This window comes from Nothobranchius furzeri, chromosome 4 (assembly GCF_043380555.1).
Source record: "Nothobranchius furzeri strain GRZ-AD chromosome 4, NfurGRZ-RIMD1, whole genome shotgun sequence".
In the NCBI taxonomy this organism is placed as follows: Eukaryota; Metazoa; Chordata; class Actinopteri; order Cyprinodontiformes; family Nothobranchiidae; genus Nothobranchius; species Nothobranchius furzeri.
In genome coordinates, this window is record NC_091744.1 from 63,555,700 (window position 1) to 63,627,788 (window position 72,089).

General features: G+C 41.5%; 1 protein-coding gene across 1 annotated transcript; it reads right to left on the bottom strand.

The window, feature by feature from the left end:
- Window positions 1-14,937: 14,937 nt before the first annotated feature.
- Window positions 14,938-49,236, bottom strand: LOC107388616 (homeobox protein aristaless-like 4). Its single transcript, XM_015964203.3, has 4 exons — window positions 48,289-49,236; window positions 39,856-40,169; window positions 17,990-18,118; window positions 14,938-17,203 (listed from the first exon to the last, which is right to left on the bottom strand). Exons 1-4 carry the CDS (start codon window positions 48,626-48,628, stop codon window positions 16,883-16,885), a joined length of 1,104 nt encoding a protein of 367 aa, XP_015819689.1. The 5' UTR covers window positions 48,629-49,236; the 3' UTR covers window positions 14,938-16,882.
- Between the last annotated feature and the right edge of the window lie 22,853 nt (window positions 49,237-72,089).

Here is a 72,089-nt window from a genome sequence, read left to right on the forward strand (position 1 = left end):
CGTCTCGCGGGAAGGGCCAAGCAGCAGCTAGACGTGCTGCTGCAGTAACGTGCTGCTGACGGCTCCCGTGGAAACCCGGGGTGAAGACCAACGGTGACAGATCATTTACTGCTGTGCCCCCCAGACTCTGGAATTCTCTCCCCCTGAGCCTGAGATCAGTGGACTCAGTGGTCTCCTTTGAAAAGCAGCTGAAACTCACCTGTTCAAGCTTTGGTGTGACCTTCATCACTAACTTCTCCTTATTCAGCTCTTTCTACCAATTCCACCTTTACCGGGATCCACTGCTTACCTGTTTCGTTTTCATTTTTTTCCCTTTCAACACATTTTTTAGCACAATTTTTACTTTTCCCATTTTTATATATTTTTATCATTAGTCATTTATTTATTTAATTGTTAATTTTTGTTCTTATGAAACAACTCGTGATTTTAACTTGAGAGGTGCCATATAAAAGACCTTTTCTGTTTGGTGACCTGAGTCAGCTGATGAGAAAAGGTACAGCAACATAACAGTGGATTAAAAGAACAGCTACTTTAAGGCTGCTTGTTCACATTATGTCATACACATGCTACAGACTTGATGTTGCTTGGATAAAAAGTGAGTTGTGTTCCTCTGTTGCTGCTAAATGTCATAATTTATGACATTTTATTTAATCTTTGGGATACCATCTATCCATTTTGTAGACATGCCGATCCTGTTCAGTGTCACATGGAGCTCTAGAGACCAAAACCAGTCATGTATTCACTCACGTTCATTAGGCCAGTTTAGAGTCACTAACCTATCGTGTGTTTTTGGAGTACCAGGGGAAAACCCATGCTTTTAGAGAATGTGCCAATTCCTTAGCTTGGCAAGCCAGACAAAATAAATGTATTATTTACTTTGCAAAGCAAGAATTTGGTCTAGTTCACTAGGCTACAAATTCCTCACAGAAGCACCCTAACAGGACCTTCTTGCTCAAAGACAATGGATCTAAGCTAACTATGCCTGACACCATGAGCTTTCTTCACAACATTCCTCCTTACCCCGGTTTCACATTGAAAGCATCAGCGGCGCGGAACGGCAGCAGAACGTCAATTCTTCAAATTGAATCCATTATAGTGTTTCAAATCAGCAGCGACACAACAATATCCATGCACGTCCCAGAGGCGGCACGCTGCGCCGCTGCAGATAGGATCAGGTTCTATTTTTGCCGCGTGCCACTTCTGGGATACGTCAATTTCCGTAATTAACATAGGGTTACAGGAAATCACACACGGTTTCAGTGTAAAATAACCAGTAAATTTCTAAATAAAAGTACTGTAGCAATGCCATTTCATATAAATGAAGCTTACATGTGACCCAACGGCTTATTTACTCCTAGCATCGTTCCCAGAACTGCAGTGGTGTGTTTTTCATGGCTTTATTCCTGGCACTGGAAAAGATCAACATCCTCTATGACATCTCTTTTTGGTTTAATGGCGGATTGCATAAACAAACCGTGACTTGAAGTCTCGAGGGATCGTGTGATCTCGCAAGTCCAGTGAAGAGCACAGCGAGGAAGCTGTGCCGCTGCCAAGTGTTACGTCATGAAGTGGCCTGATTTTGAGATCCCACAGGTCAAATGCACAGCCAGGTCAACTTACCCTGGCTATGACATCCTACAGTATCTTCTCCCCTCACAGGAGTCTCAAAGTAAATAAGTAAGTAAGTAAAGTTTATTTATATAGCGCCTTTCACAGATATAAATCACAAAGCGCTGTACAACATGAGTAAAAAAAGGGAAAATACCTCAAACCAATAAAAACATCATAAAAACAATAGCAGTGACAACAATAGTAACCAAAATCAGGAGTAAAAACAAAGTCAAGGTGTGAACAAGAACAAAGCCATCTTTTAGAATATTTAGCGGGGGAAAGCCTGGAAGAAAAGGTGAGTTTTAAGATGTTTTTTGAAGACCTCTACAGATTTCAAGAGATGGAAATTTGAAGGCAGACTGTTCCAAAGTATGGGGGCAATAGACTGAAAGGCCCTGTCCCCTTTGGTTTTTAGTCTGGTTTGAGGAACAGCCAGGAGGTTTTCAGATGTGGATCGGAGGTTCCGTGAAGTGGTGTGTGGGGATAAAAGCTCAGATAAATAGCTTGGAGCCTGGTTGTTAAGAGCTCTATAGGTCAGCACTAAAACTTTAAATTGTATTCTAAATTCTACCGGGAGCCAGTGGAGGGACTGTAAAACTGGGTTGATGTGAGCTCGTCTGCTGGATTTGGTTAGGAGTCTGGCTGCTGCATTTTGGATGGCTTGAAGGCGTGAGAGGGAGGTTTTGCTGAGACCAGTGAAAAGAGCGGTACAGTAGTCTAAGCGTGATGACACAAAGGCATGGATGATATTTTCCAGATCTGCAGTAGAAACCAGTTTATGGACTTTTGAAATGTTTCTCAGTTGGAAGAAACAAGAGCGGGAGATGGTTTTGACGTGTGAGTCTAAACTTAAAACCGGATCAAAAATAACTCCCAGGTTTCTAATGTTGGCCTTGGCTGATGGGCAAAAGAAGGCAATTTCCTGCTCGATTTTCAGTTGAAGTTCCGGGGGTGCAGAGATCAGGGTCTCTGTCTTGTTGGCGTTGAGAACAATAAAGTTGCTGGACAGCCAGTTACTGATCTGGGTCAGGCAGAGTACAAGGGTGGCCAGCCTGTCCAACTGGTGTGGCATGAAGGACATATAGAGCTGTATATTGTCAGCGTAGATGTGGTAGGAGATGTCTGGGAAAGATTGAATGATGCCAGCTAGAGGAAGAATATAGAATGTGAATAGTAGAGGCCCTAGAACTGAACCTTGTGGAACCCCGCATGTTAGAGAGGCAGTGTCTGAAGAGAAGGTTTCTGACTTCACTGTGAATGTTCTGTTTGTGAGATAGGAAGAGAGCCAGTCTAGAGCAGAACCTGAAATCCCAGCCAGGGCCTTTAACATGTTCAGTAGTACGTTGTGGTCTACAGTGTCAAAAGCTGCACTGAGGTCAAGCAGGACCATGACAAAGCATTTCCCAGCATCAGCAGCCATCAGAAGGTCATTATGCGCCCTTACTAGAGCAGTCTCGGTTGAGTGCTGCTTCAGAAAGCCAGAATGGAAGGGGTCAGAGATCTTTGACTTGGAAAACCAGGATCTGAGTTGGGTTTCCACAACCTTCTCAAGTACTTTACTGATGAAAGGTGGTTTAGAAATGGGCATAAAGTTACTGGTGGAGCTGGCGTCAAGGTTGGGTTTCTTTAAGAGAGGAGTCAATACTGCATTTTTAAAGTAAGATGGAACACAGCCTTGGCTCAGTGAGCTGTTGATCATAGTCAACAGAGATGGACTGATGGAGGCAAGGGGCCCGACTAAGACAGAGGGAGGTAAGATATCTGATGAGCATGATGAGAGCTTCATCTGACTGATTATTGAGGCTAAGTCATTTAGTGTAATTGGGGAGAAGGAGGTGAAAGACTCGGAGCACTGGGGGGCCTCCCCTCCTGACGGGTGGGGTGGGGTGGGGGGTGGGGTGGGGGGAATGCTGGATCTCAGATTCAGCACCTTGTTGGCAAAAAAGTGGAGAAAGGTGTTACAATCATCAGCTGAAGATAGCTGAGCCTGCTGCGGAGGAGAAGAAACGATGCTGGAGATGGTATCAAACAAAACCTTAGGATTATTCTTATTTTGACATATGAGGTTGCTGAAGAAAGAAGACCTGGCATTTTCTACAGCTTTGTTGTATATGACTCTAGAAGTTCTTTCAAATATTCGCAATGAACAACCAAACCTGTCCTATTCCACCGTCGTTCCGCTTTTCTATAGGAGCGTCTAAGATCAAGAATCTGGTTGTTCAGCCAGGGAGAACTGGAGGCACTGGAACTGCGGCTGGTTTTGTAAGGGGCGACCTGATCTAGAATTTTGAGGCAGTGATCATTAAATGAGTTGGTAAGGCGCTCTACGTCATCAGAGGAAGGAGGTACAAAGTCAAAGATGGAGGAGAAATTTAAAATGGTAGAACTGTTGATAATACGTCGTTGCTTGGCAGAGTCTGGTAAAAGAGATTCAGAATTTAGGTTAATATGAAAAGAAACTGACTTATGGTCACTGAACACAACATCATTTATCTGCAGCTTATCAACAAGAAGTCCGTAGGAAAAGACCAGATCCAGGGTGTGGCCTGCTCTGTGAGTGGGACCAGACACGAGTTGAGAGAAGTTAAAAGAGTTCATCATGTTTAGGAACTCCCTAGTGGAGCTGTTAGATAGATCTTCAGCGTGGATGTTGAAATCTCCAACAATGATTATCCTGTCTAGTTTAATAGTTGAAGATAGGAGATCCTGAAAGTCAGACAGGAAGGATGAAGTAGATCCAGGTGGGCGATAGACCAGAATTCCATAAACTGGTTGAGCTCGACCAATTTTAATCATGATTATCTCGAATGAGCTGTAGGAGTTTGAGGATATAATTTGGCACGAAAAGTGTTTTTTTAAAGATAACAGCTGTTCCTCCACCGCGGCCTGTGGTCCGTGGAGCAGAGAAGAAAGAGCAGTCTTGAGGACAGAGCTCACGGAGATGAGTGACGTCATTTTCGCGCTGCCACGGCTCAGAAATCCACAAAGAGTTACATTTTTCGGTGCAGAACAGATCGTTGAGGATGTGAGACTTACTGGCGATGGAGCGCACGTTAATTAACGTGATTTTCGCAGAGAAATCTGGCGATGTGTGTACCGCGGGCTCCATAATGGCGGTCGGCTGGCGGGTTAAGCTACGTAGCGACTCCGGGCTACGCCCGTGGGGGTTCTTTACCTTTAGGTAGCGTCCTGCATCAGGGGCACCATTTAGCAGCGAGATCAGCCCAACTTCGTTGAGTTTCTGTTGGATCCGCCACAACACAGCCGCGAAGCAGCGATTGGGAAGAGCTTCGCCTCACAGGATCTTTCGGAGCTGAACGAAGAAGCCAGCTCTCTTCCCCCGTTTCCTCTTCCAAGGTGTCCGGGGCAGCGGCAGGCCCACAGGTAACAAAGGGCCGACACCTGGGTTAACGCCAGGTTCCAGAGGCGTTGGGAAAGCGGGTCCGGTATCGGCGTTCTGGAGGTTGATCATCGCGGACCTGATCGACAATAGTAAGTCTCGATCATATGTTAGCAGGGAATCCGCACCAGATGGAGAAAAAACAATAAAAAACAACAAATAACCAAAACAGATCAGGAGCCTAGCAGACGCACAGCCACTAAAGTCTGCATGTAGGCTCTTTAATCAGAGCCTACTTCCTCACACCAGCTGGACTGCAGAGATAATAAATCATAAACAATAACATCTTGTCCTCCAAGGTCCATCACAGAGGAACTCTTTTAAAGTAAACTCCTTTATTCACAGAAAGAAGAAGAAAGAAGATTTTATAAATAGGAATAATCATTGAATGAACTTTTGTTATTGATAATGATAAATAATGAAATGTTTCGTTAATCTGTGCTCAATGATTGTTTTAGTATATTTACTTGACGAGGTCATAACATTTGCACTCACAAGTAAAGTAAATTTAATGCATGACACATAAGTTAACCTTTTGCCCACATTCGGAGTCTCCATCGAGGAGAGTGTTTTCTGAGATGCTTGGTAACATCCTCAACGTGCCAACTTCTGGTTGGCTATTCAAGATAACATCAATCCGTTAAAACTAGTTTTACTCTGGTTTTTCCGAGTTCAGCTTCAGACAAAACAGTTTGAACAGCCCAACAGTTTGAGTGTTTTGGAGGAAAAGCTTTAGACCGGCCATCTTTTGCATAACCTCTCTAACCACAAGGATTTTGACACGTTTTCAAAACCATAAACCTTTTTTGCACCTGCGAAGCTGAAACAACAAGATGAATTCCTGGAGAACAAAACTGACTCAAAACTCCTTCAGAGTTAATTTTAAGACGCTCGGTTTCATCTATCGTTGTGACCCGGACAGGGGCGGATTTAGCAATTTGGGGGCCCAAGGCGAACACAGACATGGGGCCCCTTACACGAAAATTTTCGACAATCTTACCTTTAACTGGATTCGAGAAACTCCCCCATGTTCTAACATGAGTTATTTTCCCTTTTTATTAGTCCTCCTCTTTTTTCCTGTTTTTCCCTCCCTTTGAGTGCCTTCAATATTTGCTCTGCTTTCTTCTTCCTGTCAGTGCTCCTGTGCTTTTGCCTTAGTTTTTTTTTCCATTTTCCATTTTGGTCTATGTTTTCCTCCCTTTAAACATTTTCCATTGTCTTTCCTTTCTGCCTCCTTTTGATGTTTACATCAAAAAACGACATCACTTTCAGAAGTGAAAATAAAAGCTTTTATGAAGCAAGCTGCTTCTTTCTCTTGTTGGAGCCACTAGGATAACTCAGTTTCATACTTAATGTTTTGACTATCGCTTTGCATTTGTTACGAACGCTCCCACCTCTCTTCTTCTTATTATTTGTGGTCTTATGGCACTTGGCAAACAACAATTTGGTGCATTACCGCCACCAATTGGATTGGAGTGGAATGACTACCAATCACTTCTAGTTTGTGCATCACCGTCTTAATAACCCTCTTATGACCATAATTATAACAGGGCCGCCTAGTATGTATTTAATTTTATGGTTGTAAAATTCTAATAAAAAGCGCAAAGTGTGTGTAACTCTTTCCTTTTTTCAGAACAATCTCAGCTTTTAGTGTATGGTTTGTATTTAGAATTTATTTCTATTAAAGCCTTTAAAAATCAGCTTAAAAGTGAAAAAAGCAAAAAACGGATTAGAATTTTTTACATTTATTACTGAACAGGGACTTCAAAGTGAAAGGGGAAACAATTTAAACTTTCAACTGAAACGCATCTAATCTTAAAAAAGTGTGAACCTTGGTATCATTTTTGGCAGTTTTTAAGACCATTTATTTTTGTAAACTTTCAGATGTTTTATTTGATGTGGTAGACCTTGAAGCAGTTTCTCTCCAGCTGCAGGCAGAGTCACACCTCACACTGGGGTGCTTCTCTTGCACATCGTGCACTGCTATACCAAAAACATTTGTTTTAGCAAAAATAATTATTTATGTAAAAAGATAAATGATGCTGGAATGAAGCTGAATCTTACAATTAGCAAATAGTTGAGGGTTGTTCAAATAAAAAAATAAAATATAAAGATTGAACAAACGTTCATATCCTGGTTCACTGGAGATCTGTCCTTCTTTGTGGTCACTGTCTTCAGATAAAGCCTTCTGGGACACCTAATAGATCGTGTTGATTTTCTTTGAGGCATTTCCATAATTTCATGCTGGTTTTTATGCTAATTAGCTTCCCCGTTCCGTTATCCGCTTTAACCGTGGCGCTGCGCTCCGTTTCAATCAGGCTGTACAGTAGGATTTCCCCTCGTAGCGATATTTTCTCTAGCTGTGATTGCTTCATGCTATAGACCGTTGGAAAGCTGCTTTTATGTACTTTTAGGAACCGTTGGAATTATTTCAATCTGATCAGCCATTCAAAGGTTATAACACAAAGCATTTTGGATGACAAACTCAGCACGTCTCTGAATCTGTGTTGTGATTCGTTGCACTCAAGACAGGGAATCCCGGTGGCTACCGTAATGTATTGTATATGCACAAAAAGCCCCATTTTTAATATTTTCAGCACTTTTGGAATTTTAATGATATCTTGAACGCTTCAGGAATTATAACAATGAGAAGTGCGCATGTCCAATCCCGTCTGCGGCCACAGGTTGGTAATAAGAATATTGTGGCATTAACAGAGGGATGCCGGCGGTCAGGGCTAGGGGCCCCCCAACACAAGGGGGCCCCAGGCGGCCGCCTACCAATGCCTAATGGTAAAACCGCCTCTGGACCCGGAGAGACATCCCAGGACTGATTTGAGCGCATCAAGGTTTCTCTACGAACCAGGTGCAGTGGGATCGTCGGCTCCTGGACATCTCGGATCCAAACGAGGTCTCCAAACGGGTGAGGTAGAGCACAGCGAGATAGCGTCTGCATGTGGTCTTGATAATACCTTGTAGCTTAACGCAAACCAAATTCTTTTATATCCAGAACTCAGCTCTGAGAACGGAGATTCTGAACACATTATATTCACTCATAGGTTCCAGACTATCCATTAGTTCGCATCCACTCACAGTGAATAATAGTTTAAACAATTTGTCAAGTCTTAAGTGTTTGTAAATAAATTCTTACTTTGTTTATTAACCTGACTGTTTCCTGAATCAAAGCGAAGTGTGCACGATCCCTTAATGAATAAAAGAATCTTAGAATCTTCTGACTAAAACAATAAGACCAAGCAGGTGACATTCTAGTTAGATAGAGTATCACCACTTATTGGTCACAAGTAGTGGTAAAAATATAAATAGCTTTACAAGCTATTTACTTAAAGCAATTTACCCTCTATTATCATTACACAAGACTCTGTGAAAAGGACCGCTTTGAAGTAAATCATTCCCTTAACCCTAACCCTAACCCATGCTTCCAGTGTGAAACCGGCGTTAGGTTTGACTCGGCAAAATTTAAGTCTAAATCAGGGATTCCCTAAGTGTGGTGCGCAAGCTGCCGCTAGGTGGTGCGCCAGGTGAAAAGTGTAATGGCTGCGGAGCTCAGAGAAGTCTGTCATATGTCACCATTAGCATAGCTAGAAACTCATTTGTGGGTGGGCCTAAGAAAAAGTGAGTGGGCCCAATAAATGCAATTGAAAACAAGTATATTTTGCTTGTGTATGTGTGTGTGTGTGTGTGTGTGTGTGTGTGTGTGTGTGTGTGTGTGTGTGTGTGTGTCCTAGCTTCATAATAATAATGCTCCGAGCTTCAGCACTCTGGCCTGCGCACGCTGTCACTAGCAAGATATGTTCCGTATTTGATCCTTTTTAACGATGTTGGATAAATCTGAAGGTGGTGAGTCATTCTGGCAGATTGTAATTAACACCCTGTCCCATGCAGGTGTTCTGACATTGTAAACCTCACACACACAACATTGTGGATGTAACTAAATAAATCAAGAAATGATTCCCATCTGAGCATTTTAGCATTATTATGTTGTTATATTAGCACACTGACTGTGGGACAGCATTCTAAACGTGTCAGGCTATTAACAGTGCACTGAAGATCTGAAGTTCAGAGCGCGTCTGTCAGAAGTCAGATGCGTTCCAGCGGTACCACGGCTCACGGGTGCACATGTGAGCACATCTGGGCTGGGCATAAGTCACTTTACAACATTGGTTTAAATCGCGCCAGTAACGAGACGCAGTGACTTGAGCGGCTCATGGAGCTGTACCGCACACACACACACACACACGCATACTAATTCAACAAGCGCACGCTGCGCAAACTCCGGCGCTGCGCTGTGCCATCAGACTGAAGGCAGAAATGAGCGCTGCCTCCTCCGAGATAAAAACCTTTTAAGAGGTTTTATAACAACATTTTCCATTCAAGGTCAAATTAAGATATTAGCTTCTATTTTGGGATGATGTATTAAAGTCGAGTCTGCTCCAGCCAGTGACTCCTCATGAACCTGACCACAATTCCTGTTACTGCAGCATTTGTTATTCCAGTCCGCGTGGCAGCGGATCGCAGATTCAGCCACACCATAAAACAGCGATAAGTCTGTCTGAGGCAAAAGTGAACCTCATGGCCATAGCTTTTCCATCTTTTCCCCTATAGACATTTGATTACGCACAAGTAGGTGATCAGCTCAGGTTTATGCAGAGCAGAAGGAAGGAGAGCGCTCTGGCCACAGGTTAAATGTTCCTACTTTGAAAACCTTTAAATTGCATTGTTTATGTGCTACCTGGGCACTCTAAATATTGATTTAAAAATAAATCAAAGGAAATTGTAATGGTATTGAATGTTTATTAATTACTATTTCAAAATACATAATACATAAACATTAAAGTGATGGGGAAAAATCATATATTTTTAACCCTGTCTATTGAGTGACTGTTTAGCGTGACGTCTGATATATATGTATATATATATGTTCCCATGCCCTGATATGGGGCTGGGGGGTGCGTCAACATGGCCGGGACATAGAAGGGGGTGCGCGGCTAAATAAGTTTGGGAACCGCTGGTCTAAATGATGATAACAGCTTTGCTATAGAAGAGACTTGCTCACTTCTATGCTTTATCTTTGAATGCAAACACAAATACACAAAGGGATCTTTCATAGAAGCATGCTAGACTTTTGCTCACATGTATCTCTTTTTGTTTATCTTCGCACGCGTATAGTGCTAAATGGCGCACAAACGTTGTTGTTAGATTTAAACAGTAAGTTTAAGTCTGTGAGTTGTTCATGCTTAGTTTCTTGTACTTTTGCAGATCTTTTTCCAGAAAAACACATCCCTGCTCCAAGGTCATTCATTATTCATGCGCTGTGTGATTGGTTTCTTATGTACGTCAGAAGCTAAAGCTACATTTGAATTGTTTACTGGCACTCTGGGCTTGTAATGAGGGACATTCTGCTGGGCAAAGTGAAATATGATGTGTTCCTTCCTCTTCAGCCACCCACTCCTCTCCACATGGCCATGCAGAAGGCGTGTGGTGCTGCAGACCGCAACAGGAGGCTGCTTCTCTTTGGAGCTCTCATTGGACAAAAACAACACATTAAGCTTCCAGGATAAGAATGATTGTAATTGTCCTTTTGGCTCCAGTCCTGTAGAGTTTTAGGAAACTTTTTATTGGTCTAAAAGTGTGTGTAAATGTTTAATTTATGGTGCGAGCAACAGGCTTCTTTACCGGGATTGTTTAACACTGTGAGCTCTAAAATATGACCAACAAGAACAGTTTGCTGAAATCTGATATGAAGTCGGATTTACTGCCTTGAGTTTACTAACGAAGGGCCTTAATGAGCACCTTAGACCTCTACATAAGGAGCTGCCTGACTGACGGGTCAAATGATGAGAAACTAAAGCAGCGAATGAGGAATTGGATCATTGCCCTGTTTGCCATATCAACTGGGCTCATATGAAGAGAGGTGAACTTTGAAGTGCCCTAATGGTCTTCATGGTCCTGTAAAAATACAGGCCTCTAATAAGGGTGTCAGTGGAGCCTGGCTGGAGCAGGGTGACCCATTAGGTGTAACGAGAGCTGCCCAGGGAGCAGAGGGTGGCTCGTCCTCCTCTCCAGAGCTGTTTGTTTATAATCTCTGACAGAAATAAAATGCCAGATAGGTGGACGCATGTTTTATTTTATGTAGCTCTCCAGTTTGACCTTTGTCTTTCTCTCCTTATCAGATCGAACCAGCAAACATTGGTAGCATCAGATGGTGTAAAAATGAGGAATTACGAAAGCAGGAATCTGTTTCAGTGTTTCATTTTTCCATTTTGTGACGTGTCCTACTTTCATGGTGACCAAAAGCAACACTGACGTGTCTTCTCAAGCCGTGAATCTGGTAAACCATAATGAGCACTATACAAGAACCACACTAACAAACACTTTCACTCATATTTAGTTTTTGTACAAGATTTAATATTAACTTTATGTTTGATAAATATTAAAGCACGGGAAAGCTACATAGTACTGTCTTAATTTTTTTTGTAAGTATTAAATGAACACCCAGCCAAAGAGAAGTTGCTACATGGATTTAACTAAAAATCATGCCTAGTGCCTACTGTACAAGCCTGTGGGGGCAGTGTTATGATCTGGGGTTGCTGCAGTTGGTCAGGACTAGGTTCAGCAACAGGATATGCTCCAAGAATGAGGTCAGCTGACTACCTGAATATTCTGAATGGCCAGAATATTCCATCTTCCCTGATGGCGCGGGCATATTCTAAGATGACAATCCCAGGATTCATCGAGCTCAGATAGTGAAAGAGTGGTTCAGGGAGCATGAGACATCATTTTCACACCTGGATTGGTCACCACAGAGTCCAGATTGAGAGTCTCATTGAGAGTCTTTGGGATGTGCTGGAGAAGGCTTTGTGCAGCAGTCAGACTCTATCATCATCAGTGCACGATCTTGGTGAAACATTAATGCAACACTGGATGGAAACAAATCTTGTGACATTGCAGCTTATTGAAACAATGCCACAGCAAATGTGTGCTGTAATTAAAGCTAAAGGCAGGCCAGTGACATATTAGAGCGTGCAACCTGTTTTTGGTGGATGCTTTTTGTTTGTTTTGTTTTTTTTGGGGGGGGGGGCAGTGTATTATGGAAAAATTGCAATGATATTGAATATTTATCTAAATCCATCCATCTATTTTTGGCTGCTGATCTGGGGTTGGGTGGCGGGGGCAGTTGCCAGGGAAGCCCAGACTTCCCTCTCCCCAGCAACTTGGGTCAGCTCCTCCAGAGGAATCCCAAGGCGTTCCCTGGCCAGCCAGGAGACACAGTCCTTCCACCGTGTCCTGGGTCTTCCCTTGGATATTCTACCGATCAGACATGCCTGGGAGATACCTGATCCTTAGGCCACCAAAACACATCCACTCAACACCTTGGCTGCACCCAGAAATCATGTCCATTTAAGTTATGAACAGAGTCAGTGACAAAGGGCAGCCTTGGTGGAGTCCAACTCTCACCGGAAATGAGCCCGACTTACTGCTGGCAATGCGGACCAAGCTCTGACACCAGTCATTTAAGGACCTAACAGCCTGTATCAAAGGGCCTGGTACCCCATTGTCCTGAAGTATCCCCCACAGGGCCTCTCTCACGCACCTTCCAGGATCTACCTCAGGGGGAGCCGGACCCTCCTCTCCAGAACCCCTGAATAGACCTTTCCAGGTAGGTTCAAGAGTGTGATCCCCCTGTAGTTGGAATCCATCCTGCAGTCCACCTGTTTAAATAGGGCGGCCATCAGCCTGGTCTGCCAATCCAGTGGAACAGCTCCAGATGTCCACACAATATTGCTGATCAGCATCAGCCAATGCAGCCCCACAACATACGTCAATACTTATTTTAATTTAAAACTAATTTAATCATTCGTAACTATTTGTCTATTTCAAAAGTCTGTATTTCAAACCTGTTTTAGAATCAAACAGCTTCTTTTAGCAGAGCAGGTCCATATCGTTTGTATTGGCCTATCATTCCATCTGTATGTTGACGATTGCCAGATTTACTCTCCATTGTGTCAGGAGAAAGGTCACTCTATTCAGTCCTTTGTCTCCTGTGTTAATGAGGTGAAGTCTTGGCTAACGTCCAACTATCTACATCTGAATGAGGGAAAGACAGAGCTCATTGTTTTTCACCCCAACAGCACGAATGTGGATCGTTATGCTGATCTTGGCCCTCTTTCTCCATACTCAAAACCAGTTGTTACCAGTTTGGGGGTGAAACTTGATGTAGGACTTAAATTTGACGCTCACATCAATTCTGTGATCCGGACCAGTTTCTTTCACCTGAGACGCCTTGCTAAAATCAAGCCTATGCTGTCGAGAGCCCACCTGGAGCGGGTACTCCATGCCTTTGTTATTTCTCGGCTTGACTACTACAACTCTCTATATGCAGGGTTGTGTCAGTCAACACTGCGTCGCCTACAGGTTGTGCAGAACAGCGCTGCCAGGTTCCTGACTGGGACCAGGAAACGGGACCACATCAGTCCAGTTCTGGCCTCTCTGCACTGGCTTCCGATTTGCTATCGCTCACAATTCAAAATCCTCGTCTTTGTTTATCATTTCTTCCAGGGTGGTGGTCCCCCCTATCTGGCCACTCTCCTGAACAAACATTCCCCATCACGTGCTCTGCGCTCCTCTGACCAAGGCCTGCTCTCTGTCCCTCGGTCTAGGTGTCGTACCCGTGGGGACCGGGCTTTCTCAGTCCTAGCACCGTCACTCTGGAACCAGTTGCCACCCTCAGTTAGGCTGTTCCCTTCTCTGCCAGTCTTTAAGAATCACCTAAAAACACACCTCCTCCGCTTGGCGTTTCCAGAACATGTTTGATTATGGCCCTCTTTTATGTTGAATCCATTCCACAGTTTTCATTGGTACACTCAATCCATCCACTCAATCCAAATGTGTTTCACACATTTGTCCTTTACCAGAATGTTTCATCTATCTTGTAATTTCCATTTTGTATTTTGTAATTTGTATTTTGTAATTTGAATTTCTTTTATTGTTGATTTATTCAATATATTTACATACAACTGTACAATGTTCAGCGCTTTGGGCTTCCTGACAGGGTTGCGGAAGGCGCTTTATAAATAAAGCTTGGATTGATTGATTGATTGATTGATTGATGATTGATTGATTGATTGATTGATTGATTGAAATAAAATTACTCAGAGTTTCTGTAATAAAAACTGTTTAAACTTTATAGTTTTCTTTAAAAGTGTGAGATACCTTTGATTTTTTATATAAATGCCTTTTTTAATAAATGCTTTAGTTATGTATATGACTTTGATTTTTGACATCCATGTGTTTATGTAAGTAAATGAGTCTAAAACGTGTCAGCTTAAGTCAGATTTTTTGTTTGGGAGAATTACCAGACTGGATGAGTAGCAAAGAGGACAAAATAGGACTGATGAGAGCGATGAAGAAGAAACAAAAGATGACTAAATATTACTTTCAGCCTGTTTCATAACCAATTCCTTTTTAGGATGATGGTTTTGTGACTTTATTTCATTTCAGCTGAACTAATTCAACATTAATAAAAGTTATTCCACAACCAGTGTTTCTTTTTACAGTAGGTTTTTTTATATCTTGAGAAAAGATTCAAGACATAAATGGACTTCCCAGTCATTTTTGAAGGGATTGTGTCTTTCATTTCAGAGTTTAAGACTAAACTCACAGATTTAATCAACTACTTTGCTTAAATCTTCAAAATAGTTCGCATGATATGGTGCCACTCAGGGTTAAAAACAACTCTCAGTCTTTACTACCCTTCAAATGTAGCTTGATGTCTGTAAAGCTGACTGACTTGTAGCCATTTCTGTGCGTGCTGTTGTTTATTTACTTTAGCAGCCATCATTTACTTCCAAAGGTCCTCATCAGGTCAGTTTCTAGATGTTTGTAATCCGTGAAGGCAAAATTGGGAGTCATTCATTTATAAGAAATCAATTTATTTCAAATTCAGCTGAAAACCTCCATCAATCGAGACAAAAGGATAAAACTGTACAACTTCAGCACACAAGGACATCTGTGATGCCACTCTGGATACTAAATGTAGATGGGTTTAGGAAACAGATGTTCACAGCTGGAACTAGAAGGAGACATGTGTCAATATCAAAAAGCCCTGCCAGTGCATTAAAATCTTGCATATTTGGCACCAAGAGGAAAAAACAATCGATTAATATACAAAAAAAATAAAAAAGCTGCTTAAAGCTGTAAAAAGAAGCAATTTCCTTTGTAGGTTTTATAAGATAATAAACAATAGATACATTTTTTGCCATTATTACTGTAATACTTTGTTTATCTCTGGAAGTCCATTATTTGACAGAGAAGCAAAACACAAACAAGCAAAGGAGCAACACCATTTATACTGTTCACTTTCGCACAAAATGACATAAAAACTCCACTTTTAATTGCTTCATTTCAGTAGTATCAACATGGATGGAGCTGCAGAGGAGAGGAGCTCTGAGGGAGAACCAAAATGAGAGTCAGACATCTCTTTACTTTGGACATTTTTCATCTTCATCTCTATATTTTATGGGTTTCAAGTCCTCTGGATTCTTTTTAATCAGTTAGCAGTAGTTTGAGTGCAGCCAATCAGCTCTGTGTGTAGATTAGGAATACAGCAAGTCTAAGGAAATGTTTGAAAGCTGAAGTTAGAGCATCAAAACTAGCTGACAATTCTTTGTTATATTTTAAAAGCTCAACATCATTACGTCCTGTCAGAAGAGACGTTTGATTATGCCAATCTGGGTTTTTCTGCTATGTGTAAAGAAAACAGGTGTCTGATGAAGACTTTAGACCCAAACTGCAGCCCAGCCCGGCCAACCCTAATCCTCCTCCAATCATTATGTTTCTGCTCTAATGTCACCAAGATGACCCCTGCCCTGACTGGGCTTCTGATTCAGCCTGCAGTCTGAGTCTACATCCCAAAGAATGAATGATGAAAGAGTTTCAGCACATGTGCAGCTTGTTCTCACCACACAGCCTGTGATTTACCGTGGTGAAGGACAACTCACACTGATGCTAATTAAGTTTGTCTCTTCCTACTGGTTGCTGATTGGAGCTGGCATGGCGAGTTGGTGTTGAAGGTTGCTGCATCATGTCTGCCAGTGGAGACACCGTTTCCTGTAACCTGAGCCCCAAAGCCTAGAAAAAGCAGTGGGCCCAGCTAACTTTGGGAGGGGAAATGACAGGTTGGTTTAAAATGACTGCCCAGCACACCGTATCTGTCGGTGCCTGATTAGCTCCACGTCGTTCTGCAGAGGCATGAACTAGCCTCCATAGCCTGGGACAAAATGGTTGGTTTGTGTCAAAGATGTAGTGCGAAATCAGAAGTGGCAGAAAATAAACTCTTAGCTCGTTGTGAGCATCTGGGATTGCTCTAAGTGAGTGGACTTGTTGTTAGACAGATGAAATGCTAACTTTGTTTAGAAATGCATTTAAACTGATTTATACAAAGAGAGCGAAGAGTTTAAAGTGACAGGCACAAATGTTGCTTACATGTGACTCGATGGGTGAAATGGGAGGAAATGGATTATCAGTTTATTTAGTTTTTCTGAATTTACCAGAATTCACGTGCTGATTTTAAATTAGTGTTTATTTTTCTGAAACATTTTGGTAAACATGATTTTCCTCATTAGGGTGTACATGGAGGATGTATAGGAAGCACCTCTGTGTATTATTATTATTTTAGCACATGCTGGTTGTCATGGTAACATTTGTTTTGCTTTCACTGTGCTGTTACAAGCTCTCTTCCCTCCATGGTCTCTCCTTGTTCATTATCATTAGTGCTCTCAGAAAACCTCCCCCCTCAGTGCTTGCTGATGGCTGCTCCGGAGATGGGGGGGGGCAGGGTGAAACCATATTGGGTCATCATGTGGCCCAGGAGATGGCAGCGCTGTGTTCCTTAGCCTTCATTCTCAGTGCAGCTATGCTAGAGGACTTGCGGTCTGGATCAACATTGAGGTCATAGCCGTTGATCCCCCCACTGATCCCGGCGCCCCCAAACAGGCTGCCCATGTGCGTCTGTCCCATGTGGCTGCTTCCTGGACTGGGAACGCCCAGGAAGTCGGAGACGCCTCCGGGACCGTGAGGGTGAGGGGGCATGCAGGAGGGAACTGAATCACAAGGCACAACGCAGCCAGGCACCGGAGAGGCTCCACTGGTGCTTCCAATCCACGAAGGGTTCTGGATCTGGAGAAGATAATCCGGAATAACATTTTAAGTGACTATAAAATACTAGAAGTGGATTGTTTACAATGTTTTGTAAAATAAATAAATAAATAAAAAAAACATACAAAAAATTTTAAAAATAAGACGGCATTCATGCTTGACTTTTCTATAATAATATCCTAAAATAATTTCAACACATCACAGAAATAGCCAGAAACTAAATGAAGAAGAAGATACTGCCCTGTTTGTTAGCAGAAATGAAAAACTGTACTTGATTATTAAAATTTAAACAAGAAAATCTTATGTTGATAAATGATACAGTCACAGCTCGTTTTGCCAAAATGTGAAAATATGCAATATTGCAAGCTATATTCAGATATGTAAATATTCTAACTGTGTTGTACAAGACTCTCAGCTACTAGTCAGAAAGTATCCATCAAACAGATGGCTAATGCCAATCAGCTGTGATGGTCGTCTCGACTCCACAAACAAATCAGCTTTTGATGGACAACTCGGCGATGATGATGTTTTACTAACACTACAGACCAACACGCAGGAAGAACCCGTTATTACCGGAGTAATGCCTTTCACTGATAAACAAAAAAAAAAGCTTGACCTGTTTAGCATCCTTTAACAATAATGTTATCAAAAGTAATAATATGCTGCTTCTGTTGCCTGATGTGGCCCATAAGTGGAGCTCTTGCGGATTAAATCAGATTTTGTCCATTTAAATACCCTCACAATCAGGTGCTTCAAATCACAAGCACGCTCTTGTGCTTGAATGAAAGGCTGCTTCTTTTCCATTACCTGTGCATAATTTTCCGGTCGAGCGAGCAGAGGCAGTTCGTAAGCAGTGGAGAAGTGCGTGCGGACCTGTTGCATCTGGCCAAAACGCTCTCTCTTCCTCCACTTGGCTCTGCGGTTCTGGAACCACACCTGTAAGGAAAACATTCCATCAGGAGAATAATTCTATCAAACTAAACATTACATGCATCTGTCAGAGCTGTTTGTTTGGTAGAAAACTGGGTCACCTGTTTTGTACAACAGGTCCAAGTAAGAAACTGAAGCTCATAAATTTTGGACAGTGAAGCAAATAAATTCTGTTGCACATGAAAGTCCAGGCCCAGTAATTCTAAGACTTGACGTGTCTTTAAAGTGCTGTCCATGCTGAGCTATTGATGTGAAAATGGTGAGTCTCCCCTGGTGCAGCATGTTTCAGCTCCTCCCTTTGATACTCGGCGTCTGCCTCCTTTCAGGCTGCCAGCGTCGACAGATCCACATCTGGGCTTACAGCTGTTCATAAATCACTCTCAGAAAGGTGTGCTGTCTCCCACATGTCAGCACAGCGGGTTGCAGGAGGGAATCCCTCTGTTTGATCCACAAAACAAGTACTGAACCTTTAACCAAGATGACTATTAACTACGATTTTTATCCCTGCGTGCGTTTATTAGAGATTATTTGTGGAGCTACAGGCAGAATCATCAGCAGTGAGACAGGAAGCTTGTCTAGAGACAGTGCTCTCAGTAATCTGCTGACAGATCAAGAGTCGACAACTCAGATCACCTGCTTTAATCTCAGAAATCATGGCCGAAAGGAAGATGGGAGATGTGAATAAAATTGTGTAATTCAGGCTAAATGATTTCCTGAAGTGTCACTATTCATGTCAGAAATGTGACATAAATAAAACATCCGTTTTATATCTAAGTATCAGTCCAACTATTTAGCTTTTTCACTGAATAAAGGTGTTTGATAGAGTTGGTGAAACGGCTAAAACTGTTCATTAACCCCCTTGTGACCTTTTAGATCATCTGAATCCTTTAAACCAAGTTGATGTTCTTGTTCCAGGTTTAAAATAAGACTTACATTACCTATATTTGTTTAGAATTTGGAAATTTGGGCACCGAAGTGGTCTTTAAATCTAAAAGGGCAAACAAGTCGGCATAGCGGTAAACATAATTTGCTGTTTCGTGGAAAGCCACTTGAGGTCAGTTCCTAAAAGAAACTCGGTATCCACACACTCTCATGTTTAAAAAGAGACCAAATATGCCACAAAACTACAGAATTTTAATGCCTCTGACACAATATAATCTTTGTCTTATATACCATATTTTGTCCAGTGAGTCAATTTTCATATCAGTGACTCGGGTAAAATGTGTTGAGTATGAAAGTTTGGATGACAGGTGATTTTTTGTTACTTATGAGGTACATTTTTCAGATTTTCTGTTAGATCAGTCCCCAGCGTATCGCTTCAGGCTTCCAAACCCAAAGATATCAGTGTGTAAAGCTTCCAGACCACAAACCGATGGTAGACGGACAGTCAGGAAGAGAAACAGCAGTAATGAGAGACCATTGAAATAGAGATCTTAGTTTGAGTCCCAAATAGAGATGAGATTTTCTTGCCCTAAAGTATTGTTTGGGTTCTTGTTATTCCTGTTTTAAGTCACTATTTGGTCATTTTAGTTAGGAAACTGCTTGGTAAGGTTTACTAAAAAAGGAAAGATGGTACTTTTAAAAAGCTGGACATCCAGTGATGATAGGACTGTAGTTTGGTTTAAATTATCTCTATATTTGAACAGGAGTGGTCCCACTTATGGATAAAATCTATTTTTGCAGGAAGTTCAAGTAGAAATGACATCGTGAAACAAAATAATAAGGTTTCTTATACACGACATGATCTTTATTTATCGTTGTGACCATCTGAAATGAGACTTTATGCATCATCCAAGTTCACAAATGTTTTCTTCTGCCAGTCACCAGAACTTATTAATAACTTACAACATGTCCCCACCATGAGTTAAAGGGGACATGTTAAGGCTTTTTTATTCCTGACTGGCACCAGGAGACATGAATACATCACAACAATTTTGGCTTATCTGCACTGGCTTCCGGTCTCTTTTAGAGTCAAGTTCAAGGTACTGTTGTTTGTCTTCAAGTCACTACAGGGCCGTGCACCATCATACATCTCTGATTTAATCACCCCGTACACTCCATCGCGAGCTTTGAGGTCCTCACAGCTGGAGTTGTTGGTCGTTCCATGTGTGCGGTGCTCCACCAGAGGTGGCAGGACTTTCTTGGTCTGGGCCCCAAAATTAAGGAATGACCTTCCATTAGAGATCAGACAAGCACCCTCTCTGCCAGTTTTTAAGAGCAGGTTGAAGACCCATTTTTACACCATGGCGTTCCACTGGCCTTCTTTTAGTTTGTCTTATATTGTCTTTTAAATAATATCTTTATTGCTTTAATCCATTTTGTTTTATTTTACTCACTGCATGGTTGCTGTTGTTTTACTCTTTTATATCTTTGTTGTGTGTACAGCACTTTGGTTCAATCTCTCATTGATGGAAAGCGCTTTATAAATTAAGATGATGAAGTTGATGATGATGATGATGATGATGATTAAATTATAATGATTCTATGGTCAATGCAAAACATGTTTATGAAGTTGTTTGCACTAAATCCTTCTCATATTAAACAATTTCAGCAGTTTTATTTGTGACAGTTTCAGTCCCTTTCAAAAATGAGCATTTTCAGGGTTCTGTCACTTTAAGACAGTGGTTCGCAAATGGCGGCCCTCGGGCCACGTCCGGCCCACGAGCCCTCTCTTTGTGGCCCCCAAACCCCCCGCGCACCCCCCACCCCCACCCCCGACGGCCGACCGGGAGATGTAGGATAGATAGAGCTGAGGAAAATAATCTAATAATCAATGCATGAGATGCGGGCATAAATGATTCTGCATCACAGAAGAGTACCATAATCAGTTATAGTGGAATGTAGTTTTGTTATTTTAACAGCGGCACCAGCACAGCATCCACATCTGTCAAAGCGGTGTTCTCCACATTTACCGGGTAGGAAACTTTGGTCTGCCTTTATGTGGTACTGCAGGGCTGAGCGCTGGAGTTGTAACCTGAGACCGAACCCGAACCGAATCAGCCCGATCAGTTCTGTTGGATTTGGGCCGTGAATTATGTTAATTGAGCAGGTTGCCACGCGGCGCTCTCCACTCGCTCGATCAGCGACAGAGAGAGAGAGAGGGAGATTGTGTGCTCACACAAGAGAGAGGATCGGAGGACGCTCCTCCAAACACGCATTATTATTTTCATAAGTTCATTATTGTTTCTCCTGGAAGTGCTCAGTCAGACCGAGTGCTGAGATGTCGGGAGATCTGGTCTAGGGGAGGGAGCGGAGTGAGTGACGGCGGCTGCAGCGTGTCTCTTATTTAGGGACACGGAGAAGTTAAAAGGAGAGAGAAATAGAAGATAGAATTCTTGTTCCACTTTATTCTTCTGTTTCATGATGACAAACTGATGTTAAATTCAGCAAAAGAGAAACTGGGAGGAAGCCTTGGTTCAGTTTAAGTTACAGGAGATCTTGTTTCCTATCTGTTCCTCCAGAGACAGCATGGACATGAGGGTTACATGGTGAGGGTCCCGCAGGACAGGTCAGTGCAGTCACACAGCCGAGCTGGAGGGGGACAGGCGCTGTTCTTCTTTATATTGCAAGCTTGTGTGTTATGTGCATTACAGCCAGCAATCCAAACAGCAGCAGCAGCAATGACCCCCCCCCCCCCCAACCCCCCCACCCCCCAGCAGCAGAGAGGCATTGCCACTTTGTCGCTGTTCCTAACGCCTAGTAACAAAGCTAGCTACATTTCTGAGGACCCTTAGCTACTTTCTGTAGAACTTTCTTCTAGATATTTCCTGCAAATTAGCAACACAATAGCCATTTTCGCTCCGTTTCTGCTGTCATCAAGGATATAAAAGTTACAGATACAAAAGACACCACTGGTGCTATAGCTCACCTAGTAAGGCATTGGACTCTCGTGTAGAAGACCTGGGTTTGATTCTGAATGTGAACATAGTTTATTTAGAGTTTCTTTTACATTAATGGTTTTTTTTTTAACAGTAAGATGCCCAAATTTTTATTTGAGACTGGCCGAACGGCATTGAATTCACAGATAAAAAAGATGTGGGTTCAACTTTCATTTTGGAACAATTTTTCAAGCAAGGGAAGGGAATGATCTGAGCATGCAGGAGGACTAACCCATCATAAACCTTTGTCAGCTGTGCTGAAGAGAAAGGAACCAAATTATTTAATCAATTAGCTGTGCGTTCTCCTGTCCTCTGTCCTCCAGGCCACACACACACACACACACACACACACACACACACACACACACACACACACACACACACACACACACACACACACACACACACACACACACACACACACAGGACTGTCTCAGCTGTTATTTTTGTTAAGGAGTGTGCACATACAGCATGCGCGCCTCGTGCACGAGCCTACTATTGAAGCTGCCATTACGCTTTTGGCCTGAGGGGGCAATCGCGAGCATAAAAATTCAAAACTCCGTAAAGTCGCTTTAAGAAAATAAACTGGAGTATGCCACGCCCACCCATTTCCCATTCAGGCTGCTATAAGCGGAGAAGCTCTGACAATGGGTGGTTCAGAGTAGAACTGCAGCTCCATCAGCAGCAGCGTTGTTTTCCACATTAGAGATAGTTCAATGCCGTTTCCCTGTTTGTGACATCACAAACAAGGACTTTTTTGAAATGTCTTGTTTTACGCACATAATTCCTAAAAAAGCAAGTATTGACAAAAATAGATGGAGTGTTTATAGAAGCAGTAGATACCCACATGGCAGCACAAAATAATGCACAAGGCAAGACTTAACACCATTGAGGTGTTGTTCTTGTCATGATTGGGTTTATGCTAGAATTTTGGCTTGTTTGTTGTTTTACCGTGAGATTATTATGTTGTTTATCTTGAGAGTCTTGGTTGTTTTGTTTTTGTTTGAGTTACCTCTCCATGATTTTAAATCTGCTTTCAATTATCTGGGAACACTTGGTTCTAGTTTAATTAAAGATAAATTAAGTGCATTTGTTATTAGGTCTCTCTAATTTTCAGTGCTTCATGTCAAATCCTTGTAGTTGTTTCATCTTGAGTTTAGTTTAGCAGAAGCAGCAGGAGCTGTTTTATGATGAACTGTACCTGAACTGTTTTGTTTTTTAAAAGTGTGTTGATCGTCGTTGCCTCTATACGAGTGACTTTAGACGTCGGGCAGTGAATGGTGGCCTGCTGGCCCACCTGACCCTATCCCCCAACCACCAACAGAAAAACCCTGTTGAAAAACAGGTTTTGTGTGGGAGACTCAAAATTTCCACACTGATATTGCAAGTGAATGCAGCACCATCTTAGCAATCAGAGCCTGCTAGCATCAGCTCCTCTACAATTTAAGGGCATGTACTGCACAAGCAAAAGCAACTGCAGCTTTTCAACGTGTGTCATTCGTTTTAGCAAAGAAGAAGTGGACCTTTTCTGACTCTAAACTGTAAAAGCATATAAGCTAGCTGTTGTGGACGAGGTGATCAGCATGACTACTGCAGTGAAAAGTGTGCCTTTGTCAAATAAATCAAACATTCAGTGAGTTGAAATATTAGCAACAGATTTGTTTTACTCACTTATCAAAGATCTTGAAAAAGCTCCCGTTATGTCTATTGCTGTAGATGAGTCCACAGACAGAAGCAACACGGCCCAGTTGTGTGTGTGTGTGTGTGTGTGTGTGTGTGTGTGTGTGTGTTCCTTTGATTTTGATTGTGCATGTTTTGGAGAGCAGCTGCTCTTTCCGCTACCATTAAAAGGACATACAACAAGCGAATATCAACTTTCTGTGAAGACAATGTTCTGGACATGGCAGAAATAACTGGTTTAGTTGTGGAACTGAAGGACAACTTCGCCAGTCGCCTGGAGGATCTGTCACTTATTACGGAGGCGATGCAATCAACAAAAGATCCATTTGCTCTCATCGCTGAGGAAACGTCCATCAAGCAAAAGAAGTGGTCTCTTCTATTGATGAGGGACAGTTCCTTCAGGAGTTAGTGGACATGCAGTCGTCACTTAAGATGTCACAAGAGCTGCACACAAATGGCCACATTAAGTGTGGGAGTCAGATCAATGCCCATCAGCTCCCAAACCTCAAGAATGTAGCTGTGACTGTTCTCAGTATGCCTGCATCCACCTACATTTGTGAATCCAACCTGGGACGTAATTTTGGGGGGGGACGGGTGGGACATGTCCCCCCCACTTTTTCAAAAGGCAGTTTCGGTCCCCTTCACTTTTTTCCGTCCAAAAACAATGTTACGCTCCATTAAATGGATTTGATTGAGCACTAGGACCGAAACGGAAACCGGTTTCCTATTAGACCCACCCAAAAGCTAATCTATTGGCTCTGCTGATACTTGCTAACGTATTATTGGCTGTTGCTGCTGTCACTCCAAGTAGTAAACAGAACGTGCTCACGTTGTTTTGCTAGTTTGGAGCCGCTAGGGAACACCGGTACTGAGTCACATCGTCAACTAGACGCTGTGTAATATCAGAGCTCAGCTCAGCTTCCATTATATAACATTTGAATAAGTGTTCATTTGTGAGTCTTTGGTAGTTATGCACAGCCAGGAGGCAGCATGTCAAGAAACGAAAGTGGATATAAGAGACTTCTTTCAAAGTCAAAACGTAAGTTGGAACATGTGACACCCCTGCATTAAGCTCAGACTCACCTCCTCCTTCACAAACATACTCAAAACTAACTTTTACAAACTAATCTCCTCCACATAACTGACTCCTCAGACACAATTTATTCGTATTATTATAATTATTATGTTTTTATTATTACTATTATCATCATAATTATTATTACTAGTAGTAGTAGTAGTAGAAGTGTAACTTCAAAACTTTTATCATTTAACTTTATTGTAAACTTATCTATTGCAATGTATATGTTCACATTAAAAAGCTCTGAAAAATGAACAGTATCATCGTCAACAGATTTTTTTAAGCTTAATGTCAAAGATGTACACTTTTCATTAGATTTATCTTATTTTTTCCATTTATTTTTTGTGTGTTGAAATGCAACAACTGTTTAAACACTTTTAAGGGAAAAAACATATTTAATATGTTTTTATACACTCAAATTGGTAATGAATAATTTACACATTATATTAATAATAATTGTGAATCATACTAGAACCATCCTGTAAATATTTCTGTTTGTTCCATTCCAAAATCTCCCACTGTTTATAGTTCATGCATCTTTTTTTCAGGTGACCGACAGAGATGCAGGAGGAGAGACCGGTGAAGGTACAGCAGGAGAGGCTGTAGGAGATGGAGGACGAGAGCCTGGAGGAGATGGAGCAGAGGCTGGAGGCTCACAGGTGAGGTTGAAATAATGAAGATACGATAGACATAAAATTGATCATTGTGACAAATGTTAGGGTGATGATCATGTGTAAAACATTAGTTCAGCATGTCCTCTAACACAGCAAATGAAATAACGGCCAGATCTCAGGAGGGACCGTTTATGTATAAATAATTTTTATACTTTTGACTAGGCCTGGGAAAGTAACACATTTTGCTGGATGATATTTTGTCCAAAAAATTGTTGATGATAAACAATATCATTGTCAACATTATCTAGACCAAAATAACCACTAATATAATGTTAATATGTCATAATAATGCAAGTACACCCTTTAAAATGCAACAAATAAACCTTCATTTAACATTGAAATGTCCAGAACCAGAACTTCTAAATGAATAAAAATAACAAACAAAAATTAAATAAAAAAAAGAATCTCACTCCCTGTTAGAAAATGTTGCACCAAAAACAATAAAAAAAGACCCAAAACAATAAATACAATGGCCTATCCATTGTCAACAGCCAAAACTGCACTTCAATAATGATAATAAATATTAATGATAATAGAGTTGTACATTTTTTAACTTTGATATATATATATATATATATATATATATATATATATATATTGAGGATGGAAAAATTATTGAGATGGGCATGTGACGTGTCAAAGGGTCTTTACATAACACCCCCACCCCAAATCCGCACAAGCCTGGTGTGTCCCCCCCACTTCTGAAATCAAAATTTCGTCCCTGAATCCAACTTTTCCAAAATTAATGAAATCAAATAAAGCTGCGCTCCTCTCTTACTGACTCCACTCTGCACTCAGCTCCTGTGAGCCAAACATTCCTTCTCTTGTTCAAAACCAAAAGTGCCATCTCTCACACTAAAGTTGCAAGAATAACAGCCAAGCGGTTATGTTAATGTTTAATAGTAGCAGCAACTGAGTTAATGCAAGTTAATGAAACCATAAAAATGTTTGTATTACCAGCTCTGCATTTGTTAAATTGCTGCAGATTGTTAAAATATTACAAAGACGTTGTGCATTGCTATAATTTGCAATAATGGTTTTCTTTAGTGACTTATGCCAGTACAGCCATGGCATAGCTAAATAAAAATAACAATAATAGCATAGCTGCTATTTTCATTTAGTAGCTGTGATTAACTTAATGAAGGGTTAAAACCCCTTTTTTATTGTTAACAGCTCTGCAACTGTTGAATTGATGCAGATCATTACCACAATATAAAAAGGCGTTGTGCATTATTGTTATTTTTAGCTGTATTTGTAGAAGTGGTGGAGATAATATAATTTGATATTTATGTGTTGTCAGTAAAGTACGTAATAAAGATTTGGGTATCCGGCACAAAGCTGAATAGACAGAATTAGAGAAAGTTATTGAATACACACTCTATAGTGGGAAAGACAGCTTTAGAATTTGAAGTCTATGTTCCAAATTCATGATATTTGTAGTATATCCTTGCAACAACCATTGCAAATAAGACTAGAGGCAGGTGATTACTAATGAAATCAAAATGCATACAATTATTAACAAGAAGAAATTCTGATTCAGTCTCATCACGGATGGCTTTAAAAGCAGAAATGAACCATTCTAGTTGCGTTTGGATTATTTTCTCATCATTTTGTTGCAGTGGAACAGACAGATAGAGGAGGGGAACGGGACGCTCCACATGTTTATGCGTAGCTTTGTTATTTATTTGTTGGATGTCTGAACTGTACCCTACCAAGAGAAAAACATCTTCACAGAGACCAGAGAGCAATCCCACTTCAACACAGGGGCTTAAACTCAGCTTGTGGGTTGATTCTCAACCCAATCAGCTTGTGGTTTGCACAATCCCTGACATGCAGTTTCCCTTCAGTCATTCCATTCATTCACCACCCCCACCCATGTCCCCAGTTCCTCTCACTGATTTCATTTCTCTCAGAGATGTGCACAAACAAGGTTAAGTGAGAGAAGCGATAGAATAAGTCTGGTTTGGTGTTTGACGTGTTATTGTGATAAAGCTAAACCAGCTGAACTCTCACTAGTTATCTCAAGATGCTCAAAACTATCCTGAACTCTCCTCAGGTCGGCTAATGTGATTAGAGGACATTTTTTTCCAGAGGGGTAAACTGATATCTGGGCCCAAAGTCAAGGTGCTGCTCTTTGAATTATATCATGTGTTTGCAGGAAGAGGCTCTGAGTCCCGCTCCCTCTGAGGATTTGGATGTTTATTATTTTTTAAGGTTTTCCATGTCTGTATTTTGGTGGAAGTTAAGATACATGAGCTCATTACATTACAGGTTTGTAAGTATTAACCTCTCCGCATGAAAAGCTTCAAATTGGATTGATACGGTTGAGTTTGCATTCAAGCATTTAGTACATGTTCATTAAATACTTATAAATCTTCTAATAGATTCAGTTTAGTCTGTTTGCAGTGGGTCATAAAAGAATTTTCTGTGTCAATTTATTATCATGATTCAATAAAAAAACTCTGTTTTCCGTAAAAAGTGTACATCTGGGAGAAGGTATAATTATAATATCTGTGTTAGCTGTAGCAGTCAAAGATAACTACATAGCTATTGTTACTTAATCATGACGTTTTAGTCTAAACTGACCTTTTTTAAAAAAACTTTTCAAAATAAGAGTGTCTGTATGCTGGTTAGTTACAATTGGTTTTCATCATGTTCATCATCTGGGTCAGAAAATGCAAAAACAACTTCTATAAATAAATGAACTTTTGTTGGTAACTAAGCAGTCGTTTCAGTCATAGCAAATGAAAATCTCTTTACTCCGTCTCTTATCTTCTTTTTCTGTCCCTCTTGACCCTCCCCCACCCCTTCCCCATCATGTCGCTCTCCTCCCACCTCCCTTTTAAGTTCGTGAAGGGAAGTGGGGATATTGGAAAGTGAGATGGGAGAATGTTCAAACTGGGGCTTGTTTTCATTTCATGTTTAATTTCCTGACGCCTAAGCCCTCGGCTTTCCGCGGCTAACCTCCGTGACCTTTTGGAAGCGTGCAGACGAGAGCAGCAGAGCTGGCGTCCACACACATATATTAAACACACATTTGCATACCATGTTACATGCATTTTACTGTTTTCTAAGTGATTCGGTAACAAATACAGCATTTTTCCCTCTAAAACACTTACTGGAACCGGTTTTCTAAACAAGCATCCAAAGTCTGAGAACATATATTTCCCTCGTGTTGATTTGTGGCTCCAGAATGTGTAGTGTTTCACTGAGGGTTTGCTCTCGTAGCGTTTCCTTTGAACAGCGGTAGGACTGTGACCCAAGCCAAATACTTTGGAAGAAAGATAATTCAGGGAACATTATGAAGTCAGATGTGTCCTTTGCTGCTCTGTTCCCCAACATTTCATCATGTTTAAGAATTGAAGGTCATTTGAGCTTTTGCACACACAGAACTCCAGTTTTTTGGTTTGTGGTGGTACATCCTGCAGATACCAAAGGAGAAAGAAATGTTCTTTACTGCAAACACCGACTACTCTTGTTTATGTTATTTAGCAGACATCTGCAAGGAAGGTGGCTCTGTGCTCTTGGAGATCAAAATGCTTTGGCGGTGATACAGTAATTGCTAAAGACGCTGACAGCAAAACGCAGCTTACAGAGCCATTATGTAGCTTTATTTATGCTCCGGAGCCAGCAGGCAGAGAAAGAGGAAGAGGGAGAGAGGGAGGGCAGAGTCTGAAGCTACAAAAGCAGCTTTGAAGTCCAGCCGTCTCACCTCATCTCTGTCATGCAGGTCCGCTATAATTGATAGACTGCTTCACTCCAACACACACACAAGCATTCATGCACACACACACACACATACACCATCCCCTCCATTAAAAAGTGAGCATGGTGAAGTTCATGTCTGAGGGTGAAAGCTAATTGCACTAAATAAAGCAGTGGCAGAAAAAAGTCACACATGATTTTAGAAAGCTGCAGCCCGTCTCTCTTTATGGAAACGTTCTTCCTTTAACTGGGGATGAAACTAAAGGACCTTAATTTTGGCAGAAAACATCTGTAGTCCGTATTTCAATTGCTGTTATGTTGGAGATGAAAAGGATTCTCCAAAAGCTTGCTGAGCTTCATGTGCCCCTCGGAATTCAACAATTGGAAATCTCTGGACTTTGTCTCGATGGATCTTCAGCTGAAATTGTGGGATTTAAGTCTTGATTGCGTGCGTATTTGGGGGCCTGATTTCAGAAGATTGGGTCAAACCTCACAGTGACTCTGCTGTGTCAGATGAAAAAGTTAATTATATGCATGTGGGGAATATGATGGCTACATAAATATACATATTTTTTACTGTACCACCCCGAGAACCAGGCCAGGTTCTCTGTCCCTGACAATGTCTCTGGCTTTGCTTGGAAATTGAAACTGGCATCTCAGAGTGTCTTTTATATCCATGCCAAATAGCTGTGATGAGTTTCCATGTGTTTTCCTTCCGTGCCTGCAGAAGTATCACGGTCGCGCTGCAGAGAAAACCCTTGACCTCTGACCCTGCTGCAGAATCTGCATAAGAGCAAAGAGCAGAGTAGTCCCTCAGTCCAACCCACCCAACTCTGATCTAAAACTGGCAGGCAGAATAGAGAAATGTAAGAACAATAGGCTTTTCTGTTCTGCTGTTCAAAACAATCTTTGTCAACAGTGTTAACCCACCCAGTTTTGTCTGTCAGGTTCCAGAGTGATTATTAGAATTCAAACAAGAACATCTCAGCTCACGACAGCCTCTGTGCTTTGAAAGAGCACGTTCTGATGACTAACAGCATGTTAGTGTTCACGTGACTCATTTCTCTAATGCAACTGGGCAAAAATAATGTTGTCGTTTAACCTAACTGTTGTTAAACTTTAAATACCTGTGGAAAGAATTTTATCTCATGACGTGTTGCTGAGTCTCAGCAGCTGTTACACATTATGTTGCATTATGATGATTTATGACCACTCTGGGAGGGTGGGCAAAATATTCCTACAAGTGTTCTTGGACAACTATTTAAGACAAATTTATCAACTTATCGTTTCATCTCTCCTCACAGGAGAGACATTGGTGTCGTGGACATTTATACGTATAAACTAACTCGTAACACTGCTGCTTAGTGTCATTTGAAGCCAGCCTAGCAATGTGTCTGAAGTTTGGAGGTTCTTTAGTGAATTTAGTTATTGGACCTTCACCAAAGACACTACAGTCCTGCGTGGTATCAATGTTCTTTTGTTTTTGTAGTTTATTTGGATTGATTTATGAAAAAAATTGAGTCTATGAGGACTTCGGTGTGATTTTACAAGGCCTTTGTGTGTGTGTCTCCATTTCACCAGGCCGCCTGAACAGACCGTTTTCCATGACCCAACAGACTACCTGAACAGGGTAGGTAGGTACTTGTAATGGCCCTGTCAGGTCACTGAGTGGGACTTGTGGTTAACCCATGCTGATTGGTTGTAACTCAGTAGGAAAAGACAACAGCAGACTTCGCCAAAACAACTGGCGTTTGTAAAATTGGAATAGTTGATGGTGAAGAAGAATTGAAGCAAAAGAAAATAAGAAGCATTCACAATGCTTTAAAATTAGTTTCCAAACTTCAAACGTTGAAAATACCTCTCTCAAGGACTTCATTCACAGGGCTTTGTTCTCAACGAGCACATAAAAAAACAACACTTCTTCTGGTCATTGAACGGCACATTTTACATCACAAAGCAGCTCTCCCAGTTCCCCAGTGGGTTCAGTTATAGTGCACTTTGAAAGAATAAAACTTTTCATGTTGTTAATGTTCAAAGACACCATTTTGGTGCTAATCAATGGCAGCACTCAGTGCCAAAATGCTCGCAATATGCTGATATTGTAGCAAAGGTCCAATTTCCTATGGAGACACAGCGGCTAAGAGGACCAAACCATTGTACCCCCCTCCCAGAAATGTCCAGGGACTTCTTGGGTAGAAAGACAGTTATTGAGGAAGAGGAAGAAGAAAATATCTTTTCTATAGTGCCTCTCAAGATAAAAATCACGAGGCGCTTCACAAAAACAAAAAATGTAAAAATGAAAAAAGAATTTAGAAAAAGGTTAAAAATATATTTAAAATGAGCAAAAAATAGACAATTGTGATTAAAAAATGTAAAGAAAGAGAGAGGGTGAATAGGAAAGAAAGAAATCAGTGGATCCTGAGGAAGGTGGAATAGGTAGGGAGGACAGAATAAAGAGAGAGTGGTGAAGAAGGTCATACAAAAGCCAGCCTGAACAGGTGAGTTTTCAGCTGCTTTTTAAAGGAGTCCACTGAGTCCACTGATCTCAGGCTCAAGGGGAGAGAGGTCCAGAGTCTAGGGGCCACAGCAGCAACTGATCTGTCACCTTTGGTCTTAAGCCTGGTGCTGCACAACCAGTAGGCTTTGGTCACTGGACCTCAGGGACCTGCTGGGGGTGTAGGGACTGGGAAGATCACCAATGTAAGATGGTGCTTGTCCATGTAAGGGCTATAGACTAGAACCAGAATCTTGAAATGAACCCTGATGTTGACTGGCAGCCAGTGAAGCTGGAGGAGAAGCGGGGTGATGTGGGTGTGTTTGGAGGACTTGGTCAGAAGCAGAGCACAGGCATTCTGAACCACCTGTAGACGGTTCAGGGAGGTTCTGCTCAGACACGTGAAAAGAGAGTTACAGTAGTCTAAGCGTGAGGAGATGAAGGTGTGGAGAACTGTCTCAAGTTCAGAGCAAGACAGAATGGGACTCAGCTTTGCAATGTTCCTGAGATGTAAGAAGGAAGAGCGAACAAGAGAACTGACATGAGAATCCAGGGTGAGAGCTGGGTCAAAGGTCACACCAAGATTCCTCAAATCAAATCAAATCAAAGCTTTATTTATAAAGCGCTTTCCGCAACCCTGTCAGCAAGCCCAAGGCGCTGATTCCTGACAGAGGGTTTGGTGTGAGAAGCAAGCTGACCAAGAGAGTCTCTGACTTTGGGAACCAGCTTGTCTGGGGCACAGATGTGGATCTCAGTCTTATCTTCATTCAGCTGTAGAAAGCTCCCAGCCATCCAGGTTTTGATAGAGTCTAAGCAGGTGTGTAACAGCTGCAGCTTAGACGTCTCATGGGGAGATGTACAATTGGATGTCATCTGCATAAAGATGGTAGGAGATTCCTTTAAAGGAACTCAGGATGTGCTAAAGAGGAAGCAGATAGAGGAGGAAGCACAGAGGCCCCAGCACAGAACCTTGTGGGACACCATGGGTAAGGGAGGTGATGGAGGACCTAAACTTGGAGACAGCCACAGAAAAGGAACGCTCAGAGAGATAAGAGGAGAACCACTCCAGAGCAGATCCTGATAGGCCTACCCAGTCTCTCAGCCTCTCCAGTAGCAGGTGATGGTCAACAGTGTCAAAGGCTGCAGTCAGGTCCAGCAGGACCAGAACAGAACAGTCCCCTGCATCACTGTGGGTCAGAAGGTCATTAGATACCCTAAGAAGAGCTGTTTCAGTAGAACAATCTCTACAAAAACCTGACTGGAAGCTATCATAGATGTTATGTTCATCAAGAGCAGCTGTGAGTTGTTTTGCCACAACCTTTTCCAAGATCTTGGAGATGAACGGAAGTTTAGAGATGGGTCTGAAGCTGCTATGGAGAGAGGGGTCGAGACTCGGTTTTTTAAGAAGCAGATGGATTACAGCTTTCTTAAAGTAAGCAGGGACCTGACCAGAAACCAGAGAATCATTAATTATAGAGAGCATGCTGGGTCCGATGGACTGAAAAGCACTTTTAAACAAAGATGAGGGTAAGATGTCGAGGGGGCATGCAGAGGTCTTCATAGAGTTAACTAGTTTGGTTAACTCAGGCAAAGAAACAGGAGCAAAGCTATCTAGGATGGTGGGCCTGGTTGGAGTCAGGAGAGGCAGCGATAAGGCTAAAGGAGAGATGCTAGATCTAACCTTACTGACTTTGTCCACAAAGAAAGACAGAAAGTTCTCACAGTCTGCAACAGAGTGGATGGAGGCTGTAGGAGAGGCAGGAGAGACGATGCTGCTGATGGTGTTAAACAGCAACTTGGGGTTCCCTTTGCTCTGGGACACCAGGTTGGAGAAATAGAAAACCCTTGCATCTCTGACTGCAGAGTTAAAGGATGTCAGAAGATCCTTTATGTGCAGTAGATGGACATGGAGATGGGTTTTCTTCCACAAATGCTAAATTTTTCTGCATTGGCGCTTCAGTCTGTGAAGGCTGTCATTAAACCAGGGAGTAGGGTTCACTGCAGGAACTGATCTGGTTCTGACAGGACAGATGTTGTCCAGAATGTAGAGGCAGTGCTCGTTAAACTGAGAAGTTAAGGAATCTGGGTCGTTATCAGCAGAAAAATTGCTAGCTGTGCTCTCATTAAGAAAACGCGAACTAACCAGACAGTGAGCAGTATGGAGCTAGGATTGGGACAATATTCAATGTAACTTGTACCAAGTTTTGTAACTTGGAACATGTTTCATGACATGTAACTGGATTCGTGACTTGTAACTTTAGATTTCTAACTTATAATTCCCCATTTGTACTTGTATTTCTTGTTTTGTAACAGGAAAATTTTCATTTTGTATGTGTATTTTTTATTTTGTAAAATCAAACTTTTATTTTGTACATTTACTACTCATTTTGTTGAATCAAACATTCATTCAGAAACATGAAACTTTCGGTTTTTACCTAACCGACTTCGAAAATAAAAAAATCAATGTACAAGTTTGAAATCAAAACTCTCAAAACACACATTTCATTATACAGGTACAAACCTCAAATCCACAGTGTTACAAATCATTTTGTCTCAATTCTAGCTTCGATGGGAGGAACTTGGGTGGAACCAATGAGAGCACGAGTCTTAGCTACGAATCACGTTTCTCAAATTCCTGTCCAATCATTGGGAGAGGAGGGCAGGGTTCTGTCAGAGCTGTAGAGAGTGACGACACTCCAATAGACTCCTATGGAAATAATGGAATGCGGAAGTCATTTGGTTTGTGTAGCTTCGAATAGTTCCAAACAGCCCCCGCTGCTGCATTGACCGTAGTTCATTTTCGGTGTTTCGGAAGGATTTTCTCCGGTAAGTTGATTTAATGTCATCATTTTGTTGCATTGTGAAGCGTTAGCTAACCGCTTCGTACCAAAATAAGCCAACGATGATATTTTATGTTGCCAGTTTCAGCTAGATAACCTTTAATTAATTTGGGGCAGCAGTAGCTCAACAGGTTGAGCGGGAAGTCCAGTAATCGGAAGGTTGCATGTTCGATCCCGGCTCCGGACAGATAATTCTGCTGTTGTGTCCTTGGGCAAGACATCCAATCCACCCTGCCTGCTGGTGGTGGTCGGAGGGACCGGTGGCGCCTGTACTCGGCAGCCTCGCCCCTGTCAGCGCGCCCCAGTATGAAGTAGTTTATAAACTTTTTACATTATTAGTTTTATTTGGGATTTCTTTGTACAATACGTTGCTGGTTGCTGTATCAACACGAACATGCACCAGAAATGGAAGCACAAATGGAGAGACCAATGATAAAGAAAATGTGATTGTGAAGACAAGTAATTTAATATTTTTCAGTTAATAACACTGACTGCAACGAACTGCTGAAGCATGAGACAAACAGGATTACGAACGTAAGAAGATATGTTGTTCTGTTTTGTGGACTCAAGTAATAAGAATAGAATTAAGATAATTCAAGAACAGTAGTCGAACTATCACTTTTAAAAATTAGACATTTTCCATAAAAATGCTCATTTCCACTTGCTTTATAATAATAATAATAAATAATGCATTGAACTTATATAGCGCTTTTCAAGACACCCAAAGATGCTTTCACACACTCTCACATTCACACACTGCTAGTGATGGTAAGCTACTTGTAGCCACAGCCGCCCTGGGGAGGTCTGACAGAGGCGAGGCTGCCATTTGGCGCCGTCGGCCCCTCTGACCACCACTAACACAGGCAAGTTGGGTGAAGTGTCTTGCCCAAGGACACATCAGCAGGATACCCCTGGCGGGAGCTGGAATCGGACCCATGACCCTCCGATCATGAAGCAACCCGCTCTACCACCTGAGCTACTGCTGCCCCTTAATATTAGCATTTGCAATTTTGTTATTAAGGAATGACAAGAAATAAGAATTAATAACACAACTATCAATAAATAAATATCAAAGAGTAACTAAAACAAAAAATCTTATGTAACCATTAAAGGTTAAACTCTGTTGTGTGTCCATCTTCATGTTTTCATAGTGGCTGAGCGGAGAGCTGACCAGAAACAACAGTGGTGGCAAATCCCAGTTGGGTCTGTGATGGAGTGATGCATGCCTGGAGTGATTGCCATCTCATCCACAGTAAGCACACACTCTCATTCCATCTCTGTCAGATTTTTAACCTTCAAACTGAGCATGTCACACACCTCTCCTAACACACCTGGTTCCAGCTTAATGGGCTGCATTTGTCTTTGCAGGGTTCTAACATCAGGCAGAGGGATACTCGTGTCCTGGAGAAACCTGTAGCCTGTTGAACCCACTGAAAAACGGAGTTGTACAGCCTTTTTGATTGTCTATTTACTCCATTCAATGCCTCTTGTGTTTTTCATGCCTTTGTGACTTTCTATTTCCTCCCTTAGGTTTTCCAGCTGAGTTCCCTGGTTACATAGCCTGTTCCTTTCTCCTCCTGGCCCTGACGCTGGCTCCTCATGGCTTCCTGGGATGTCCCTCTCTCCTGATACCATCTCATGTCCCCCCTCACTTTCTCTCAACTCAGTTGCCTCACTGCTGCTGCTGCTTTCCTCATTCTCTGAATTTATAATGGCACTGTTAGAATAAATAATTATTTTAAAATAAAATAAATACAAATGTCTAATATTTCAAAAGATTCGTACCACAGTTTACTTGAGTACAACATGTGTGGTCACTGGTCAGTGGATCAGCATGCAGTGGTTCTGCTGTACTTCTCACTGCGGGATCCTTCCTCCTTCTTGGTTCAGAGCGATGAACAAACAGCATCAGCCCTGAGTCTCACCTTGCCTTGCCTAGTCTTAGTAAACTGTCCCTCCTCAAAACGTGCCTGTAGAGTGGTGTATTACTGTAGTTTATTTCCTGCCACATTTAACAGTTTAATTGCAGCCTTGTGCAGTTGAGAGCAAAACATGTAGAGCCTTGATAGGAAACATTTGAGAGTGCACATTAAACTCACTGCACACAGCTTTTTGTTATTGTGATCTCTGGTCATGGTGAGGTTGCTCCTGCTGACTTGAGCCAACCATTTTCTTCTTCTCTCTGCGTCTTTGGGTAAGCCATAATTCTGATTCCTCCCTCAGACCAATTGCTATATGCAGCACAGCCAACCATGGTAAGATAATCAGCCTATAAATGGATTATTAAAATACTATTTTTGTGCATATACAAATATTGAACGAAACTAAAAATATAGAGATGTAAAATTACATTTCAAAATTTTATCCAACCCTAAAATTAGTAATTTCAAATTTTAACCCACAGACACATTTTATTTCAATAATATTCTAAATAAAGTTATTCAAAAGAGTTTCATTAGGTCTTGAGTACATTGCTCAAATTTATTGATTCAGCTTATTTGCGCATATGTAATGACTAAACATAATGTTGGTAAAATGCTTTATTAAAAATGCTATTATACACACTGTACAAGTTTGGTGTTGATATTTTCGCAAATAACACTTTTTTATCTACTGTGATGAACCATACAGTTTTTAGAAGCCATATAAACTGGGTTACAGATGCATGTAATGTCTTCGCATCAAAACATAAAGTAATGATTGTAAAATGTAATCTACTGAACATAACAGATCATCATTCAAAGCATAAACAGCTACAAATTTTCTTCAAGGTAAGCTGGAGCAGAATTCTAGCTTTCAATAAACCACTTTAAATGGATATTACCACTCCAGTTTAGGGCTTCTTGTAGGACTTAAAGTTATTAAATATGCTTATATTAGAGCAGTGTGTTGCATTACTACATCAAATTTATTGCTATAATATATTATAGTAATGTATGTGGTCTAAATGTGTTCTACAATGTGTTAGGACTGTCGTGTTCCTGTAATGTAGAACAGTCACGGGTGTTTGTCTTCCTACAAATGCTCGGAAAAATATAAATAGGCAACTTTGTGGAGGAATTAGGACATAATATATAATATAATATATAATATTATTCAATAATTACCACAAATAGCCAGGGGAAATGTGATTATATAAAATTTTTGTGATTTGTCCCACCATACGCCGTTCAAACTGACTTACGGCGCTGGGATGTTTGGAACTGAGAGCTCGATGAACCACGTAACTGCGAGTCGGCGAGTTCAAAGAGTGTCGTAACTCTGTCTTTCTACAGCTCTGACAGAACCCTGCCCTCCTCTCCCAATGATTGGACAGGAATTCGAGAACATGATTGATAGCTAAGACTCGTGCTCTCATTGGTTCCACCCAAGTTCCTCCCACTGACGCTAGAATTGAGACAAAATGATTTGTAAAACTGTAGATTTGAGGTTTGTACCTGTAGAATGAAATGTGTGTTTTGAGAGTTTTGATTTCAAACATGCACATAGATTTTTTTTTATTTTGGAAGTCTGTTATGTAAAAACCGAAAGATTCATGTTTCTGAATGAATGTTTGATGTTACAAAATGAGAAGTAAAAGTACAAAATAAAAGTTTGATTTTACAAAATAAAAAATATATGTACAAAATGAAAATTTCCTGTTACAAAACAAGAAATACAAGTACAAATTGAGAATTACAAGTTAGATAACTAAAGTTACAAGTTACGAATCCAAAGTTACATGTCATGAAACATGTTCCAAGTTACAAAACTTGGTACAAGTTACATTGAATATTGTCCCAATCCTAGCTCCATAGTGGCAGGAGGTGGGGACGCAGAAACTGACAAGTTAAAGAAAATGCAATGGTGATCTGAAATATAAGCGTCCTCAGGAAAAACACTGTCAGCATTTAGACCCAGGGTAAAAACAAGGTCTAGCGTGTGCCCCCTGGTGTGTGTGGGGACAGAAACATGCTGGGTAAAGCTGAAGGAGTCCATAAGGCTGGAGAAATTCATGGCAAAGTGGTCTGAGGGATCATCAACTTGGATGTAAAAGTCACCAACAATCACCAGTCTGGACAGCTTCACAGTGGAGGATAGAAAGTCACTAAACTCCAGAAGGAAAGAACCGTTTGGACCAGGTGGACGATAGACCACAGCACAGTAGAACGGGTCCTTACACCCGACTTTAATCCTTACACCCGATTTTAATCAGCTGCAGTTCAAAGGAAGCTAAGTGACCAGACGTTGTACAGCTACATGGAAGATGGTCTCTGAAAACAACAGCTAGGCCTCCACCATGACCAGAACCCCGGGGCTGACTAAGAAAAGAATAACCACTCGGGCAGAGTTCAATCAGACCAGAATAATCAGATGTTTGCTGCCAAACTTCAGTCAGAAACAGAAAATCCAGGTTTTTAGAGAGAATTAAATCATTAAGCAGGAAGGACTTATTGTTAACAGAGCAGGTATTTAATAGAGCCATGCTGAGTGAGGTGGAGGAATCAGAAACTACAGAAACAGCTGGAGTTAGAGGACGTAAATTAGCAGGGTTACATCCATGGTGTTTATAAAAAAAATCATTTATGGAGGGAACAGGAGGAGAAACCACTGAGGAATGAGGATAAACTGACCTTAAAAAACTTGGACGGAGAAACCGCGCCGCAATGCGGCCTGGCGGGAATGCGGAAGTGACGCTCAAGTCGCCAAACAAAGGACAAGAAGCTAGAAGATCACGCCGGTGTTTACTAGATAAACCACGCTTTAAGAGAAGTCTTTTTCTCACCTGGATTCCTGCTTTTTTACCTCTTTTCCTCCAATGTTTCCCAGGGACCGGACAAACATTGCTGGAGGCGTCCTGGTAGGAATCATTTGACTCCGGGCCAGCGCACCACTCAGGTAAACAAACAGGAAGGTGCGTCCTCGGTGCATCTTGGGCGATCGTGAACGAATGGAAGGACAAAAGAGTCTGGCGATCATAGGAGATGGTAGCAGGGACACTACTGAAGAGGATCGCAGACAGGAGCAAGGTGAAAAAGAGGAGGTTAGAGGAGAAAAGTTTGAAAAAGTGGCCGGTGACCGCGGCTAAGCCAAGCACAGGCGCCATCTTGTTACCGGAAGTCAAATTGATGGATGTGTGGCATATCTTTTAAGAAACTTTGCATATTCCTTAAGCATGTCTGTTTTGTTTTTTTAGCCTTTTTGAACCTGGACAAATTCCATGAGAATGAATCTGATCCTGAACACTTGTTTCAAAGTGTCGGTGTGTAATGAGAGAGCTCTTTAAGGTGAAACACAAGATGACGTGATGAATTTGTGGTTTTTAAAGACAGAAAATCACATTTCCCCAAAACACTTGGTTACTGAGGCCCAGAGGATTCCAGGTGTAGCATTGTGTTATTTCTTTCCCCTCACCTGAACTCGAGCTTCTGTCAAGTCCGTCCTTAGAGCCAGCTGCTCGCGGGCATACACATCTGGGTAATGTGTCTTCTGGAAGACCTTCTCCAACTCCTCCAGCTGGTAGCTGGTGAATGTTGTGCGATTACGTCTCTTCTTGCCTTTGTTGCTCTCTGCCTCACTTTTATCCAGAGGGCTGGAAAGGTCGGATCCTGTCCGCTCACTCGGACCTTTCACATTAGGTTCCTTTAGGTTCAGGTAGCTGCCTTCCATCCCAGGAGGATCGACGCTCGGGGGGAGTTCGGACTCTGTCAGGCCGCTGGTATCTTTTCCTACAAGTGAGAAATTGGGTAGAAATATATGTGTCACACAATGTGGATCTTTAAAGAGAAGTTCTCCAGAGTCTTGTGTAAATGTGTGTTGACTGCCATGAGTGTTTTTACAGTTATTCATTAAGACTCTGGTTAAAATGTGGTGCTTAGAAGATGGCATAATTAGAGGGAAATGTTTTGGTGTTTTGAGTTTGGTGTGGACTTGGGTTAGAGTTGGGGTTCCTTTAAAATGTGTCTGAACAACATCAGCAGCAGTAAATGCATCTGCTCATCATCACATTACAACATCTGCACAAAACCACTTTAAGCACACCTCATCTTCTTTATTTCAGAGCTCAAACATGTTGTGTGTGAGTGGTAAGTCTAGAGGTTCTCAGATTAAATCTCTTTTTTGTTTGAAAGGTTTGTCACTGCACATCGGGGTGACCTGTGACATGACCCACAAAACCCTCTCCTTTACATCTCTCAATCTGAAATCTGAGCCACGGGAAATCTGCTCCATCTCCAGGGTATGGGTGGGGGGACCACTCTGTCCTCACAGTCCTGCCCCTCACATGTAAACAACATTGTGTTTGTCGTTTTCAATTTCGAGAGTGTCTGTTTTGTGACAGCGCTTTCTCCGTTCCAATTTTTCTCTTTTCTTTTTTTCCCCATTTTAGAGATGAAGAACGCTGTCGCTTCTCCCTTAATAAACAAACTGCCGTGTGAATAAATAAGCTGGGAGGTTTTAGCTGCAAGACGGGGAAAACATTGGCTTCGGCCTGCCTCTGTTTGCCTTTCCAGCAATGAGCATGAAGAAAAAGCTGTTGTAAACAGGCTGGACTGAAACCAGTTCACGATGCTCCGTGAACAAATGTGAGTCTTGTGGAGCTCTAGTACCACTTCAGTCCAACATTCAGTCAGTTTACATTTTAGCCCTGATTAATCCAGTTAAATCCTTTTAATTCTCTGAAAGCATCCGAGGAAAAAGATTTGATTCTTTCTGGCACTCGTGAAATCTTTCAGCCAAGTTAGTTTGAGTGTTTGAAGGTTGAATTCTTTCTGTAATGAATCTCGGCGGTGTCTGTCAGGAACACGCATGTTTGTTTTCACAGATTAATGCATCTTTGGCTGGCGTGTTGCTCAATAAAACATCAAAAGTTGTTGTCTGAAAGCTGCAGCAGCTCTCCTTTGCTCTTCAGCTCTGACTCGTCCCAACTGAGAGACTAATGGCACAGCAAAATCTCCCAGCTAGAGTTCATGACCTCACATCATCGCAGCCTACCTGTCAGACCTTTTTATGGTCTCCACGCGAGCAGATGTTCTGACATCACCAACCCCTGAGCTAGCCTCCCACCCTGATCCACCATGCAATATTTTCATTCCAGCCCTGGGCAGGAGCATTGCTGCAGACTCGTAACGTTAGAAGGGTCAAGTCCAAGTTCCTGCCTGGCATTTGGATCTGTGAGAGAAACTGCAGTTGTGTGCCCCAGAGCGTCAAATATGCAGAGAGGGCAGAGATGGGCGCGCACATGTGGGGATGTGAAGATGGTGCAAGGCTGCACGGAAACATTTAACGTAGCTTCAAAAAGGAAAAGAGTGGCCGTGTTTGCTGAGAGTCAGTAATTTTAATCTGTTGTCCTCGAACAGCCTCTGTTTGACAAAGAGGAGGTGATTTCTGTCTGAATGGAAAGTAAAACTCAAGTATCTTTGAAAAAAAAACTCTAACTTTAACATTTATAGTTCATACAAGCAATGTTTTACAAACATGCACAATTTCTGTCACTTTCAAATTACTGGGTTGTTTGAGGACAAAATATTATAATTTTCCAAACATAAGTGGTAAATGCTGACCTGGAACTGCCAGATAGCTAATTTTGCTGCAAACATGCACAATATAAATATAATAAATAATTACATTGTTGTTTAAAGATTTGTGAAATGGTTTGTGCATGAACCATTATAAGATATACTGTACATTTGAGATTTGACCTGTTTTAAGAAGACAGCAAACTTGGCCCCATTCAAACTATATTAGCTTGTCCACCTGCTCAAACCTCTTCTCCATTTCTCCAAACTGGGGTTGTTCAAAGAGCTTTCTACAACATATCTCAAAAATAATTTTATTTCTAAATAACTAAATCTGCATTCGCAATTTATAGCAGCTTATACTACTAAATAATCCTGATTAAGTATGCACGCGCAGTAAAGAAGGGTTGCCTTCCTCAGGAGTACTAATGTGCTCTCGGACTTCTACGGTTGGAAGTCTTCCAGCTGATTACACAGAAATCACCCCTCACTCACCTAAAATCTGTTAAATTGTGCTGAATAAAAACAAATGTTTTTATTTAAAAAAAAAAGAAATTGCAGGCACTGATTGAAAATAATTGCTAAACTGGCTGAAAACCAAAATATGCCTTTTATTCAAAAGACAGACAACCACCACGACACCTCTATGTAATTTAAAACATACATGATCAGAACTGAATCTGTTTCTATGCAAAAACTAAACAACCCAATTTCTCTGTGAACGGATTGCAATTCAATTAAATTAGGCAAATTTAAGTGAACTGATGTTCTTTTTGTGTGGCACACAATGGAGATCCTTGTGGTTAAAATAGTTCATAGATTAACCCCGATTTGTGTGAGCTGCACAGATTACTTGTACTCTTTTTGAAATGTGTTGCAAAATGACTTCAGCACCCGTTAATGGATACAGAAAATTTGCCTGATTAGAGAAGAAACTATGAGACATCAAGGAAAAAAGAAGGTTTAATTAAACTCTAGCTACTCTTTGGTTTGCATTTAAAAAATCTCTTTAAAAATTGTTTGTTTTCATGCGTCTAAAGTGACAATATCAAAAAAGTGTACTAACAAAGCATTTACCTAAAAATTAAGATTATTGTCACTTTTAACATTTTGCTCACATTCAGAACCTTGAGCTCATAATTGTTTAGCCAAACCTCAGTTTGCACAATTGTCTGAATAAATTAGCATCATCTTGGATGTTTTTGAGTTAAATCCTGGCACAAATTATCCAATTTTCTTTCTCTGAGAATTTCAGTTCATTTGTGTAGTTCACAACAAGAGTCATGTCACGGTACTTTACAAAGTAAACGGTCCGACTCAACCTGTATCAGTGCCCTGAGTTCAGTTCATGGTGCCAATAAGGAAACCCAGCAGACTGCATGGAGTCACCGACTTTTTGTGTCAGAGAAAGCAATCCTCATACTAAGCAAGCATGTAGTGACAGTGGAGAGGAAAACTCCCTTTGAACAGGAAGAAACCTCCAGCAGAACCTGAGTATGAGCAGTCGTCTGCCATGACCTCTTTGGGGTTTGCCAAGAGAACGTGTCTAATTCTAAAGAACCCATTAAATGAAGTGTTGACTGCTGTTGACTCATTTTCATTCCCTTTTTTAAAAAATACCAAAAAGCAATTTTCTAAGCAAAAAAGATAAACATGGTTCTTCACCCTGCAGATGCATTTCACAGGGAAAAAGATGACCGATGAAGGGAAGGTCTGCACTAAAAACAAGGTGTTTGACTCACTTTGGTGCACCATTTCACACAATAACGCCTATAGGAGTCATGCAGATTCGAGTTTGCTGTTTTTATCAAGTTCCTGTTGAACTCACTGAGTGTAAAATGATAAATGACAAGCATTTCTCCAAGGTTCTCCTCTATACACGAGCATTTCTCACCACATTTAACACTGGAATCTGCAATAATCAACATTCCTTTCCCTATAACCTCATCTCATCTCTGTCACGCCAACCACACAGATTCACTTGCCACAAACATTTTCGAGTGTTCCCGCATGCTGAGCTGTCTCTTCTGCACGCTGTTCTGGAAAACACAGCCAATCACACACACACACTGCTTTTCTTTAGGAGCCAAAATTCCACTGCATTGGCTCAGAATTTCTTTGGCATTTAGAGGAATGTGTTTTTGACAGCGGTTCTCGTTTCATCACTCATCAGCATGCCGTGTGTCTGAAGGCAGTGAGCATCACCAACTTGTCCTGTAATCTGCCAGCGTCTCTGTGACAAGCTGCAGACCACTTCAGTTAGCCCGGGTCAGATGTTTACTAGGGTCAGCAATTTAATCACCGCTGAAAACAGAGAGAAAACATCAAAGTGTAATTTAACTGGTTGTAAAGCAACAGGGCACCCTCTTAGTTTTTATGGAATGGGACAGGGAGGGTCAAGTGAAGCCAAATAAAAGAAACACTATAAATTAGTAACCTGGGGAAGGGTTAACGACAAAACACTAAATAGGGAGGGGAATTCTTTTAAATGGAGTGCTCTAAAGCGTCCTCTGAAAAACACACATAGCTGTGTGCTGTCGTGGATCCCCACGTATCACACCTTATATGGACTAACTGAAAGGCAAATATCCCATTAGCTTGGGTTGTCAACAGGTGACTACAAATTTATATTCACTCATTGTTCCCAGACACGGCTCAGTCTGAGACCTGATGTTCCCTCGGTGAAAGGGAGGCTCACAGATGTTCCTGAGGAGAGATCTATGCCAGTGGCTCATGCAAGAATGCTGATTCCCTGGGAAACGGAAAAAAAGTTCTTTCTGTTCAGCCTCAGCTCTTGAGAAATTGACACGATCATGACCTCATCACTGTCATAATACCTTGGGCCACCGCTGTCTCATATCGGAGCACAAAAATATCTCTGGCTAGGTTATGACTTGTTTTCAGATAGACGTGCACTCGAGGGACAAAGCTTTTCTCAAAAGGAAATTAAAAGCCTAACGTTACTTGAAGGATTGCATATCAGCCACTAAATTTCGTGGTTGATTGAACTGAAATCGGGTTGAAAAACGATGGAGTAGTTCCTGTTTTGGTCAAATTTTGAAACTAACTTGCAGCAATGTGAGGTGGAAAACATGGATCTCAGCAGTGACAATGATTTTAGCTCACATCAGTAAAAAAACACAAAGTTAAAGCCATTTTTGAGTTTGGGCGGCCACAGTGTGTACAACTCCAGACACACACACACACACACATACACACACACACACACACACACACACACACACACACACACACACGCGCGCGCGCGCACACACACACACACACACACACAGGCAAAAACATTTGCTTTTTGGCTGGAAGCAATAAAACATGGAGAGCATCTAATCTGAATACTCATGCTGCCCTTTCAAAATAAAGGAACATGTCAAAGAAATATATTTTCACTGATGAGATTCTATTAATGTAATTAAATATTTTACACTTTCATTATTAACAATAAAAATGGGCCAGAAGTAATTGTATTCATCTGTAGAAATAAAACGTACTTCATCATTAGTTTGAGTTTTTCAAACATCCCCTCAAATAACAAGTAAATTCAATTAAAATATTTAGAATCGCCATTTATTTAAAAGCACCTTGGTTCACATCTGTTTGTGCATGTAAATGTTTTTCGTTTGCTTTGTCGAATGTGAAAAGTTATTTTAATGTTCACTAGTTAAAAATGGAAGAATGAAGACAGCCCAACGAGAGTAAAACAACATTACACTTTTTGTGCTGAGTGCAAACATCACATCATGCTGCTTCACAAAAACATTTTCCCTTTCAAGCCTTTATTCTGGGTCACGGGCACGCGCTGGCACAATCACACAGGTGGTACCCGTGCTGCTTTTGTTAACATCCACACAATGTTTTAGTCATCATTCATATCTCATGACATCACTTCCACGAGCCTTTTAACATCCACTCCGACTGTGTTATGACAGGATGCCTTTTAAAGCAGCGACAGAAACTTTCTGAGGTTGTGTTTTGGTTTTCATGATCAGAGAAAATGTTTGACACATCACAGGATGCTCCACATCCCACTGAGAACAGGAGGGATAGGTGATTGACACTTGATACTCAAATTTCACAAGTTTGAATTTACAACACATGATAATCTCCCAGCTACTTTGAGCATTTCCTATGAAAATTTAAATCTTACCAAGATTCAGGAGTCACTCCAGCGCTCGACATTCTTCTTCCCAGAATCACTCACTCCTCCAGAGTGGCTCACATCATTACCCGTGTCCATCTCTGACCGCTGCTTATTTACACAAGGTGTTGTTGAGACAGGGTTATGTAAACCACTCCTACTTTGTCGTCTCAGGGATTCTGCAGCTCTTGGAGCTCTGATCATGTTCATGGAGTTTGAATAATAGGAGCAAGTGATGCACATCTGCCTCACATTAATCCAGAGCTCTCCTGCAGCGCCGACCTGCATTCCTGAGCTCCCCATCAGCTCTGGGGGCGTTTGTTTCACTCAGCGCCGGGCAGGCAGGTAGACAGCTCCGTGTCTGTCTTCACTAGCAGAGACTGGATGGATTCATGCGTATATGTGGACTCACTTTGTCAACATCTGTGTGGAAATATGTTAATTTAAACTTAAAAAATAAATGTTTTTTTTTTTCAAATGACTTTTTTTGTAAGTTAAAATGTTCTAAAACATTTAAGACTTTCACTTCTAGGTGTCAATTAATAAATATTTGGACAGGAATTCAGTTTATTGCAATTCAGTGTGATAATTTAGCCTTTAAGTCAATTTAAATGTGGAATTTGACACTAATAAGATGTGTTCTGTATCTTCAGGTTCCATTTGCTGCTTTAAAGTTTTTACGTATAATCCAGTTCCGTAGCATCACCATGTAGAGTTTTTAATTCTATATTTTTAGACATTAATTGCATTACCATGAGAACTGCTTCACAGCTGAGATTGCCACAGAAGATCCCCCAAGGCATACGAGCTGAACTTTTTTTTGTCATCAAGCTGGAGATAAAGCATCAACATTGAGTAATGTATCTCCTGTGGAGGACCACACAAAGCAGCACAACCCTGTTGACGCCTGAGGCTTTGGCGGGGCCCCAAAGCATCCTCCCCAGAGCCACGATGCCTTCATCTGGCTGCAACATTTTCAATAAGAACATTGCACAGCTCTTCCTCCGGGGAGGCATGTTGGATTTGATGATGGTGCTTAAATGATTCTGTCAATGCACTTGCCAAATCGACTCACTCCAGTGCAGGAGTTCAGAATAGGTTGGAAGCAAGAAAAAGTGACAGATCATCAGACGGAAAAACAAAGAGTCCGTCCAGTTAGGAATTTACGAATTATTTTTGTTTTAAATAAATATATATATATATATATATATATATATACAGAGAGAGAGAGAGAGAGAGAGAGAGAGAGACAGAGAGAGAGTTTTTTAATTTATATTAAATTTATTTTTTCTTATCTTCTAATGTTGTTTCTGTGTTTGATGTCTGAATTTTCAGCTTTAAAAAGTTGGGAAAATATTAGAAAGAATGAAATGTGATATTTAAGACAACAATTGTTTGTTTTCAAAATCAGAAACTCTGTGATAAACATCTAGAGTTTCATTTAGGACCAAAGGCACCAGCCATGGAGAAATACACGGGTTGGATGAATAGGTTTGGCCTGATCTTTTTCAAAATCAATTTTTTATTTTGAATTAGTTTAAAACAAGGAACGTTTGGGTTCCTTAGACCCAATGCTTTTATTTTATACACAACAGAATTCACATTTATTTATTTATTTATTTTGGTTTATGAAAATCTTTTTAAGTGGACTTTTCTTAGAACATTTTGCAATTCCTATTTGTGTTAAACAATTTGATCAGTAATTGTTCTGTTTGGACTAAAACGTGTCTCTATTTGGTGATTTTCTTAAATAAAACAGTTATTTCCATTCATTTATGGATATCTTTTATTGCTGGATGCGGCCTGTTTGCAGCGGGCGTGAAAACTGTACAGCCAAAATGGCGCAAACATGTTTATACTGGAGTCAAGAAGTTTCGAATCATTCTCCGAATATGAGCGCAGGCGCGCGCACGACTTTAAATGTAAAAATTGAGATTGCATTTGTTCTTTTTCTGCACAAATGAAGGTTTTGCTGCTACAAACTGAGTCAGAATATTAAAAGTAAAAAACAAAGAGGGCCTGCTCATACATTTTGTCTCGTTCCAAAAGCTTTTCCTTTCCCAAACTAAAACCTGAGAAGTTCTCGCCACCTTGACAGATTACATCATGAATCACACAGCAGACGTTCTCATCTGTACTGGAGCGCAGCTGGTTTCCAGTGCGATCCCACTCACTCACCATAGCAGGGAAGGAGCGTCCCGTTGTGCCCGCTGTCCGGGTGCAGCTTGCCGCCCTCGGGTGGAGTTTTGCAGGTCGGCCGCTGCATGAAGAGCTGGTATTTGCTGAAGGTGCTCTCCTCAGCTCCATCCAGTGACTGGCACTCCGGCTGGAAGGGGCTCCGGGAGCGCTCCCCGTAGGCCTGCCCTTTCCCCGGAATGAACGTCGTGGGGCTGTATTTCGTTTCAGTGGTTTGGAAAGTCCTGAAAGGGTTCGCTTCTCTACTCTGCGCACTAGATGCGCTATAATAAGAATCCATGGATGTCATGTCGCAGTATGAGACGCACGTATCTGCGTTCATACCTAAAACGTTACTATTAAAAAAATCCACACGCTTCTTGTCTCCCTCCCCTAGACAGCAAAGTTTCTCTCCCTATTCTCATGCACTAAAAACTACACACGCTCTCTCTGACACACACTCACAAACACACATCTGGGACTGGTTAAGAAACGAATCAGATGTTTTCCAGAGACTTCAGACCGAACAAATGCTAAAAGCTCCCTGAAGGTTTGCCGGGGCAAAGAGAAATGCCCCGCTGGAGCTGATGCTGCCCCGGTAGCCAGTGGATCTGTGGATCTGACGCACGCAGCTCTCCGACCTGCAGGTACGCACGTCTAAAGGCCCGCACCGCGCTCCAATCTGCGCTATTATGCAGAAATGGGAGGTCAATCTCAGAAAAGGGGACTTTTTTCCGTTCTTTCTCTTTTTTTAGCAAACACGAGGGACAAACAACACATGACATTAATGTAATTAGAGGATGAATGTGACGGCTTTGATTCTGATTGAGGACCCGAACCTCTGACTTTAGGAGAAAATAAAAAGGTTCATCATGTAAGACGCGTTTCTCCTCTGCCTGTTTGGCGTTAACATGGTGTTTGTGGAAAATCACATTCATGCTTTAATTCTGGAGTGTGAATCAAAACAAGGAGGGAATCAGGAACACGCAGGCCACGATGAGCACGTGAGAGGTGTTTTGGTGCGGCTGCTGCTAATCAGTTATGGATCAATAAAAAATAATTAAAACTTGGCTCGCTGGTTGCAAATGGGTCGAACAATTACATGTATACTGCAGAAAGACCCTGGATGAGGCGGCCAAAGGGTCTGGGGGGAAACCAGATAGGCCTACAAGCTGTCTCACATCACTTCCTCTCAGGGAAAGGGGCCACATCAAATTGGAAATACGACAGAAAAAAATCCCTGACTTCAATGATAAGCAAAAAAAACAAACAAACAAACAAACAAATAGAATAGAATAGAATAGAATAGAATATAGTTTCTTGACCCCATAATTGACTGGTTAAGGCAGCACATACTTGGAGAATAGGAAACAATAATACAGGTAAACACACAAAGGCAGTAGGCTATATATTATTGTAACCTTCAGCAATTAAAACATGAATAAGAACAGACAACACAATATGTTATTTGTAAGAAGAAACAGCATAAAGGACACCGACATACAAATGTACTGAGTATAGCCCTGATGGTATAGCTGAAATGGGATAGTGCCAGTAACCAGTAACAGCTAAGCTGTGGAGTTTTACAGTCATACATTAGATGTCCAAACTGCAGCCGCGGGGTTCATTTGCAGCCCTTGAAGTGATTTTGCATGGCCCTCACAAGCAAATGCATTGTGGAATAAACTCTGAGGAGACTGTTGTTATAAATTTACACATTTAAATGTTTTATGTTCAAATCTTTACTAAAATATCTATTTTGGGCAATTTTTGAACAGAACAAAAAACAAGATAATGTTTGCATTCTTAAAAAACAATTTTTTATGGCCTGTGAGGAGATGTAACTTCATGATTTCGGCCCTCCTCTTTAAAAGATTGGACATCCCTGGAATAAATGAATAATAATAATAATAATAATAATAATAATAATAATAATATCATGACCATCATTGAATGCCAAGCAAAATGTCTTTTCTAAGTCTAAATGAAGAAAAAAATGCTATTAGATCCTTTCTGAATATTTAGCAATTCAATTCAATTCTGTTTGTTTATATAGCACCAAATCACGACAAGAGTCGTCTCAAGGCACTTCACAAAGTAAACATTCCAGTTCATTAAACCAATCAGTAAAACGTTTCCTTTATGGGGATTTTTTTATTTCTCCCTTAAAGTTTCTTACTTGTTATTGTTTTATCTCTACCAGTAATTAGTGCATTAGTGCAAAACACTAACCCTATTCTCAACGTCTTTTCCCAAAAGCACACCTTGAATCATCTAGGTTTTTTGTGTTAAAGGTAAATAGTTAAATAATAAAGAATGTGCATGTGCAGGTGGCTGCAGGTCTCACAAAACTCAAAATCTGTTTTTAATTCATTTTTAAATGATTGAAGTTTGCGGCTCAAACTGTGGTTTTTCTATTATTATTATTATTATTATTATTATTATTATTATTATTGTTGTTGTTGTTGTTGTTGTTGTTGTTGTTATTATATTATTGTTGTTATTGTTGTTGTCGTTATTATTAAAATAAGTTCTTCATTTTTATTTCCTTACAGCTGTTTCATCTAACTTATTTTTCTATTTGTTGATTTTGCACGTTTCATGTGGGCTGCAGAAAATTATAGCAGAAAGATACAAACACCATTTTACACAAAAGAACAAATTACTAAATATCAATGAGTTGAAGGTATTTCAGTACATTTAGTTCATTTATCTCCATTTAGCAACTAAATTGTGATTCATAAAAATGTGGTAAATAATCGCTAATGAAATACTTAAAATCAATTTACTGTCCAAAGAACATAAAGAGTATGTCTTAAATACAGAATCAAGTCTGTTGATCAACCCCCCCCCCCCCCCCCCCCCCACACACACACACACACACTGCCACAGTCCAGCTCTCAGCTGTCACACATGTATACTTTGTTTAAATCCCAGCAGGAGCTGTGAGCAGGTATTGACCGAGGGGACGGCGGCCGAGCAGATCTGGGGTTATTTTGGCACCCAAAGCTCCGCGGCTGTCAGAGACGGGTGTCAGGGTCTTAAAGAGCTGCAGAACTCATTTCAGGTTAGACAGAGAGAAACCCCAATGTGTTGTTTAACTTGATGAGAACCTTTTAGGTGGGTAGCCGCTGTGATTTGAATTGGATGTCTCTCTTTCTCGTGTAGCAGCTTTTTCAGCAGTGCAGAACTTGAATGTGTGTTTGTGCTGTGAAGTGATGGAAAGTTTGAGCAATTAGGAGAATGTTGGGAATTCCAGAAGCAGCTGAGACTCCTCTTTTGGGTCTGGAACATCACCACAGAGGATCTCTGTCATTTCAGCTTTAGGGTTAATGTTTTAATCCTTCTTGGGTTTTTTTTATCTCGGACTTCATACTGGAATAAAAAAATCTCTCCACTCAAATGGTATTTGGACTTTACCTCACAGGGTGATTGATGCAGATTTACTCTTCTGCACACCGTGAAACTGAAGTCTAACGAGCAAGAAAGGACAAAACATTCAAGAAGCAAACTCAAATGAAATATGTGCTTTTCCTAAACACAAACGTTATTAAATCACTTTATCTTTTTATTCAATAAAATATGTTTACTTGAAAGAGTAGATTTCTTTAAAATATTATTTTTCATAGCAATGAAATCTCAGATTACATATGAATTAACTAGTTTGATTGTTTATATGTCAAAATGACAACAGCTTCACATTGTGCAGGCACAGTGAGCTCCTGCTATTATTAATCATACTGACACATTTTAATAACTGCAGTCTTGTATCAAACCACTGCTTTTACACTTCAGACACATTTTATGCAGGCCATCTGCTCGTACGTTTAACTTAAATATGAATAAACCTCGGGTTCTTCCACTAGCGTTCAGTTGTTACTGAAGTTAACAAAGATCTGAAATGTTCAGAGTGACTGTTGAAGGTAGGAGGCACATCACCTGGATCACCTGGAGGACCGATCCAGGATTTATGTGATTATAAATGTCCTCAATAAATGTTTCTGCTGATTATATGTGGAGGCTGTGTTCCTTTCTGTCTTTTTATTGCATTCTGGTATGGCAGCTGCCCTGATGGTGGCAAAAAGGTGGTTGGATCTGCTTCAAAAATCATCAACAGCAGCTTCTCTTCTGAATGTCAAAGATGCTGAACCAGAGCCCGGGGCCCGAGCTTTGACCTTTAAGGTGTCCCCTCGTTTTGTCTACATCTGTATGATATAATTGTGTTCATTATTTACTTATTAAGTGATACGATAAACACATTTTCCCCTCCCTTATTGGATTATTTCAGGTAAAACATGTTATGGACAGAAACCTTTTTTTTAGTTTAGATCACGAGTTACTGGTTCCAGAGTTCTGATGGAGACATGGGATGATGCTCTCACATTCTCTGTGTTCTGCTCGGCTGAATCTGAACCAAACAGTCTCACCTAAGGACGAGTGTGCTGCTGCTGCTGCTGCTGGAGGTGTACGGAGACCAGCAATACCAGCACTGGCTCTCTGGTTTCTGACTAACGACACATCGGGCTATTTGTGGGTTTGGGAGTAAAAGGGACAGCAGATTTTTATGTGAAGTTTGAAATTGCTTTCACATGAGCCGGACACACGCACGGCATCAGCAGATACTCTGATCAAATTAGACGGCAATGAGGAGGCAGGGGGAAGGGTGGTGGTGGTGGTGGTGGTGGTGGGGGGGGGGGATCAGTGGTTGTACTGAAGTGTAATTCAATAAACAGGACCAAAGAGAAGCAGACAGAGGGAACGAACACTGCATGTCTTCATCACACAGAAGCAAAGCTCCATCCATCATCAGCAGTCACGTCAGAACTCAGCTGAGGTTCTTCATCAGGAACCATTTTGGTCTCGTCTGAAAGGACGCTCTGAATAAATCTGACACAATTAGAGCATAATTCATTCAGAAAATAACATCTGCATTTTGGTGCTTTTCTTTCTTGTAATTCCTAATGAACTGATTTAATCGAAAGAACTGGTGTTTGATCAGAAGTTTTGTGGTTTTAGATTCACCAAAACAGAAAAAATTCAGCCAAGTATTAATCTATCGACCAGAACTGGAAACAGGTAAAGTTAGTTTTGAGTTGTTTCCATTTGGATGCATTTGGAGGTGTTTTTGTGAATGTAGCTGTTAAAGTGGCACACTTGTATTTAATTATGGTGCTCTTATGTCAGCTTAACATTTAGAGCTGCAGTTGACCTAATAAAGTGATCATTCAGCGGAGATAGAATACTTTTGGATTTGAAGACACTGATGAAACCTTCATGGGGGTTATTATTTTACTTGATAATAAAGCAACAATTACTTAGACAATCTATATAAACTACAGTTCTATACGAATCAATAACAGCTGCAATGTTTTAGCTTGTGTGACAGGCTCATTCATGCTTGGTTTCATTAAGTAAATATCAGATAATATTAGATTTAGGCCTTCCATCAGATAAACCACGCACACTAAAATATTCACAGGAAAGAAGTAATGTTCTGACATTAAACAATAACTTAAATCAAAGCCCACTATGTCAATTTGTTATCAAGTTAAATTAAATCTAAATTAGTTTTTTGTGTAACACAACTTCTAATTCAGTCATCAGACAGAAAATCTGAGATCAACAGTGAATCTTGATGTCCAACTATTCTGCCCCATCGGCAGCCATCTTTTACACATCATCAGATCTAATCATCTATAATTGCAGCAAACCCACATTATTCAGAACTTTTTATGCTGTCTCCTAGTTTTGATCACAGAAACATTTATTAAAGGAGTGGACCAATGAAAAACCATTTTCAAGTGATTACCTCTGGTCACAATCGATCTCTGTGAGATTTTCATGCAGGGTAAACATGAAAGTGATCTGCTACACCTATCTCCTGCATTAGCTTCTGATAGAATATAGACGGTGAAACTCTCATTTCTGAGCCTGGAGGGCTGGTATCCAGCATGTTTTAGTTTTAATTCTGTTTCAACACACCTGATTTCAATCAGCAGGTGGTTAACAGAGCCTGATGAGCTGCTGCACAGGTGAATGGACCACTGACCCAAGTCTGTAGAAGCAGAGAATCCATTAAAACGTGCTGGACACCGACCCTCCAGTACCGGGATTTAATACTGCTCTGGGCAGATCTACGTCTCAATGACATCTGAACCATGTGAGGTTATTGTGCACAAATAACACCAGACATTAAACGGGCACATGGCTGCCAAAGAAACACTGATCTAATTAGTCCTTTGATTTCTAATCTCATGAGTTTTCGTTTTCTGCCCAGTTCAGCTGTGCACGTGCACATGGAAATTGACACACAGCAGAAACACAACAGAGGTGATAGCTGCACACGGTATTTACAAACAGTAAGACAGAAAAAAAGCTACACATGATTTGTTCTCATAAACACTAATGAATGAATTTTACAACACACACACACACACACACACGCACGCACGCACGCACGCACGCACACACACACACACACACACACACACACACACACACAAAACACTTGTAGCCATCAGGCCTCCTGAGCAGCTTCACAGTAAATGTGTCAAATGCTTCAACCTCAGAATAGCACTTATACCATTTCCTTGTGTTTCTGTTACAGGAAGTTTTCCGTTCTGAATGTGTTTCTGTGTAAAAATGATAAATATTAATTATTTCAGACAGCTTCCCGACTGTAGCCTCTGTTTGAAAAACCTACCGTCTGGATTGATGAGCTATAGCTAGCCTGAGCACGACTGATTTGCTGCCCTCTTAAAACAACTTCAGTCCCTAAAACCTCCCAATACTTAATGCCGGTATGAATTGTAACTCAGCAGTCTATTGTGTTCTTTCAGCAGAAATGTGAAAGTCTTCATGTTAAACTTGACCCCTGGATGACCCAGAAGTGATAAAACCCTGCCGGTCCACAAAAATTCACACACTAATACAAATCTGTAAACGTCTGCAATGTCACAAACATTTGTTCTGCCCAGGCTTGCATTCATTTCTTGCATAGATTCAGAGCAGATTCTGCACATCCCAAAGTTTCTTCCTGAGGTCTGGACCGTTTTGTGTCTGCTCCCTGGGCGAAAAGGATGTCTCATGGCCCCTGAACCGTGGCCATTATGGCATTGTCATCTTAGAAGATACCTACTGTCTTTGTTAAACCCAGGTGGTGACTTTTTTAGATCTGTATTATAAGTGCACTTATAAATTAAATTCATTAGCCATTTGACTGAGTAACTGTCCATCCTCATGAGAATAAAATCTCTATTCTGTAAAACATAGACTCTATTTTACAGGGAATCTATTCATTTTGTTTTACACAGAAACACACTTAAACATGAAATAATGAAATAATCTCTTAAATACTTTCAGCATCCCGAGTTTTTGTGTGTTTTTACCTGAACGGCTCATTTAATTTCCATCTTCACACAATAGTCTAAACTGGACCTCTCAGGAGAATCTGGTTCACTACACCACGGCTCGTGCTGTATATTTGTCTAATAATAATTTAACACCTCGCTAAGCTCACTTTGTTTATTTCCTATAATCTTTGTGCAGGAAAGGTCTTCATGTCACCACTCAGACTGTGCACGACTGCAACAGCTACAACTACTGCAACATTTTTTTGCCTTCTGTTTGCTTGTTTGATACACTTTGAGAGCATGTTTGGATTGTAACCGAACACCACGTGTTTGTTGATCCATCTTGATCTTCTCACAGCGGTGTCTGGACCAGGCAATGTGCACTGAGACGCAGGCTAAAAAAAACAACAAACAAACGAGTCTGAGAGAACAAGTCTGTCAATCCCGGGTTCATCGCCGCCACACAGGGCTCAAGGAGGACTCCTATCTGGATGGAGAAAGAGCCACATTCCCCTGAAATGAGCTTCTATGGGATGAAAGCCTCATGTGAGCTCCCCTGATGACCCACGACCTTGTCTGTATTTGTGCAGGGGGAGGCTGATCCTGAGCTCTCTGCCTCCCTGTTAAGATCCTGGGGTGTTGGGTTGGGGTGGCCAGACAAGCCCGCCACTCTACCCTCGGGTGTTTTGCTTTTGGGGTAAAAGAGAGACCCTCAGATGAGCCGGCACTGTCACAGCAGTAACCTTTCACCCACGTAGTTTCAGAGGTGGACCACAGGAGGCAGTTCCTGGAGTTCCTGAATTATCCCATTTCAATGTGCAGCACACTGAAATTTCAGCAAATCTGCAGATCTTCTTACCTCAAAAGCCTGTCTGAGATTTTAATATAGAATAAAAATCACATGTATCTTATTAGAAATCACTCTTATGGTGTTTTTGCATGTCTCTCAAGCAGCATGATGTCCACATTTTTCTTGCAAGTAGCTGAGATGTCTTGCAGATCTAAGCAATATGGAGACCAGCTTTGGAAAAGTCATATCTCCCTCAGGAAAGAGGGAGAGAAGCTGTCATCAGAAAGCTGTTTGCTTCTCATATCAATGCATGCAGACATCTTCACACTCAACAGGCTTTAAAGATTCTGTCAAAGTGGGAAAAGGTCTGCAAAATAACTTTTTGACGCAAACCCGATGGGGAAATCTTTAAAATCAAAGGCTGCTCATCAGCAGTGGAAGATAAGAAGCTGTTTCCAGGCGTGAACAGGGTGCCCACCGGGGCTGTGATGGCTAACCTCTACTCAGACCCTGGGGCTCCTCAGGATGTTCCACACACACACACACACACACACACACACACACACACACACACACACACACACACACACACACACACACACACACACACACACACACACACACACACACACACACACACACACACACACACACACACACACACACACACACACACACACACACAAACAAACATGCATGCCCCAAATTCCACTTTCACTTGAAACAGTTGGCTGACCCCTCTGTGCCCTCTGTTCAGGTTACCTCCGCTCACGCTTCCCCTCTGGCTGGCTTTAATCCAATAGAGAGTTAGCATGAAAGGAGATTGATCAGGAGGACCAGTTCTTGTGAATGGTGACCAGCCAAACTGCCTCGTTCCACCAACAATCACCAGGAACAAGGCCGGGTTAACCATATGGGCAACTGGGCAATTGCCCAGGGCCCCACGAAGGGCCCAGGCTCAGGGCAGCAAGGGCACGAGCAAAATACTGTATCTGTAATCTCCCGCTTTATATTAAACTAGGGTGACCGTACGTCCTGTTTTCCCCGGACATGTCCACTTTTCACACTCTGTCAGGGGTGGTGGTGGTGGGGGGGTATTGATGAAAAAGTCAGGTTTTTCATCCAGGAGCGGGGATCGAATTATGGGAGAGCTGGATATCCTACATCCAGGGGAGCCGGCAAAAACGTTTTCTAGCTATATTACATCATTCATGGACTCTTGAGCAGAGAGCACAGAGAGCGTCTACTCTCTGAGAGTCACGTGACGTCCGGAGCTCTACAGCGATGATCGTTGGTGTTCAGCGATCCAGGCTGCTGTGTCCAGCGCACGGTCCATTCTCAAAGTGGTGCAACCAAAAAACTATAACGAACACACGATCGTTCATGTCCACACATGTTCTCTACTTTTGGTCTTATTTGGGCCTGAAGCGCTCTGCTACTGCGGAGCTCATCACCTGTGCTGCGGTGATTTCACCTCACTGACACAGCATCGAAACGCGCTCTCCGCTTTGCGGTCAGGAGATCCCTTTGATCTGCTCAAAAGTAACTGATGAGGTGAAAAAATAAGAATCCAGGCAGCAGTTTTTCTGGAGAGTTTAGAGGAGATGCAGGAACATGAGAGACAGACAGGACAGGAAAAAAGTTCAATAAAAACAAGAAAACAAAGTAAAATGTAGGTAGATGTATCTCCACTACACGTGTTTACCTGTATAAAACAATAAGTTACACACATGTAAATTTATGCATCTGATACAGTTCAGATCACCTTCAAAACTCAGTCACACACCCAGGGCCGTTTCAAGGCATTTTGGGGGCCAAGGCAAAATCTTATCAGATGAAAAACTAAATGATCAGACATGCTGTCTCATCTGCTTCTTTTCTAAACTTGCAAAAACTAACAAAACCATTTGAAAGCCACTATTTGTGGATTCTCTGAAAGTTTCCATGGAGTGTGTGACACTTATTTTTTCATTGACCCTATTGTCTAATCTCACAGCTGAAACAAGCATCCTTAATAATCTGGGCACAGGAAGCGTACCGATGCTGTGGTAAAACAAAAGGTACAATAATTTATTATTAATAAAACCTTGTTGCAGCACTAAAGCAGAAAAATGAGATTTTGCAATAAACATGCAAAATATTTACATATGAATTGTTTTAGAGCCATTTTATTGGCAGAATCTGATATTAATTTCAGTTCTTACAAAAAAATGGGTCCCATATGGGCCATAGTGTGACGTCATAGGCACAGATCCCCTGTCCTCTTTTTTGGAAATGGAAACATGGTCACCCTATATTAAACAAACTGTCCACCTGGGCTTTTGCGCTGCACAGAGACGCGTCGCTGCCTATGACTTTGAATTTCAGTTGAGAGCGGTTGAGAGTCAGTCTCATGCAGACTGACCAATGAAGAGAGGGCCTCAAGTTAAGGCCCTCTCCTCATTGGTCAGTCCATACAAGGTGTGTCAAAGGTTACCCTGAGCAGGTTACGTGATGTCAGGCATTCAAGTATTGAGTATATTTACTGCATATTACAGTAAAATATTTTGTATGTGACCACATTATGGTGATCCTTGGGTCGTGATGATGGGGCCCTTGAATATTGTTGCCCAGGGTACAGCAAAGTGTTAATCTGGCCCTGACCAGGAATTACCCTTTTTTTCTGATTATCTTGATATGAAAAACAAAGACATTACCAACAGCCAAATAAAAACATGATGATACTAATTAGTGTGTTCAGTGTGAGTCAGACACTGCAAAATGAGTCCACGGATGATCACACCAAGGAGTTCTTCAGCAGTTTAAAATATACTTGTGGAAAATGTAATTAGCATTAAGAGTAGAGAATTAAAATAACCTGAGCATTTTTTTTTTGTTCATTTGGTCATTACACTTCATGACGGACAAATTTTAAATTGCATTTAAACTTTTACTAAACAGAATTTGGTGCAAAAAAATAAAATAAAAAACTGAGAAAATCAGACATGTTGTTGATTATGAAAAACAAAAAATATATAGTGTTTTTCTAAAAGTACACGCAATGTAAAAAGACCAAGAACAGACAGTTTTAGCTGCACATTCATTTCAATTCAATTCAATTCAATTCAAACATACCTTATTAATTCCAGAGGGCAGATTTAAATTTCCTGAAGTCTTATAACTCATCAGAAATGAGAAAAGTTCAGGCTGAATGGAAAGAGTTAAGCAGCTGTAGCTGGAGGGCAGGAAATAAAACATTTAGTCCAGAGTTATTGACATGCCGAGGTTTCTAAATGCCATGTGTAAATTTTTTAAGGTGTCCTGAAGTAAAACAACAAACAACATGACAATTTAAATCTGATTTTATTTTATTTGTAACTTGGATATTTAGGCGACATCTGATTTTGATGAAGTCCTTAAGCTAATATGGGATCATTTTTGTTACTTTTATCAACCTTTTTGTTATTATTTTGGCTTTTGAATAAAATGAGTTGCAACATTTTATTTCCCTCTTGGACCAATAAAGCATTTTTGAATAAAATAAAATACTTGAGCATTCTACCTGTATAAAAAAAACAGTATTGTAATAAAACCCCAAAAGATAATGGGTAATTAGTTGAAAATGTTGGATAGAAATTTTAAATGAATTGAAATGAAATAAAATGTAATTTTAAAAAGCTAAACTTAAAGGTTTAAACATAGGTTTTAATTTAAAGTGGCAGTGTGTGGTTTCTTGGAGCTAGGGGGCAGTGCATACATTTCAGAGTAGTTTTACATCATATCACTGTGACTGTTACTAGTTTTAAAAACATTACAGTAAATGTTGTTACCTGTAGAACAGAAAACATGCCACTTTGGTGTGACCACTCAGACTTCGATGGTCCTTCAGTTAATTCCATCAAGAGAATCCAATGCCGATTGTAGTTTTCTGGCGTTACTTTCCGGATCTGCTAGGGGTCCTGTACAATAAGTTACGTGTTACAAAACTAAAGTTACAGTTACAAAAAATGTTACAGGTTACAAAGCTTGGTACGTTACATGTAATAATGTCCCAGTCCTAGTTCCACAGTCCTGCATCTCCACGTCATCATTCCATGGCAAAACCGCTCAGCCAGAATATACTGCATCTGTTTTTCTATTCTGTTCTTTCACATGTTTGGAAATAATTTAGCAGTTTTGTTATTAAATTTGTGTTTCTTACTACCTAAATGTTTTTGAACATGGGAATGTAACTTCCGTAAGTCGTACATCCAGCCAATCATCTAGTGTGACGTCATTGACAGGCGCAGGATCCGGAGCTGGCCAGAAGGAAACACGGTGTCTAATATGACGCCCCCCCAAATACGCTAGACCAGTGGTTCCCAAACTTATTTAGCCGCACACTCCCTTCTATGTCCCGACCATGTCGACGCACCCCCCCCCCCCCCCCCCCCCCATCAGGGCATGGCTCTACATATATATATATATATATATATATATATATATATATATATATATATATATATATATATATATATATATATATATATATATCAGATGTCAAGCTAAACAGACAGGGTTAAAAAAATTCCCCATCACTTTCATTTTTTAATAGTAATTAATAAACATTCGATACCATTACAATTTCCTTTGATTTAATTTTAAATAAATATTTAGATTGCCCAGGTAGCACATAAACCAGGGGTGGGCAATTATTTTTTCCATGGGGCCACATGAGAAACAGAAAATATTGTGGAGGGCCAGGCCAAAAGGCTGAAGTCAATTATGCATAATATTAATGGTATTTCTTTATAAAAAGCAGTAAATACGATTGATGTTTCAAGCTGGTAAGAGTAGACTATATGTTATAAATGAGCAAAAAGGAAAAAGTGAGGTTGGCTTACAAAAATGTGATTTATTCAAATTTCCCAAGGCAATGGTAAACAAAGTGCGCACATTTGGTTTTTGTTAAACATTTGTGACTTATATTAGTTAACAGTTTCAGTCACATTCACTCCCAAACACATTTTGAGTTTCAAATATTGTTGGAAAGAGGTTCTTAGCATTCTACAGACACACAGTATTGTCTGTAAAATAAAATCACTGAACTGTGATCTTGAGAAAGAGGTTTAAAAAAAGTGTCCCAGTTCACTGCTAGTTGTCTACATTTGTGGTCCAAACACCTTATTTTGTGTTTTTAAGCGATTTTTTTCTTATTCAATGAGAGAAATCTAGTCTCTGCTGGGCTTTAACGAGTGCATCAAAGTCAGGTTGAATGTCTGAGGTGGAGATGTGAAGCACAGCTGACAAATGATCATCAGTGAGAGAGGATCTTTACCTGGATTTTGTAAACTTCATCATGAAAATGTTTGTTAACAAATGTAGGTAGAGCCGAAGAGAACCAACATCTTCTGAGCATGTCTCCTCAGGTTTGGAAAGTTCTCCTCCTCAAGAGAAGAGTAGAAATCCAGCAGAGATCCTGAATCTCTGCTTTCAAGTCCCAAACCCTCTTCAGCACTTTCCCCAGGCTGAGCCATCTGACAGCTGTGTGGAGTCCTCCAAAAGAGCCACACACTGTCTGTGATTCATCGCCCGCGCCCTGATGAAGTTTATTATTTTAGTAACAACATCAGTAACATGGTTGATTTTTAGCACTGACTTGCACAACACATGTTGGTGTATAAAACAACGCAAAAACACCAATTTTTGATCTGCATCGATTTCTGTCACTTTGTCTTGCATGCGTTTCTAAAGTCTGACATTTTTCCCTGTAAGATTTGGACAACCGTCTGTTGTGACACCTGACAGTCTCTCCCATTTCAATCCCAGAGTGTCCATGCACGCATTTACCTCTGTAGAAAGATCACTCCCTGTCGTTGTCCCTCTCATCGACCGCATTGCTGCCAGCTCCTCTGTGAGCTTGAAGTCCGTTATCCCCGGACAAATACGAGCAGCTGGGCTGTGTCCCGGACATCACAGCTCTCGTCTAATGAGAAAAAGTCAAAACTTGCCACTTCACGTTGCAGCTGAAGCTCCAGGTTCCCCACAATGTCCTCGATCCTCCTGGTCACGGTTCGCCTAGACAGCGGGATTTGCTCAAATGCGCCTTTTTTCAGGGCAGTGCAGCAGAGTCCACCATGCACTCTTTGACGAACTCTCCCTCCGAAAACGGCTTGCTGTTTTTAGCTATTTTGTGGGATATCACAAAGCTGGTCCTGGTTGCTGCATCCCTGGATGTGTGAAGCTTAGTAAAACAGCCTTGCTGATTTTGCAACTTTGCTAGCAAAGCTTCGGATGTCCGTGCCCTCTCAGCATCAGACAAGTTCTTGTATTTTTCCGAGTGTTTCTTGTCGTAATGCCGACTCAAATTGTAGTCCTTAAACACGGCAATCTCCTCCCCGCAAACCAAACACACGGCTTTACCTTCGACTTCTGTAAAATTATACTTAGCAGTCCAATTTTTGTTGAAAATCCTGCATTCGGCATCTTTCTTTCTTTTCTTTTTTTTTTTTTTTTTGCATGAGCGGACATTTCTGTGGCTACAATCACCATGTCAACCGCAGGCACTTGTTGCTATACGTATTGCGTCATTGTGCACGTAAAAAACAACTTCAAAATAAAAGCAATGCAGCCTTAGCCCATGCATGAGGTAAAATGAGAAAATACATTTATTTTGTAATTTCCAATTAACCTTACGCGGGCCGGTCAAAGTCAACCAAAGGGCCGTATGTGGCCCGCGGGCCGTAAAATGCCCAGGTCTGACATAAACAATGCAATTTAACGGTTTTCTTAAAGTAGGAACGTTTAACCTGTGCGGCCAGAGCGCTCTCCTTCCTTCTGCTCTGTGTAAACCTGAGCTGGTCACCTACTTGTGCGTAATCAAATGTCAATAGGGGACAAGATATAGCCATAATGTTCACTTTTACCTCAGACCGACTTATTGCTGTTTTATGGTGTGGCTGAATCTGTGATCCGCTGCCACGCGGACTGGAATAACAAGTGCTGCAGCAACAGGAGTTGTGGTCAGGTTCATGAGGAGTCACTGGCTGGAGCGGACCTGACTCATCCCAAAATAGAAGCTAATATCTTAATTTGACCTTGAATGAAAAATGTTATTATAAAACCTCTTAAAAGTTTTTATCAAGGTGGAGGCAGCATTCATTTCTGCCTTCAGTCTGACGGCGCGCCGGAGTTAAAGCAGCGTGCGCGCTTATTGAATCTCTGTGTGTGTGTGTGCGCGCGCGCACGCACACGCGGCACAGCCGCTCAAGTCACCGCGTCTCGTTATTGGCGCTGTTTAAACCAGTGTTGTAAAATGACTTCTGCCCAGCCCAGATGTGCTCACATGTGCACCCGTGAGCCGTGGTTCCGCTGGAACGCGTCTGACCTGACCTCTGACAGACGCACTCTGAACTTCAGATCTTCAGCGCGCTGTTAATAGCCTGAATGGGAATCATTTCTTGTTATTTTGTTACATCCACAATGTTCTGTGTGTGAGGTTTACAATGTCAGAACACCTGCATGAGACAGGGTGTTAATTACAATCTGCCAGAATGACTCACCACCTTCAGATTCCTCCAACACCGTTAAAAATGATCAAATACGGAACATATCGGTGTGCGCAGGCCAGAGTGCTGAAGCTCGGCGCATTGTTATAATGAAGCTAGGGCACATGTGGAGGATGTGCGCGCATAAATATACTTGTTTTCAATTACATTTATTGGGCCCACTTACTTTTTCTTTGGCCCACCCACAAATGAGTGGCTACGCTAATGGTGACATATGACAGACTTCTCTGAGCTCCGCAGCCATTACACTTTTCACCTAGCGCACCCCCTAGCGGCAGCTCACGCACCCCCAGGGGTGCGCGCACCACACTTTGGGAATCCCTGCGCTAGACGCATGCCCTATGTTCTTTTGACCTGATTTTTACAGTTATATGGTACAAAGCCACCAAAATATTTCAACAGCTGGACATCATTTTATTCATTTTCAACATTGTGATGGATTTTCCCACAGATTAAAGTTAAAATCTACACATAGTCACTTTAAGAAAAGTCACCTATTTTTCAGTTGTTGTTGTGATATAAATTGTCTTGTCTAAGGGTGTTTCTCAATGTCAAGGCACCCGGCCTTGCAAGGCAATGTCTTGCGAGATCAGGCGCCTTACTTACGAGGACACTGTCCTTCCTTGGTCAAAGAAAACAGTTAAATGGAACAGACTTGCATCACGTGACCATGGCTTCCACGGCAGTCACGTAACGTCACGTGACACGGGAGATAACGTTATATTTTATACGTATTAGTTTCAATATTAATATATAACGAGCCTTTTAATTTTTAAATTGTGCATATATTTATTAAATTAAAAATATAAGTGAGTTACTACCTGCTAGCCACCGAAGCTGCAACTAATGAGCAACTAACCAACAATATATAACTTCCTTGGATCTAAAAAAAACATTTTAAATTAGTTGACTTACTTTTTAATTTGAAAATTGTCCCCGAAGTAGCTGCTGTCTTCTGATCCGCCGTCCTTTTGAAAATACCATGGTGTATTTGGGGTAATTTTTGACCAAGGCTAGACTACAAGACACCTCCCGTGTATCCTCGCTCAGCTAGCTAAACGGCTAACAAACGAAGAACACACGCCTCGGTAGAACATGAACATTGGAACACGTCTTGGCGGCTCCTGATGACGTATCTCCTAGGCAACCGGGGCGTGGCCAAGACATCAATGCAAGGTTTTTTGGCATTGAGAAACACCCTAAGTATTTTAACAAAGGAACTTACATGTATGACCAAATGAATATAAATAGTTAGCATTTTTGTCAGTTATTGTGCTAAAAAAAAAATTCTAACAGAGAGGCTATAGATAGTCATGATCGATGTCATCTTGGTGTGAGAAGAAAAGTTTGGGCTCTATCAAGATACTTGCGAACACTTCTTTAATGTTCATGAACATCTGCACAAAGTTTCCTGTTTCATAAACCTGCAAAGATTGTTGTGAAGATAGAGGGGCAGCAGCAGTGATCTGGACACCAACCCGAAGAGCAGTGGTGAACACATGTATGACTGATGCTGCCTCTAGGAGGTCTCGGTGTTTGTTTGTCTGGACAGAAGATTTGTTGTTCTAATGTAGCATAAAGAAATCATGTTGATTTTCTGACATTTTTCTGCCTTTAACTCACCACAAACCCACCTCCTGTTGTGTTGGAGGAGCCTCAAGGTTGACATTTCATTGTTCATTCTCACTGTGACTCTTTTTTTTCTTGTAGTTTCAGAGTTTGGTACTTTGGGAAGCTCAGCATCGCAGGAAGTAATGTCCGGATCTGGTTTTGTGGTTGCACCATAAAAGACAGAGCCCCAGTGATGTTCCTGTTTATTCTCTTTGTTGGATCTCCAGCTGAGCATAAGCTTACTAACTCCACATCAGTGTGAATCTGCTCGAAAAACATGAGGAAAACAAAAACAAAAAAAAAGAACTAAATGTTTCTTTCTCTGTTTCTAATCTTTCAAGATCAGAGTGAAGAATATGGACGGTTTCGCTGTGATTGTTGCAGCCTTATTATTTTTAACCAGCTTTATCGATGACTTTGTGTCTAAACCTTGTATTTGTTAAATCTGGAGCTCCATGGTTTTTTGCATCTCCCAGGTAGTCTCTGCCTGACCCGACAGAAAGGGTCGCCACAGAGACAAACAGAGATGTACTCATCCTCCTAATTGTCAGGAATGTTCTTTCTGAGACGAGAAAGATGCTCTTTCACATGGCATCTAATCAGAGTCATGCTCCCTTCGCTTAATTCCAGAGGACGCTTGTTGAGCAGCTGCCTTGTCCTCTTTTCAAACAGCTGCAGAGACTCAGAGTCCCGCTCGTTCCTGCAGAAGCACCACGGGACAATGTTAGTTCATGGCCTGACTAGTGTCGCCCTTTCTGTAATGAAACATCCGCTGGGTGCCACTTTGAACAAAGCCCTGTCTGTTGAGTTGCTTTGATTAGTTGCTCATGGTTTGAAGGTCTCTTAAGAAATCTGAAGAGTGAATAGAGCTCTACAAGTATAACTTCATCATAGAGAAAAAAATCCTGTGTGATTTGGTTTCTTACGCTAGTGAAATTCTATCATTTACAGCCAATTCGTGCATTTACTGTTTGTAAAATACATAGCGGGAAATGTGCAAACGTGACACATTATTTACCATCTCTATTTGTTTTCTTGTTTGCAGGGTGTTGCTGCTGAACTTTGTTTCAAATTAAGATCTGACGTTCTAAGACTTCATGCAATTTGTCAGCACAAGACATATGTGTTATAAACAACTTCCAGTTACTATAACGTGACATTTTTGCGCAATATCTGCCAATTTAACATGGGGATCCCTACAGGAAGTCCTTTCTCACTGCAGAGATGATGATCATATTGAAATGACAAAAGCGTCTCACAGCTTTTTCTGACTTGTCAACCCTGGGCTGCCACTTTGTTGCGGAGGGGTTTGAGTGTCCCATTGATAGGAACGAAGTTGACTGAGGCTTTATGCCTCTGGTAGGGTCACCCATGGCAAACAGGTCCTAGGTGAGAGATCAGACATACTACTGCCCAAAGACCTCTTTTGATGAATAATATCAATGGAAACAGCGTTCTCTTGCACAGACGCGGGTCACCGGTGCCCCCCTTTGGAGCCAGACCTGGAGGTGGGGCATGCTGGCGAGTGACTGGTGGCTTGGCTTTTACTTGAGGAATCCGGCCAGGCATAACCAGAAGATGAGACTTACCGCTGGGGGGAGGGGCCAAAGGCCTCGGGTGCATTGCGTGATGGATTGTAGCCTAAGGCCAGGATCTTGGCATCCTGATCCTTGGCTACAGAAGTTAGCTCTCTGTGTCATGGCCTGTGCTGAGCTAACCCCTGATTTTGGGATCTGAGCCTTTTCTGCACGTGGGCGTGTCCTGGAGGGCTCAGCTGTTGCTGATCGACTCATCAGTGGTCAGGGGATTTAAGGAGCGGCGTGACAACTCACCAGTGCCTGATGATTACTCAGTCTTGGGTTCCTCTCGTCTGCTAAGAACATCATTCTACAATACACCTTGGATCAAACTCCTGCCTTCAGCCATGTCGATTGCCCCTGACCGTCTGCTCTCCGCCGCTCACCTGCCCGCCTGAAACCACCTGGATTCCAAATCCTCTGTGCTCAGCTCCCAGTCTCAGTCTCTCGATCATCCTGCTCAGCCAGACCTGACTTGCCCTCCTCCTAGCTCTAAAACATCCTGGAAACCATAATCCTCCACTTCCTTTGTTTTTCCTTTACAATTAACTTCAAGATACTCATGTCTGTTTCCCTCTCAGACCATATCGAAACCTCCAAACCCGGATCTCCACCTTCACCTCAACCAAACATGATAAATAACATTGTTTTACTTAACTTTTGTCTCCCGTGGTGATTCTTCTTGTCATGGGTCAAAAAGCTACCCTCAAACATGACACTCTGTACCTGGAATGGCATCTCTCTGAAGGGGAAAGATTCTGAGTTTGGGTGTGAAGTTGAGAGGTTCCAGCTAGATGTAGACAAACTCGCCTCAACGCATGGCTCTGGTTCCGGAACCAGTCTCCTTGAGAGGGATTGGACTTGAGGAGTTGTCACCACAGAGAGGCACCAAGCAAGGTGGGAGCATACTTGTTGTCCTTCATGTTGAGGTTTACCTCAGTGACTAAGACGGTAGCCCCCTCCACCTACGAGTGGGGGGATGGGCCCTGATTGTTGTTTGTGTTTACGCACCAAACTGCAGGTCAGACTACTCACCCTTTTTGTACTCCTCTCTCTGGTAAATCCCTCATTCTCCGAGGGAAATTCAATGCTCATGTGGGCAATGACAGTGAGACCTGGAGAGGTGTGGTTGGGATGAACAGCCCCCCTGATCTGAATCTGAGTGGTGGTTTGTTATTGGACTTCTGTGCTCGTCGTGGATTGTCCACATGAACGGCCGCATGTCTTGGACACTTGGATGAAAAGAGGGGCAGAGCTTTCAACTGACCACTACCTGGTGATGAGTTGGCATCCATGGTGGGGGAAGATGCTGGTCAGGCCTGGAAGGCCTAAACATATTGTGATGGTCTGCTGGAAAAGTCTGGCAGAGTCTCCTGTCAGAAGTAGCGTCAAATCCCACCTCCAACAGAATTTTGAACGCATCCTGGCGGACGCGGAGGATCTAACAGGGGAACTACAGGCAGTCCGAAGTCTGAGTGGGCCATGTTCCGTGCCTCCATTGCTGAGTTGGCTGACTGGAGCTCTGACTGCAGGGTGGTCGGTGGCTGCAAGCCCAAAACCCATCGGTGGACACTGGTGGTCAGGAATGCTGTCAGGCTGAAGAAAAAGTCTTATCCAGTCCTTTGGATCTGTGGGACTCCAGAGACTGTTTATAGTTACCAGCAGTCCAAGCTGAACGTGGCTCGGGTGGTCACAGAGGCAAAAACCTGCGTGTGGGAGGCATTTGGTGAGAGCAGGTAGCATGATTTCTGTACAGTTTCAAGGAGATTCTGGTCCACTATCCGACACCTCAGGAGATGAAAGCAGTGCACTACTGACATTGTTTATAGCGGGGATGGTGTTGTAAATCAGTGGGCGGAGTATTTCGAAGACCTCCTCAATCCCACCGGCACATCGTCCAGTGAGGAAGTGGAGTCTGGAGACTTTGGGTTCGGCTCTCCAATCTCTAGTGCTTAGGTCACTAAGTTGGTCAAAAAGCTTCTTGGTGGCAAGGCCCCAGGAGTTGATGAGATCTCGCCCAAAGTTCCTTAAGGCTCTGGATGTTGTGGGGTTGTGTTGGCTGACGCAGCTCTGCAATATTGCATGGACATCGGAGGCAGTTCCACTGGATTGACAGATGGGGTGGTGGCACTTCTGACCTTTGGTGGTAAGATCCATTCAGGGGTTCTGGAGAGAAGGGTCAAACCTTGGATTCAGAAGAAGTAATGTGGTTTTCGTCCTTTCCGTGGAGCACTGGACCAGCTCTTTACCCTGGGGGGGTGGGGGGTGGGGGGGCGGGGGGGTTGCCCAACCAATGTACATGTGTTTTGTGGATTTTGAATAGGCGGTCCACCATGTACCATGGGTGGCCCTGTGGGGGGTGTATACCTGGATAATGGGTTACCAGGCCCCTTGATACAGGTTGTTAGTTCTTTGCAGGGTCTCTGGGCTCTTCCTTAAAGAAAGGGTGAGTAGCTCCATCCAAGAGGGACTCAGAGTAGATCCGTTGCTCCAACACATCGAACGGACTCAGTTGAGGTGGCTCGGGCATCTGGTTAGGATGCTTTCTGGAGGCTTCTCTGGTGATGTTTACAGAGTACGTCTAACCAGGACATGCCGGAGGGACTAGCTCAGCTAGCCAGGGAACAACTTGGAATAGCCTCTCTGCTTGGGCTCCTACCCCCATGACCTGACGCCGGATAAGCGGATGTCGGTGGATGTATAGATGGATAAATCTAATATTTATTTCTACTGTTAGGTTTTAAAATTAAGATAACATGTAAATTTTTGCAAAAAGTAGAAGGATGTTGTTGGTATGGGATGATTATATTTACAGAAAACGGTGCAGATCAAAACATTTTACCAGTACTTTTGTGTTATAGTGAAAATTCTTTGCATATTCTAAAAGAAACTGAAAAGCTGCTGAAACTTACATTTTTATCACATTTATATTTAATGAATTAGCAGTTTTTAGCATTTTTAGCTAAAGTATTTTTTGCCTGAAACTGGTGAAGAGCTCATTTAGTAAAACGACTTTAATGGTTGCAGTTTGTCAATAATGTGTGTGAACATAAAAAAAATGCTTTAATATTTAGGGAAGATCATTTTTTTTCTCTCATTGCTTAGAGACTGCATTGCTCTTCATTGCACTGCATCCTCTCTGCAGCACCAGACTGATAAAATAATAAATAGATCTCTACAGAACGGGGCTGCTCTGCAGGATTGGGTTCTCTGGGTGCAGCAGGGTTTTGTTGTAAATCTGGGGGATTCGCTGCCACACAACAAGAGGGTGCCATCTGTCTTTAACCATGTGACACCTGGCGTTCGAGCTGATGAAGAATTAAAAACACATGCTGGATGAGAAACTTGCTTCCATCAGTACGGGTGGCAATAACCTTCTGACATTTCTACAAACCTTTATCTGAAATGAGCGTTTAATTATCTGTCATAATCGAGCTTGACTTTTTCTAATCCAACTGAGAACTTTGAATGTTCACTCAGTTCAGTATTTAACTGTAACTTACAGTCATCAGTTCCTGTGAAGTCTTTGATTTACTCAGAGAATTAGCAGTGTTGCCATAATTTATGAAACTATTTAGTTGCTTCATAGCAAATGTTTGGGAACGGGAGATTTTCTTTATTATCATGCCAGTCATTTCACAGCCAAATCTACATGAGCTCATGCAGACTGGCAGTAAACAGCTGTATGAATGAACACATGTGGGGGTGTTATAGACCGGGTCACTAGTTTGTGCCATTTCACAATTCTGTATCACTGATGTGTTGAAATTCAAAGCTTTTCAATTTCTTCATTAAAACTCCTAATCAGATTGTAAAAAGGACTAAAGTTTGATGGATTGCTGCTCAAAGGACAATAAGATTAATCTGAAGGCTTTTTTGTAGTCTATTCCTGTCTACGTGACTCACGTGGAAATCACAAGACATGGCAAGCTCAGGCTCCAAACCTATAAATTGTGTGGCTCCTGTAAGTGGTGGCCAGTGAATTAGAGTGGAGGGGTCCAGAGAGGGGCTGGCCAGAGGCCGATCAGCCCGTATGATTTATGCTGAAAGGTAGCAGGAACGATAGAGGGTCACAGACAAAGAAGCCTCTCACCAGTGCTCTTTTGCTTTACGCCTCACACTCACGCGCACTGCCCTTCGATTGCTTATTAAATTACATCTAATCACTCAATTAAAGTCACATGGAGGAGAAGCTCACATTGTCCAAACCGTCTCATACGATGGTGTGTTGTTGTTCGTGGGAAGCTGCAAAACAAGATGTTAGCGACATGACGAACATCTCCTTGCTCATCTTTACCTCGGGGAAAGCACCGTGATGAATCGAGCTCTGTGATGTAAAAGTCCAACCTCACAATAAAATTTCAGCAATTGGGCAACTTCACAAATGGGTTCAATAGAGATGAAAATCCCAAATGACTGTGATACCATTGCTCTTTTACTACAGACACCAACTTAAAAATTAAGTACTGTGCAAAAGTTCTTTTATCCTTGGCCTGATGACTGGGTCTTAGTGTTTTGTTTTGTCTTCCCTCTTGTTCATTTATGTCTACGTTAGGTAGACATAAAGGAACAGCTTATTACTCATGCCTGTAAAGCAGCTCACCCATCAGGAGTGAGTAATCACACCTCCCTGCCTAAAACAATTCAGTTTTAGATGTTCTATTGTAATCTTTCTGTAATCTAATGAAATGATCATGATCAATCAGATGTTTCTGGAAAAGTTTTTCTTTGGACTTTGTTTTTTTTATATCTCTTTTTCAGTTCACTAAAGATGACTAAAGATAAAGTAAACTAATGGAAGACCAGTATCTGAAAGTCAAGTCTGTAATAAAAGAAGATTCGGGCCATTATCGGTCCCAAGCCTAGAGTGTTGGCCAACAGCGTCGTATGTTCTCAAGACGGAGCTGTCAATCAATGAGAATGCACCCCAGTCCCCAGAGAGCCTGGG

Bases quoted from the DNA above. Each gene is read 5' to 3' on its own strand.
- LOC107388616 (XM_015964203.3), bottom strand. From the start codon at position 48,628: ATGAACGCAGATACGTGCGTCTCATACTGCGACATGACATCCATGGAT. The intron at 18,119-39,855 runs GTGAGGGGAAAG...TTTTCCTTACAG, and splicing joins TGACAGAAGCTCGAGTTCAG to GTGTGGTTCCAGAACCGCAG. The intron at 17,204-17,989 runs GTAATGGAAAAG...TATCTTCTCCAG, and splicing joins GACCGGAAAATTATGCACAG to ATCCAGAACCCTTCGTGGAT.